The following is a 72089-nucleotide window of genomic DNA, read 5'->3' on the forward strand; positions in this document are numbered from 1 at the left end:
CAAGAACGCAGGGGCGACTATAACGTTATTTCACCTCCGATAAACACGTATCCTTACATCATGACGAAACAGCTTGAAACGTAACTCGTCACTGATCCAAATCCTCCTCCAGTGTACGAAGGTCCATGCTCGAACGTTTCGACTCCATCGCAGTCGTGCACGACGGTGGTGGTGTCGTAGAACAGGTCCTGTAAATGGCCTCATCGGTCTGGTACCATGGAGTCTTAGACGATTCCTGACGGTCAGTGCCGACACTCTACGAGTCTAGGAATAATGTGAGCTGTGTATGATGCAGTGACAATTCGATTCCGCAGATAGGATATCTTGATGAAGCGGTCCTGAGCAGGAGTTGTCACCCTTGGTCTGGCACTTCTCGATCGGTCTCTGTCGAATTAAAGCGTCTGTAACGATGCCAAAGTCTTGAAATTGTACTTTTATGGACATTCAGGAGTCGGGCTACTGATGACTGTGTTTATCCGGCCTAAACGTCCAATTGCTTTGTTCCGAGCATCTTCACTCAATCTTGGCATCTTGTTGTTGGCGTATTCCGAATAAATGTGTATATTTCAGCACGGGACTGTCACGTTGTTACAGCCACACACATCAACCACAAGCAACCATACTTTCACGTTCACCATGCTTTCAGATTTATCTCCACACATAATATATTATCATGACATTATTTTACTCTTCAATTTCCTTCTCGTGTGAGAACTAAATGCGTATGGAATTATCAAAACATAAGCTAGCTAACGATTTAATACTCTTGATCTTACTCTTTACTCTCCTTGCTGGCCTCCCCTAATCCCTTTGTAGGCAATAGTGCACACTAAGTGGAACAATCTACTTGTGTGCAGGTAAGCGTATCGCTGTCACTGCAAACGTTGTAGCTATTATTCCCTGTAGGCATTATTCACTGTAGGCATTAGTAGACCTAACCGCCCATCTTCATAAATATTTGGAGGAATTCAACGGCAAGTTTAGACAATATGATAATTCGGTATCGTGTCACTTTTTGATTTCTATAATACGTGTACTTAAATTTGAATATTCATTCGTATCAAGGTGAAGATTATATTTTCATGTACAGCAAACCATTATGTTTAATGTACTAGTTGTGAGCGCAAAATGTATATGAAAATAAATACTATCTCAATGGTTGGATTTCAATTGCTTTGTTTTACTTATCGAAAAACACTAAAATGTAATTCGATCTCTGAGATCTATCGACTCTTGTCTACTACTTGTCTTATGTGTATATTTCATACGTCTTTACGATTATGTATGTTTACAGTACACAAACTGCTATGATAGTTTGAGTTGATAAAGCCGAAATTCAGCATATCGACTAATCAACGACATAGCCAATAAACAATCTCTACCCAAGCTGTTGAGTGACCAAACGTGTTCTTCAGAAATTTCGCCCACGCCCCATCACGTGTCCCTTCCTCTGTGACAGGTATCTCATGATACGATTGGTCATAGACAATAAATGATCAGCCACTATATATAACAGTTGAGATACCGCACGTTCTATTCGGGAAATTAGATGACGCCCTATCACGTGACTCTTTGTTTTATGTCTATACAAGGAATATGTATTATAAAATTTGTATATGTATGTTCGTATGATAACGTATGGTTTTTTTTGCATTAAATCTAGATGAAACAAAGTGCCAAGCTATGTATGTGTTCCATGTTAGTCACAGACGAGCGTAATAGTACTTTCCTTAAAATATTCACTATACACTAGAAATGTATCGGCAAAAACGCTAATTTCGTAGACTATTATAAAGCATGTAAGTAAATTCTTCATTACAGTCTGTCATTGTCATAGATGATTTGTAAAATTAAACCTCACACAATGATATGACAGAGAGAATTTGTTTATGTATGTCTCATCTCTTACATACAAATAATACATACATACAGTTGATAAAATATAAATGTACAAGCCGCCAAAGGTCTACTAGCGAAACAATAAAATTACATAAAACGTTGCAATACATGATATGTATTCACACCTGCTTTCTTTTAACTTGTATCTTTGCGGCACAATTAAGCATTCAGAGCTTGTTTGTACGACTAGACAGTTTCCCATCATCCCCGAAGCCTGCCAGGGAAATCAGGTGTGAATAGCACTAATTAGTCTCGGCACAGCGAGTCGGGCAATCAGGGAGGGGTTCCAGGTGTTGAGCAGTGAATGGCTCTCGGGCTTCAATTGGATTTGGACGCATTTTATTGGATTTGTGTTATGTTTGTCGTCTGTATATATTGAATGCGAGAGTTGAAGGTGACAAAGGCGGCCAGTTTACCTATGTAGGAGAAGTTGTTTTAGTATTGTTGATTACTTTCTTGCATTGTTGCAGGGGTGTATTTGAGTTTGTCGAAATGCTAAATATAAGTGATCAGTTAGATTCTCATATTTTTTCCCCCTGGAGTTATCTTGTAGGTTTCCTTTAAGCAGTCATGCTAAGCGTAGTGTAGATTGTGATGACCGTGACACTAACTTTAGATTTGTCTGGCATGAATCGGAGATAAACTTTAACATATGGGGCATGATGAAATACAAATATATTATCCATTAACCAGCAGCTGCCTTAGCTCAAAGCTCACACACAAATATTTACAAAGATTATCTAATGATTTAAGTTGATGTAGAAGATAACAACTGATTAAGTAGGTAGATGGATTGTCATTGTACATTTGTGGTAAATAACAGTTGTTTAGGTTATTATAACATTCACACATAGGTATGAAATGAAATGCATTTTCTATTCTTTCATTACATATGGGGCAAACACATTGATTAAAATCAACTCAAAACCACCGTCCCTCATTAACTTTAAATTTTAAAATTCCCGCGCTGATCCTAGTAAGAATATTTCTATGTTTTTTCTTTGTTAACAAAGTTAAATTTCTTTCTAGTTCGAAAATGTTTTTATATTGTCTGCATAGCTTATACCTTGAATTATACGTTTCTTCAATTGTACTATTCCATGTCTGTATATACATGTCAACTGCAACGTTTTGAAACATCTGAAGAAACTGGAATTCATTACTGACACCTTGAAATAACCAAACATAACCAAATCCATGTGAAAACAATAAATTACGCACAGATGAAACATAGTTCTCAAAAGCACAGTTATCATAACACATAACCATATCATAATTCTTTTAGGAATTCTTTGTTGATGCATATTAACAAGTTTAAGACAGCATTATATACTTATTACATGCAGTTAAATGTACATTTTTAAATCTTAAAAACATAATAATTATTACCCCGAACTTCGGCACCATACAAAAGAATTCGTTCAACTTGAATGCTTAGAAAAACACAGAATAGTCAACATTGTTCAATTTATATAAGTGATGTGATACTCCTAGAAGTGCCCTTTTACCCCGAGATGATAAATCTAATATATACATTTATCAAATTTACATGAAGATGAAAAAGGAATACCTAGATATCAGCTAAAACACGTTCACCTTTATAAAAAACATTTCCCATTTCTCGCTGTGTCCACCCCTTCTATAAACAACAATCAGAGTTTTCTCTAGATTAACTGTCAATCCTACGTGTCTGCATATGATTCTGGAATTGCTAGTTGTCGTTGCAGACCCGATATAAAATCAAAAACTAAAATCACATCATCAGCAAATAATAATAATAAAATTTCTAGCATATCTGGAAATAATTGCACACCAAAGTTTCCGTGTTTTGTTATATCAAATGACAATTCATTTACACAGAACGAGAAGAGGAGTGGACTTAAAATGCATCCCTGACTTAATCCTATTGGACATTCAAAATAGTTTATTATTACTTTGTAAACAGGCTTTAACAGAGCCATAAATTCTTTTCAGTGCTCTAAGCATCTTTCCAAATAAACCAGATGCATAAAGACATTCCCATATTTTTTTACGCTCTATCGAATCAAATCCTTTCGGAAGTATAGACAAAGGCGACATGTAACTTCTTTTTCTTCTTCAAAAAACTGTTTTGAATGATAGCACATAGCATGAAAATGTGATTTACCCGTTTCTAAAACCAGCCTGGGTTTCTGTAAATTTGTCTCTTAGAGTAGTCCACTTCGTCTATCTTGCGTTAACTAAGCATGACTGTATAATTTTTACTCAAAGTACAAAGTATAGATAATCCTCTATAATTGGTAGGGCTACATTTATTACCCTTTTTGTGAAGAGGGATGATAATTGCCTTTGATCACTGGTTAGGGAATAAAGCATCATTAAACAACTTGTTAAATAATTTTCTCAAAAGTGGAAAAATGATTGCTTCAGAACATTTTAACATTTCAATTATGATCTGAGCATACCCTGGGGATTTACCATTATTTAAATACTGAATTGCAACATTAAATTTTGAATCAGTTATAGGTGATTCCAAATATATGCATCAAGATCATCAAGTGGTTTATCATCTTGGACCGATGCATCATTATCAGTAGCTGGTTAGTCTATGATTTTGAATACATTCTAAGAATGATCCGACTAACTAATTTTTAACTATCACGTTGAATGTTAGAACTTCTGTTGTCACGGCAAAACATATTCCTCAAGTCCTTCCAAAATCTAGAGGAATTATTAACGGTATCTCTAAGAATCTTTCGTTTTCTACTCTGGTAATCATACTTTGATATTCGACAAACAATTTTATATTTGTTTCTCGGATTTTGTACGTGGTGGTTATTTTATTCAACTTCAGGTATGAAAAGACAAATGAAACATTTTAATCTAGAGCCTAGTAAACCTAAATTGAATAAAGCGTGCAGACAAGTGAGAATGGAAAGCAGGAAAGCACACACACACACACACACACACACACACACACACACACACACACACACACACACACACACACACACACACACAAACACACAAACACACACACACACACACACACACACACACATAAAGTTTAGGTGATGCCGCAGTGAATATGATCGTAAATGTTACTGCTGATCTAGAAACATGTATATAGTTTACAGAGAGTTCAAATATGATATTCAATCGTCAAGACTGGATCGACTTAATAACTTCCTAAACATCCCGAAACAATACATTTTGGAAACAATATACGTTCTCTACAAATTCGCTCTACCCCCAAAGGAAACATATCACAAATGGAATGGTCATGTCATTTTAAAAACCTGTTCTCCAAGGAGGATATTGCGTACGATGTTGACAATTGGCCATTAGATTGTGACAATGATGAGCTCAGTGAAGAGTTTATTGATAGGTTTCTGCTGGAATCACCTAATACGGAATATGAAATATTGGATGCTGTATCTCCTCTTAAAGTTAGTAAATCTGCTGGAGTTGATTGTGTTCTTTTTCACGAAATGCTTAAATACTCATTACTCGACATCACGCCCTTAAAGGTTAAAATGTTCGATCGAGTATTTGATACAGGTCGTTTTCTTCCGCCTGTTATTATCCCAATATATAAAAATGGAAGTGCACAAAATCCTGACAATCATAGGAGTGTTTCGCTGACTAGTATTCTTGGTAAAACTTTTACATCTATTATCAACGGTAGGTTAACACAATGGTCAAACATGAGATATTTAATACCAGTATCTCAAGCAGGATTTAGAAAGGACTACTCAACCTTTGATCATATATTTACCTTGTCTGCTACCATGGATAGATATTTATCCTTTAGCAAGCGAAAGATGTATGTAGCTTTTGTAGATTTCACAAAAGGCGTTTGATTCTGTAGATGCTGGAATGTAGAAATGTTTAAGAAATAGAGGTTTGAAGGGTAAATTGTATGGTATCATAAGATCGATGTATTCAAATGTAAAACTATGTGTACGTTGTGGCGATGTTATAAGTGACTTTTTCAACTACCCTGGCGGTTTACGTCAAGGATATGTTTTACGGCCTCTACTTTTTTCCTTTTTCATTAACGAATTATATTTAGATATCACGAAGCCTGGTAAATGGAAACGACAAAACCCTTTCCACATTCATAAGAGTCGATTGTACAATTGTGACTACTAGTATATCATGAGCATATATTTGTTTCATCAGTATTACTATTTGTAAACCAATCGGGTCTGAACAAAACAATCCAATGATTGTCACCATGCGATACGATGACAGAGCATGTATTTATGAATCACTATGAAGTAGTGATGATACCAGGTGTTCGCGAAAAGGTGGGCGTATCCTGCCCCACCGGTGGCACCCGTCATAAACATATGCTAAATCTAGTCAAATGTTCACCTGAATTAATTCGGGAACGTGTGGTATAAGTCAAAATAGGGAATTGCATCGGCATGAATATCTGTGGAACAAAGAGCAAATTTGTCGCAAAAACAAGCCATCATTTTGTCTCTGGTACATCAAATTTGGAAATTTCCTCCTCACGTCTACCATAAAATACAACCCATTTTACAATATGGATCTGAAATATGGGTTTTTAAAGAGTATTCTACCATTATTTGTTGGCAATGTAAATATGTTTATTAGACAGTTTCGTGTGTTAGGCTATTGATATGTTGAAGCAGAAATTGCATTCACCTATTAATGAAAGTTCTAGATATGATTCATATCGTCATTTTAAGTCGTTGCTTGAGACAGAGTTTTATTTAGCTAACTTAAGCTACAAAAATGTTAGCAATGCTTTTATACGTTTTAGATTAGGCCTTAATAATTAGTAATTAACCGTGGAAAATATGTTTCTATTGAAAAGACCCAAAGATTATGTCCATTCTGTAACATTATAGAATATGAACTAAATTTTATGAAATAAGTATCTACCAAAATTGCCTTTACTCACATCAATGATAAATTATTTTCTATATACATTCCTGCAAAGAACCTTCAAAACAAGCAGAAAGTACCCCTATTTATTTACAATACATTTTTGTTAAAGGTCACATGCAACCAAAAAATCAAACATAATTAAAACACAATTATCACTTATTCATGACATATAATATACATTGCTGGTAATGAACAAACATATGAACAAAATTATAAGCGTACAATCGCAAATCAAAAGTGCAAAATTGTGTACTTCGGTTTACTTCCCAAGAAACGAAGCAGCCGGGATACCGAACCCAGTCAGAGCGGGTGGGTATGCACTCAAGTGTAACGGCTGGTTCATTTGCAGATGCCTTCACGGCTCATTATGTGTGTATATAGAGAGATGTTGGGTTTTGTAAATACATGCTCATTTTTTGTGTATAACATTTTGCAATCAACAGACATCATAACATGTCATGTGTTCAAGTATCACACCTGCCTGTCTGTGTAATTACATAATGTGACGGAGACCGACGTCGGGCCATAAATCAATGCATTTTGTTTATGGTGTATAGCCTGATTGGTGTTAAGTTCAAATTGCATGTGGTCAGTGATAGCAGTTGTGTAATGAATATTGTCAGACAGGCAGGCAGACACACAGGTGTCAATAAAACAAGACATTGAGTTTTTTCTGTGACAACGACATATCTATATCACAGTTAGAAATTCTGTACAACGCTAAATAATGACATTGCTTTTAAGTATCGAACTGAGAAAGTGACTCGGTAAGAAGAACGTGTGGTGAAATAGACAAATGAAATTATATAAACAATTCATTTACTGTCATAACATATAAAAAGCTCGCGCCTGTGAGATATCAACAAAACATTAGAAAAATAGCTCACACCAAAGCCTTCACCGAGTATTCACCCGACAACCCGCTTCCAAGCTGCGCGAACCTATTTCACTGCGCACGTGCTATGAGCGCAGCCCAGCCCAGCTGTTGAACTCCGATTTCGCGCGTTTTTTTTCATCGCGTTATTTTTTAACTTTATAAGTTGAATTTGCATTTTTGACGATTTGTTTCGGTAAGTCCATACCGAAAGTAATCAGAATCTGCAAAGTTGTGTTTTACGTTGCATGTGACCTTTAAGAAAAGCATTGGTTAGTTAGAAGTTGATTACATATGCCATTGTTAATATGTATCTGTTTTGTATATGGTCTTTCATGCAATAAAGAATTGATATGAATTGAATATTGATGGGTAACTGGGTTGATGTCTTGATAGCGGACTTGTTAGATAAGTCGGTGTTGACTTTCAACCCAGCGTGTGGAATAAAACTTGTTTAATATATTAGTGTTATTACAAATGTTTAGAGTGAGTGAGTTTAGTTTTACGCCACACTCAGCAGTATTCCAGCTGTATGACGGCGGTCTGTAAATAATCGAATCTGGACCAGACAATCCAGTGATCAACAGCATGAGCACCGATCTGCGCAATTGGGAACCGATGACATGTGTCAACCAAGCCAGCGAGCCTGATCACCCGATCCCGTTAGTCGCTCTTCGACAAGCATTGATCACTGAAGGCTCATTCTAACCCGGACCTTCACGGGTACAAATGTTTAGAACATATACATTAACAACATAGTACAACAATAACATCGTGATTATGTCAGAATTCAAATAAGGTAGGGTCCATCATTGACATACTTGCTTGGTGTATTGTGGCCTTCTTTGAGATGTGTATCTCTCTGTCTGGGGCATCTGTCTGTTTCTTCTTCTTTGGGGCGGGAGGCTCACCCAGACTGAGCTGCTAGCTGATGCAAAGTTCGGTGTTGACTTTCAACCCAACGTGTCGATTCGTTAACACTGTATCTGACCTTGCACGGTAATTGTATTAATGTGAGCTTAATCTGTTTTGTCTTTCACGATGAATGTGGTCCGTCTCTACCTTCCGTAGCCATCGGCCAAACTTCATTCTCGCGAGACTTTCTGTTTCCACACCGTGGCTAACTGTTATTACGCATGAGCAAAACTGCCAATCTAAATACCATATCTGATGTAATTCTCTAATGGTTTTGGGATGCATTTTCACCTTATAACAATATCAAGGAGAAATCCCCATGGTACCGGTGTGTTTCTGGTTGTTGTGCCAGTCTTTAACATGGTTAGTTGTTCTTTGGGTAGAGGTGTCGTGGTGGTTCCAACTACGGCCATCGTTGTCCTCTGCCCGGTAGTCGGGACACGTAACAAACACGCGTTGCTCTTCTTGTTTTAACTCTAAACTTGCATCCATTATAAATTCATTTTTCATCACCATGTACATTCTTAATGCAATCGGCTGGTGCACATGTGTTACCATGATGCCTATGAATCGAACACGTAACTGGGGTTGTTTGGTATCATAGAACCCAAATGAATACAGATATTATTGATAACTGACGACCATTCATACTTATCATTGAATCATTGACCTTTGAATAAAGGATGAACTAATGTGAGCACTGTCAGCCATGCCAAGTGTAACATTCTAGTCAATCCTTATATTATTATTCTAAGCATGTTGCTGACGGTAAAGTGGGGGTGTACTGTCTGAGGGGTACGGCCGTTCAAGGTCGAGCTTCTCGCATAAATTTCGTGAAGCATTCTAGGCCATGGGTTGTCGACACTTCAACAGCTGGATGACACATTGAGAAACGTCGCTCCTCGTTGCCCTCACCATAAAGGTGAATATTACATAAAGTACACAACGTCCAATTCACAGTTTGGACCTTTGTAGGACATTCACCCTTCTGTGATATCCTCTGCGAAGCAAAATCACGGAAAACGACTTCTGAATATTTATTCGTCGTGAATACTCCCATTTACGGCGCTGTTTAGTGAATGTTTAGACATATCTATGTTAATCTTGAAATACCCACACATACATATTTAAACCTACTTCGATTTTTATTACACAAGATACCACTCCAAAACGGAAAGAATGAGAGGGTAATTTCTTAGGCTTAATGACGATATTGTATCGTTTAATGGCAACTTTCTCTTGTTGATTGACAATCTATTCTTTTTTTTTTGTTTTTTACCTACTTTTAAACACATGCGCTTTATTATATACTAGTTCCTGAGGTTAAATTCATCAGAAATACCTTTCATCATTGGAATAAAGAAGTACAAAGTCGCAACGGTTCCATTACAGATCAAATGTCATTCTGGCACCGTTGCGTTCCAAAACGAAGTATACAGGTTTGGCATTTGTACATTGCATGTCTTGGGGTCAGTGGAAGCTGTAGTAAGCTGGTTGCCGATGTACCAGATGTGGCAGTTGCTGATGCTTATCTCTGCCTAACATGGTGAACAATCTGTAACATGCCTTCACTTGTACTCTTGTATATGTACAAGTATTTAGCAATGTTTTTTATTCAGAACATATTTCCCTTCATTTTCACTGATATTTTAACCAATTGAAAATTCTTTCAATACATTTGGATATACATACGATGACAGGATTTGCTTATGTTTCCCGATATTTACCAAAATTGACGTTTATTGGTTGGAGGCGCATTAATCAGGCTGAATTTGTCTCTCAGGTGAAATGTCCCTCCATCACATACTTGGAATATTCAAAATGGACTTTCAGCCAATGATTCTTAGTCTCTTTGTATTTTGGCAATTCCAAATGACTAATGAACACAGCTGTAGCAAATTGGGAGCCACGGGACCATGTGGCTAATCCGAAATGATTATTGTAAAGAGGAGATCAAGTTTTCGTAAATCCCTAAATTAAACACATTATCTGTTTTTACTGAGCAAAAACGTTAATAAACTGATACACTTTCAATTCAAAATAACTTTACACATAATAGAGCACATTTGTACTAGTTCAGTGCATAATTTCCTAGTGCTTTTCAGTGCTTTTCCTAGATACATAGCGCTCACATAATGAATTATATAGCGCTCACGTGTGCTACTATTTTAGGGAGGGAACCCTCAACTCGTCACAGGTCACGTGATTCAAAATGACGCCGCTCACACGAGAGAGATCGACTGAGATGTTTGATGGCTTGCAAATATTAACCTCTGGATATTTTGCGTAATAATCGTAACTGGTTCGCGATAGCGCGACAAACGATTTCCGCCATTGCGGCCTATAGAGAGGTGCTTCATAGCATTCGTGTATGTGAGTGAGCGCTATGTATCTTAGCTAAGGCGGTAGACATGACAAAGACCTTTGATACGAAATGTCATTTACTGGAGATGAGAGTACCGTCCAACTAAAGTTCTTAATTTACTCAGGTGCCCCAGCCTTGCCTTTTTAAAAGGCTTTTCTTGTTTCCTTTGACGCTGCACCTTTGAAACTTCTGCTGGCTTATCGTATATAGGAAGAAAAAACCCTTAACTCGTAGGCTCTGGCCGGATTCGCAGACATTTCCAAGTATAAATTCTAAAGTCGATACCTGAGTAAATGCTTGGTCATAGAGAATTCATAATAAATCCCTTTTAATTATAATAAGTGCTGGATTGTCCGAAAAAATTCTCATTTAGTAGTGTTTGAAATATGGACATTTCCTTAGGAGGGAAATGGTTTCACACCTTATCTAATGGATATCACACTCTGGATATCAAACCTATGTACGTGAACCGTTCCCGAGGAGTGATATTACTTGTACGAAAACCAAGATGGTCAGAGTTGCGTCAGTTAACTTTAACCAAACCGGTTATTCAAAAGAAATAATGAATCTGTTAAATAATGATTTTCATAAAATTGTCAACTTTATTCCCAGTTTATGAGCCTGATGACTTCAGTTAACTTGAGATATTTTACCTGTATTTATTGAAGAACTGCATACATATTTCTATATGCACATTATATACTTTGTATACTTGATTTGGGAACAATAAAAAGAAAAGCAGTGTAACACAAGTGGACACTTTTCCATTAGGGTATCAGTTTAATCCATTTCCTTCAACCTGTTTCCAATTCTTAAGACAAATGAGAGTGGAAAAGGTGCTCCTGGCAGATTCTGAATCCTGCTGAGTTTTCCCACGTGTTCTACACATTAGTACTTGATAGTTTTGATGTGCATCAAAACTTCGCACTCACGAAATAAGAAGTTGTTATCCATGTTTTTTCAGTATTATGATATTCAACATAAGTACAATAAAGTTTTTGAAAGGCATTTCGAAGCTGGACGGACATGAATGCATGGCATGTTTTATAGATAACAACTAAGTCTTCTATTCATCAGGTGAATCCTGAGTCAGTGCAAGGAGTGAATATATATAGATAAAACATGTTTACACAACGCAAGCTGGGAGAATGTACACAGATATCGATAACCATATAATTACGAAGCCAATTACCTCTGAAACGTCGCTTAAGAAATAACAGAAGTTTTTATCCATGTATTTAAAGTACAATAAGCAGGATGTCAAACACCCGTGCATTATTCAATGAGGCGACTTCTCGAAAATGTCAGTAATAAAGAATATGTGTAGATATTTGTGTTTGCCAGTTTCAAAAGCTGTATTAGGTAATAGTGGAATTTCCGCAAGTCATGTGATCTAGCTGCCGATCACGTGGTACAGGTCAAGCTTTGGGACAAAATGGCGTCTGTCAACCGTGCCCTTGAGTGAGCCTCGCCAAGTTCAAAGTGCAATATCATCAATATGGGGGTAAAACGATGCGCTTATGGCACTCGTAATAGTGACTCACGTTTCTACCATAAACCAGATATGGCAGATGTGTTTTTTATTAAATTTCCAAAGCCCACATCAAAGCCCGAGATGTGTGACCGCTGGATCAGAGCGTGTTCCCGCGGTGATAATTTTGGCCGTCACAAGATCACCCAAGATACATACATGTACATATGTTCCAAACACTTTGCTGGTGGACATGGTCCTACAGGCGAACATCCCGACCGTATACCAGCTACCGCTAGAGGTGTGGAACTGAGAATCTTCAACACGAAGAAGTCAAGACCACCATCTAATGGCCGTGTGAGCTTGTCGCCAGAGAAGAAAAGAAGTCGTTCACAACTCCAGGTATTGTTTAGGAATGAAATGAAAAAAAATACATAAACAAATAAATCAATGAACAAATAGATAACTACATTTTGAATAATTTAAAAAAATCTCTTTGTAATAATTCATGATGTTCATAAACTAGTATTTAAGGATTTTTTTGCAGGTACTCAATGCGGACATTGATAAGGAAAATGAAATAATTGAGGGTTCTGAAGAGCAAGCTACAAATGTTGATGATGGAGGTAAATCCATTGATTATAGTACAGACAAAGCTTTTAAATGGAATGTTTAGTTAATGAAACCCGGTTGGGTTTTTAGCACTCTTTATTGTCTGAACAAGTTTGCAATTATAAAATTATAAGTTGTTGTTTGGTGTTTATTTTTGAACCATTTATCACCCTCCCAGTTTTATTTTTTACAAAAATATTTTATTTTGCAGATGTAAGAAAACAGGTTTCCTATTCTGATGCAGCTTCTCAGGCTGATCTGGCTGATCATGGTGATCTGGCTGGCTACAGCGATGATCAGCTCAAACAACCTAAACTTCTACAGAGAAAACTATTCATGGATGATGTTCTCAGAAGTGACAGATCATGCAAATTCTACACAGGTAAATAATATCTGATTCAAATCTATAATAAATACATTCATTTAATCTTTTATTAAGTGATAATATATTTTGCATGATATAGACCCTAATGTGTGTTTTAAAATAGTTATTTGACCAATATATTTCAAGTATTACATCCATCGAGCTTCTGTTGTTCCTGCACAGATTCCTACAGTCCAAAGCTGAGAGGTTAACACTGTGGACAATATGTTATTTGTTAACCCTTTCACAGGCAGTGCTGTAAAGTGCAACCTTTTACTAAATGGTTACTTGCAACTGACTTCCTAGTACCAGCCATTGTGAAATATATTAATCAATGAACAGATCCACTTGACTATGTTAACCGATACATATTTACTTTTCAGGAGAATGCCAAAAACAAAGATGAGTGATCTGTTTGGCATATCATCATCGACAGTTAGCCGTTACTTCCCGACATACATTGAGTTTATATCAAGGGAGCTCAATTTTGTTGTTAAGTGGCCAATCAGACTGCAGGTTCAAGCTCACCTCCCAAAGACATTTAGATATTTTAAAAAGACTGTTGCCATTATACATTGTACAGAATTTTTTGTACAGAAACCCTCATTGCCATCTAGTCAGAGAGTGACCTGGTCATAGTACAAACATCACAATACCTTCAAATGTCTGGTTGCTATTTCCCCAACAGGCGCATTTACTTACATCTCTCCACTGTGGTCTGGTTTAGTGTCAGATAGGCGCATTGTTAAAGAATCAGGTTTCCTTGATAACTTAAACTATGGTGATGACATAATGGCTGACAGTTTTTTTTTATTAGGGATCTCTTAGCATTAAGAGGATGTACATTAAACATACCACCTTTTGCGCATGGTAAGCAGTTAAGCAAGGCAGCTGTTCAGAAAACCAGGAGAATAGCCCATGCTCGAATACATGTTGAACGGGCAATTGGTCGCCTCAAGAACTTTAAATTTTTACAAGGTATTTTTCCACTGAAATCCAAAAAGCTTATTAATCAAAGTGTACAAGTTTGTGCACAGTTATGCAATTTTGACAAACCACTTGTAAAGTAACTGTTGTTATTAGAATATTGCCATATTCATGATCAATTACTTTCATGATTCTGTTGTCATGAACATATTGAAATGTTTTGAGCTTTTTTCACAGAGTTGTCTCCCATGTAATTAACATACATTTGGGATTACACTCTCTTAGTAAAGTACAGATTCTAGTACTTCTGTTTGGGTTGAGTCCCATCTGGGATTCAAGAGTCAGGCACCTCAAGAGTCAGGCACCTAATCGCCAGCACACAAAGTCAGCCGCCTAACCCGCTCAGCAACCAATACTTCCATGTGTTGTTGAACATGACCTAGAGTTCTTAGTGTGAACTGATCTCAATGAAGTTTTATTAAAGTTTTAAAAAATAAAAAGATAACAAGCCTTAATAAATTTTGTAATTTTATTTCATTTGAAATAATTGCTACTCCTGAATGAAATATTATTTAACATGTCTCTAACTAACATGTCTAACACTAACACAGAATGTCATGATGCATTGATGATTAAGATGCAAGTGTGCTTGATCTAAGCAGAAAAGTGATCAATGAATTCACACATGCTTAAATAATTCTGGAATAACATAATTCATATAGCAATAATTCAAGTTTTGAATAATAATTCAAGCTGAAATAATTCTGGAATAACATAATTCATATAGAAATAATTCAAGTTTTGAAGCATCCTATGGAAAAAGTCCTCGTTGAACTGAACAGGTAACACCAATATTCCAGATTAAAAAAAAGCCCAAACAACTTAAGTAATCTATCCATCAAACTCAAATTGTCTGCTAAATTCGAGTTTAATATTGATTTCAGTTTATTCTGGGAAATGCATTTACCTGCTCTTTCAAATTTGAGTAAAAACTCTAACTTAAGTTAAACCTCAGACTTAAGTTTGTTTCGAGAAATCGGGGCCAGAACATGCTCTCTGTACCTCGCAATAAACTTGAAACATTTGGAAGGAAATTCTTTGCTTGTTCTGCCCTCTACTGTGTAACTCATAGTGGCCATAAATTCAGCAGTTGACTTTATCCCATACAAACATTTGCAGAAGACCCACCTGTTTTCTTCTCATTAAAACTAACTATATTTCCTTCCCTTATACATTTCAGTTTATAATTGTAATATATCAGCGCTTTGAGCATGATTCTTGTACATGGAAAAGGTGCATTACAAACACACACCCAACAGTTTCAATCCTAAGCTTCTTTGTAGCCACAGCTTCAGTCTGGCTCAAGGCTCTCCTCTTCCACAGACAGGGACCAGATGTAACGGATGGCTTTTCAAAATCCTCAAGCGCATACAGGCTTGCTGCTATATGTCGACAAGCCCCATCAGCACTGAAATATGAACACAAAAATGACAAAGAACTTGAATGAAATGTTATATTAACACTGAAGTGTTTAAATGCCAATATATTAACATTTTATAAACGTGATATAAAATCAATTACAAATTTCTTTTGAATAAAGGTTGCATTAATTAAATATTTCAAATACATGTATTGAAAATATATTCAGTGGTGGATAATTGTACTGAACATGGATTAAAACTTACCCGGCAGGAAATTCACAAAATGCCAGTTTGATCACTGCTGTTGAGTTTCCACGAGGAACCACATATCATATGTTGGCTTTCCAAGATAGGAAGAATCCTTCTGTGTTGGTTTCCCCTTTGACTTGAATGCACAAAGGTTACTGGCATCACTAATGTCACAATATTGGAGGTCTAACACATGACCATCATAAAACAAACGATAGTCCTCAAAAGACTTGAAAGCCTTCAATTTCCTCCTATCATAATCAGATCTATGAAATAACAGGTAGTTGAAGATATCATACAAGCCAAAGTCTGGGATGAGGCTGAAGTCAGATGTATAAGTAAGAGCAAATGGATCATCAAAATCACAGTGTAAGTCCATGAGACATTTCTTCATAAATGTTTCTGGTCGACAGTCATGTTGAAAATCGGGATCAGGCTCCAATTCAAGTTTGACGACTGCATTGGCTAAAGCTATGAGAACCTATTTTCTGTGACCTGTAGTTGTTATTCCGTACTTTTTCAAATAATCCTTAATTTCTGGGACTTTAAATTTCTCCATGTGTAATTAATCATAACTTATATAAACTGTTTATATCACATGCACCTGGCATCGGAGACGTGCCGGCTACCAGATCTACATTCTAATTGCTCAGCCGAATTATGCAGCCTCAGAGAAATATTATATACACTAAAGGGACAAATTATATACAAAAACTATTTAGAACGAGTATTTCATTCACTAAATTCCATAAACTGCGAATAAATGTTACAACAAACGTGATCAGTAACTACAACGATGCTTGACAGACGCCATTTTGTACGAAAGCTTGACCTGGTCACGTGATAGCGCCATTAGTCACGTTACCACCGGAAAATGGCCTATTACGCACAGTGTTATTATAGTCTTTTAATGGCATTTAGAAGTGACCTGTATGTGGATGAAATGTCCTCCAAAACGCCCTGCTCTTCATTTTACAGATGTTAACATGAATAAAGTTCCTACCTTCATGTTAAGGACATGTAGGGTCACACAGACATTGTAAATACTCGGATGATGTCTTGTTTTTACGACAAATTAGTCCTTTGTTGTAATTTAATGACGTTTCACGGTTATTCATGCTATCAGAGCGAAAACTGCGGTTTCGACTTTTCTCCATGCTAAATCCCTCGACTTTTCTTCATGCTGATGTCCGATGTAATTCCCTACTTTGACTTATACCACACGTTTCCGAATTAATTCAGGTGAACATTTGACTAGACTTAGCATATGTTTATGACGGGTGCCACCGATCGGGCAGAATACGCCCACCTTTTCGCGAACACCTGGTATCATCACTCTTTGATAGTGATTCATAAACACGTGCTCTGCCATCGTATGGTGACAGCCACTGGATTGTCTAGTCCAGAATCGATTTCGTACATCGTACAGCTATATAATACTGCTGAAACAAATATATACTCATAATATACTCACAATTGTACAATCGACCCTGATTTTAGCAGAGATTTCTTATGGATGTGGAAAGGGTTTTGTCGCTTCTATTTCTGAAGAAGTGGACTTTGAGCTTTCGTTTGATGGATAAGTACTGTCCAGCTCCACATGTAGGTACCTGCGTGCACCGAGAATACGGAATATCACTTCAGTTGCATGGAGTGAGTGAGTGAGTTAAAATTAAAGTTACATGAGCAGTATTTCAGCCTTATCGTGACTAGAAAAGTTAAACATATATAACAAATACGGGAGTTTATATAATGTTTTCAAAAAGGACAGTAACATAACTAGAATGCCACAGATGTTGTAGTATGTGACCATAAACAGCAAATGTCCAACCTTAACAATACAATATGAACACGGACTGGAGATCACCAGCAGCAAAACGTAAATCGCCAGACTTGGACTTTCCCTCTGGCCGCTAGTGATTGTATGAAATATTAGCCAGCAATTAAAATTCACAAATATACTACGTCTAATATTGTGATACTAATAAAATACTTATGTGGTCTTATGGTATATCCTCTCAGGGATATAGAGGATATTATATGAGTGCCCATGTCATGCTATGTTTACGACACGAGTGCCTAATTGTTGGTATTTCCCGAACGAGAGCGAGGGATATACCGATATTTAGGCACGAGTGTCGTAAACATAGTATGATATGGGCACGAATATAATATTCTGTTTATTACCGAAGTCGTCAAATTGAGGAAAATAACCCAAATCTACTTTCAAACATAGGCTGTCTACCCGCCGTCGCCGCATGTAGAACGCAACGTCACAGAAGAAACGTGACGTCATAGCATTGTTCATGACGTCACGTCACCATGACAAAGTGATGTTTTGCCCTAGGGCATTGTATGAAAAATATCAACCCCGATATGTTCGCCCTCGTAGGTAATAAACTTTACACTACCTCAACCCCCTTCAAGACAACATTCACTAACCATGCAAGTTGCAAATTAAACACTTCTAATATTGTAAATTATTATAACTATCCAAACAATGTCTGAATTTATTAATCAGTTGAATTTCATCTGAAACTCCAACAATTACAAGATGACTAACAAGATGAAAACGATCCTTTGTGGATGAAAAGTTTGAAATATTTATCCCTTGTGACCGAACATCCATATACAAGTACAACCAGAAATTATTTAGAATTTAAAGATTGTAATTTTTATTTTTTATTCACTCATTACTCACGTTTTAAATGTGAATATTAGCAGAACATAACTCCAGATTCAAAGACAGGTGAACAGTTAGTATTTTGTCAAGTCACCATGGGCAGCAATGCAGGCTGTAATGCGGCGGGGCATACTACTGATCAAAGAAGTTAGAAAGTCGTGGTCCATGCTGTCCCAATATCGGACCAACTCTTCTTTCATTTCAGCAATATTTGTCAGATTTTTCTTATTGACACTTTCTTTCATAAGTCCCCAAACATTTTCTATTGGATTTAGGTCAGGGCTATAGCTTGGCCAATCTAATAATGTCATATTTTGGGTCCGAAACCAGGCCTGTGAATACATTGAACGATGTTTTGGGTCGTTTTCCTGCTGGAAAGTCAAAAAAATTCCATAGAACACGTGAGCAGATGGAAGTAAATGTCCCTCGAGAATATCTGTGTACCGCTCACTGTTCATATTCCCTTCAAATATACAGAGGGGCGTTGCCCTTAAAACATATATGCCACCTCACACGTTAAATTTCGGACTGTACTTTGGGCGCTGATACAAAGGTTTTTCAGTTTGTTTGGTCCAGAATTTCAGTGCATTAGGAAACAGCCACACAGCACTTTCATCTGAGAAAATCACATTGTCCTAGTTAATATTTCTGTGCTGTAAGCACCAGTTCAACCTTCGCTCCTTTTGTTCAGGTTTCTTGATCGGTGATGGAATTCCTCGACTTTTCTGCAACCCATTGCATGCAGCTCAGTTCTAATTGTCTCCCTACAGACAACCACAGCTCCTCTACCAATCATATTCAGCCTTAAGTTTTCTAAACTCCTTCGTTTGTTTTTAGAAACAAGAATACCAAGCCGCCTCCTGTCACCGACAGTCAATTTTCTGGGCCTACCTGCACCTCCCTGGTGCTCAATGCCATATCCATTTGCAATATTTTTCAAAACACGATAAATAGTGGACAAAGGGATGCCTGTTCTACTTGAAATCACTTTAGCTGATCTGATGTCCTTGTTATAATACTCTAAAATCAACTTCCTCTTCTCTAAATCATCCATACTGAGGATCACTGAAAATGTCGTCTGCTAGCAAGTAAACAAAGGGGGATAACTCTTCACAAACTAATGAAAAAGGATTAACGGAGTTGTCTCTCTTGAATGACACCAAGCACTTGATAGCTGGTCAAGGTTGTATACTAGAAATCCAACTAAACATATTCCTAAAATTCTCAATAATTTCTGGTCATACAATAGTCACGTAGAACATGCATGACCGTGAGTCTTCACCACAATGTATACAAAATGGAGGATACTCACATTGCAGCAGGTACATTTAGAATGGCCAATACGACATTGTTGTTAATGAATGAATGAGTTAAGATATACAGTCACGTCGGCCATATTTCAGTCATATCATCATGACTAAAATAGGTCAAACTTAAATACTTTATAATGTTAAATTATACAATCTGTCACCAGGACAGTAAAATAATTAGATTACTATAGTTAAAGGTTTAAAACAAGCGTGCAACTTAAAATAATATACTACAATTGCAGATCCAGAAGGGGGGTGAGGGGGTGAGCACTCTCTCTCTCTCTCTCTCTCTCTCTCTCTCTCTCTCTCTCTCTCTCTCTCTCTCATTTATTCCACTGGAAATCACGTGACCTATCCGCACGTGACTTCATAAGTGACTAGAGTCCGCCATATCACAAAAGACCAAGCGCTACAGTAGTACAAATCGTGTTGTTTCTGTCGTTTTAGTAAATGGTACGATGGTGTATTGTGTTGCCTGGGGATGCACGGCATCATCGAACAATGGAAAGAGCCACCATTTCTTCCGTTTTCCAAGTAAAAAGAGACATGCACACATGTGGTATGAAAATCCAAAAGCTAAGCTGAAGAATGAAGCAGTACCTAGGAGATTCATTTATACGGTTATGGTCCGGGAAAGCGAAATCTGGACCTCATTTTAGGTGTCGCTTTCGCGGGAACGGACAAGCTACAGTGAACACTGAATTTAGCGTTCCCGGGACTCTCAATACACAAGAAAAACAAAGAAATGTGAGTCGTCGTCTGATACCGTAGTCATGGTAGAAATTTGATAAATATTTTGATGTACATTAGTAGCGAATTTAAACCAAACTGAAATTATTCACTTTTGATATATACAGAGATAGGAATTCGTCTAGTCTCTCCCTAGAGCACGTAGGATGGTGTACACTTGCGTAGTTTCAGGACCGATTTCATGAATAACCTGTGAACATTTTCGAAAATGTCTATATTTGAATTTATATTACAATTTATGATACAGCTCAACTTCCCTCAGTTTAGTTCACAATGAGATGCCGGAAAAACAGATATCGATTGTACACGAGTATAACAAAGGAGTACATACAAGATGTACAACAAGATGACAAAATGATGCATCAATTAAAGTGTTTACAAACAATCTTAATGAACTTGGATATATTTTAAGAGAAGATATTTTACATGAAAGAAAGTTGACGGAACTTTGACAAATTCGGCCAGGAACAATGTTCATAATTCATTACAAAACTATAAAACTATAGTTAATACCTAATGTTATGTTTTTGTATCTGGGCACATTCTGGATCTAAATTGTAAAAAAGTATTTCCCAATGATGTTTCCCTTGTTCAATCCATTTGGCTTTTGATCTTATAAAGGAGCCTTCAGTCTTTATTTTATTCAAAGTTTTCTTTTTTTAGCTTGCTTAAATTTTTCCATTGGTATATCTTACTGAGTTTCTCTAGAGAGAGATAGATTCTTCTTTGTAGAACATATCACTGATATCTCTAACAGCATTGTCGATTGAGGTGGTTGGGTCACTACCTGCACAAGGTTCACAATTTCTTTCACAAGTGGGGTCACGTACGTGCTGAAACTTGAAACAATTCATCTCAGTTAGGAGGCTCACAGATCGAGTATTGGGGTCGCGCGCTAATCTGATGTACGGTAATCCGATGTTTTCATAGCAATTCGCTTTCGCGGCACTTATAGCACAACTTTGGTTTTCGCTTTACCGGGAATAGGGAATATTGAAATTTCGCTTTCCCGGGCCGACACCATTTATACTACATCATTCCATGTTACAACTTACTGTCAGTGGTATTTTTAAACATAGATTAAATCAAGTCCGATTGTGATGATAAAGGGTCGAATTGCCACAGATACAAAATGTCCCAGCAAATTTGGTCAAATTGGTGTGTGTTGGTTGGACTGTATCACATTTTACTGACAAATAATATTCCTGATCAATTACATGATCTATTTTTAAAATTCTTTTGACACCAAGCGGTTTCTTCGTTTCGCTTGATTCTTCTTCATCTTCACTGGAAGATTGTTTTGCAAGATGTAAAATCGGATCGTATTGATACGGTCCAACATCCATTTCAGAAATGACATCAGAAACATCCTTTATGGCTTCAGACACTGTTAAGTTGTGAGGTAAAATCAAAGAGATAGCCATCAGCAACAGGCACATATGACGTCATGTTACGTGATATCCCATCTGCTCATTAACTGACGGCGGTTCCCGTAATAGGCGGAAATACAAGTACGTTTTGTGCGTGTTTATTGCGATTTTGCAAACTTTTTGTTCAATTTTAATCACGGAAGGTGACTTTTAGAATATCCTTTACATCTATGAATAGTGTTGTTTCCGTTAGTATTCCCCTTTAATTTAGATAAGGTAAGACCGACCTATTATTTGAATAAAGTTTAAAGATGATTTTATAGGGATGGCTGGGATATCATTCACTCCCCAACCACCATTGAGTGTCTTTAACACCTATGCCGCATGTCTGTGGATCTCCAACAGACAACACCAAGGATGCCAGGAGGGTTAATCTGTCATACAAACCCTGAAATAAATGTATCCAAGAAAGCTCGTGCAAGTCTAGAATATGTGGCAAGTCTAGATGTGTTGCAGAACGGGGAGCGGCTGCCAAACACACCAACATGACATGAAGGTGAAACATGAACTGTTGGGCTTTGAAAGCGATGGGTTTTCATCTATCTGTCATCACAATTGCACAGCAAGTTAAATGTGAAAACATTCTACAACTGGCAAAAATTCAATCGGGCGACTTCAGACAGGCGACTCGGCTTCGGTTTTTACACTTACCATTCAAAGACTATGGCACCATCATCAGACATGGTTCAACACGTGATCCAGATAGACTCACCACGCCCACCTCTACAGGTACAGCAATACCAGTATTTCGTAGGATATCAGCCAAGACAGTGAGGAACATCTACGAGCAACAAGTATTCGCCCGAAACGACAAGATCCCCGTTCCACAAAGCGATCGTAGCGTTAAAATGATTGTTACTCCCATACTTTAACATAGACTTCCGACTGTCGTAGCGCTAAGATGATCGTTACTCCCATACTTTAACATAGACTTACGACTGTCGTAGCGCTAAGATGATCGTTACTCCCATACTTTAACATAGACTTACGACCGTCGTAGCGCTAAGATGATCGTTACTCACATACTTTAACATAGACTTCCGACTGTCGTAGCGCTAAGATGATCGTTACTCCCATACTTTAACATAGACTTCCGACTGTCGTAGCGCTAAGATGATCGTTACTCCCATACTTTAATATAGACTTCCGACTGTCGTAGCGCTAAGATGATCGTTACTCCCATACTTTAACACAGACTTACGATTGTCGTAACGCTAAGATGATCGTTACTCCCATACTTTAACATAGACTTCCGACTGTCGTAGCGCTAGGGTGATCGTTACTCCCATACTTTAACATAGACTTCCGACTGTCGTAGCGCTAAGATGATTGTTACTCCCATACTTTAACATAGACTTCCGACTGTCGTAGCGCTAAGATGATCGTTACTCCCATACTTTAACATAGACTTCCGACTGTCGTAGCGCTAGGGTGATCGTTACTCCCATACTTTAACATAGACTTCCGACTGTCGTAGCGCTAAGATGATTGTTACTCCCATATTTTAACATAGACTTCCGACTGTCGTAGCGCTAAGATGATCGTAACTCCCATACTTTAACATAGACTTCCGACTGTCGTAGCGTTAAGATGACTGTTACTCCCATACTTTAACATAGACTTCCGACTGTCGTAGCGCTAAGATGATTGTTACTCCCATATTTTAACATAGACTTCCGACTGTCGTAGCGCTAAGGTGATCGTTACTCCCATACTTTAACATAGACTTCCGACTGTCGTAGCGCTAAGATGATTGTTACTCCCATACTTTAACATAGACTTCCGACTGTCGGAGGGCTACAATCGCATTGAGCTACGGGGCCTGTTCGAGGCGTCATTCTGGCTGATGAACATCTTTGGCTACGACGTCAATGTGTAATTGACACAGAGTATGGCGACAACAGCGATGGAGGTCGTGTTTACAGACGTCGTGGGGGAACGTTATGCTCGAAACTGCAAGGATGTGGACAGTTTTGGTGGCGTAAATGAAATGATGTGGACCGCTATCTTACTTAGACCTAATATACCTCAAGGGCAATTTAACGGCACAGCGTCACACAAATGAAATTCTTCGGCCACACGTCCTTCCCATTACATAGCAAATATAACGTCATTTTTCATCACAACAAAGCCCGACTTGACAGACTGACAACAGCCATTTTGGGGGAACCACAACACTGTACTGTCATGGCCCTCAAGACTTTCAGATCTACATGCCATCGAATATTTACATGCCCGTGATGATCGTCTGCGATCAAGTCAGCAACAGCCACAGAAGCTGTCATAAACATTGCAGGGAGGGTGGGTGAACATTCCCCAGGCTACACTCGTAATCTGATTCGTGCCATCAGTTCTGGACGTTCATGGGGGTCATGCAGGATGGTGAGAACATATGACCTTCACTTTCACATTCGATTGCATTTCGAAATTTCTTATGATTGTAGAAAGGACATTGTTGCTTCTACTTACGTGTGTCATGATGAACATGGGTCAGTGACAATGTCTTGTGTTAAATTTGGATCTGTTGATTATTTATATAATACTTAAACCATACACCTGAAAACCACTTTAGCGTTTCTTTTTAAAAAGAGTATACATCGTATATGTATCGCGGCTGAGCGTGAAAAATACGTGTCGTAGTGATGCGTCATGTGACCTGAATTCGCGACCGTTGGTTTTATGAAAACACATCCAGTGTGGCGGAAAACTCATTTTAGCGAAATGGATTGTTTTGAAAATGTCTTTTTCACTCAAAATACCTTCTCTGAAGCTACAACTTTAAATGTAGGGTCACATTAATTCTGACTGAAAAGTACTTTTGAAAGGAAGTATTTCAGGTAGCAATATTGACATTACGCTGCACTAATATAGAAATCGTTGGTTATTAGTTCCACTCACACAGAAAACACAGTGGGCGGTGAGGATTTGGTATTCATTAGCGTGAAGAGGTGGGTTTGAAGTAAGGCAGCAAAACATTGTCTTTCTGATGAAGATTTGAATAGACCGCTTACTATTATAACATTGTTAAATCTATTAGTCACATGATCATAACGGGTCCGGGTATTGAGACGGGTACCCGTGTCTAACTCATTACCCACCTGTCCCGGATATTCGGGTTACCCGCCCAAACCCTAACGTCGGGGAAAATGGATTCACTCTGAATCTTTCACCGGTGAAGATCCGGGTTAGAATTGGTCTTAAACAACCCGCGCTTGCCGTAAGAAGCAACTAACGGGTCTGGTGGTCAGGCTCGCTAACTTGGTTGACACGCGTTATCGTATCCCAATTGCGTAGATCGATGCTCATGCTGTTGATCACAAGATTTTCTGGCCCAGACTTGATTATTTACAGACCACAGCCATATATCTGAAGTATTGATAGTGCGGCGTTAAGCAACCAACCAACCAATCTTCATGCGTCGATCTAAGAAACAAAGTCACTTGTGTCCTCCACTTCATGTTCTGGGTGCCGTTGTACAAAGCGATCTTAGTGCTGGCGTCTTCCCGGAATACCGGCACCTTTTGTTTTAGTTAGGTAAAGCAGTGTTTTATTAATGAATGATATATATCCACTGCTTTACATGAATAAAATGTCTTTCACTAGTGACATCTATTTTTCTTTCATTTTCCTTAGTAATACAAGTACCACCCATTACTAACCCCTACATGTAAATTGTACATTTAATTTTGATACGACCCGCGTGCTTGTAACAACAGCGGATTAGTTCAGCAACCGTAACATGCCGGCATTCCGGGAACAAACCGGAGCTAAGGTGACCGTAACTCCCATACCTTAACATTGACTTAAGGTAGTCTTTGTGCTAAGGTTGTTTTGTACAACGGCACCCAGTAAGGTAAGACACTGTTACACGTGGAAACACATCCATGCTTTAACGCCACTGTACATATGATAATATGTTTTACAAGATGTAGATGTGTTCATGTAGACCGGAAGTACACTAATGTACCATGTCACTTAAGATGTCCTCACTGTAGGCTTAATGACAAAAAGTACTCGGAAGATGAAGTTCATGTTTTACTTGTAGGTGACGAATATTCTTCTAGTAGATATAAGTATGTTAGTAACTACACTACACTAGAAGTAAATATACTTTTGTAAGAATAAAAACACTCAAGAAATACAAATAATGGATGGCCTCTGCTTATATACATTCTGTTGTACAAAAGATAAGAAATACGTTTTAACAGCACTTAATAGCCCTAGTTTTCACGAGTACTGTGAATGATATATGCGTCTAAGCTCTATATGTGACTGTATATCTCCATGCATGTAGCTGTCCACCTCAAGCAGGGGCGTTGGTGTAACCTAGTGGTTGAAGCGTTCGCTTGTCACGCCAAATAACCGGGTTCGATTCGCCACATTGGTACGATGTGTGAAGAATATTTCTGGTGTCTATGTCGGGATATTGCTTCAATATTGCTAAAAGTAATGTAAAACAAAACTCACACACTGATAACAAATTACATTCTCGATTTCCTCCTAGTTTCTATTAATTGAAGCGCTCGTAAGTTTTGCCTGCATGTCTGTATATGGGGGCAATGGGTTCTACACTGAATAAATGGTCTTGTCTTGTCCTATCTAGATAACAGTTAAATCAGATATGATTTTTGGGGTGTGTAAATGTGTACTTTGTGCATTTTTTATACATGTTTCAAGAAGTTCTTATTCAATTTATCTCCTTTAAACACGATTGGATTTAGGTGTGTGACACTTCACCAATACAAAGAATAACTTGTATATTGCAGGCCACTCAGCTTCCTTGTACTCACTACAATATGACACCATTCAACAACTGTTGGTGCGGCGTTAACCAATACGGTCACGCCGTAAATATAAGGTTTGTTGAACTGAAGCAATATAAAATATGTTAAAATGATGCCATGTAATACTGTTTGGAGCGTATCTGTGCGATGAAATATATCATCCATGATCACTGACTGACTGAGTTTGGTTTTACGCCGCTTTTAGCAATATTCCCGCAACATCACGGCGGGGGACACCGGAAATGGGCTTCACACATTGTACCCATGTGGGGATTCGAACCCGGGTCTTCGGCGTGACGAGCCAACGCTTTAACCACTAGGCTACCCCACCGCCCCTCATCCATGATCAAAATGTATGTAATATCGGCTAATAGCAATAGTCTATTTCACGATTCTTATTACATATGAATCACTAAGATTGACTGAGTATGGTTTTACGCCGCCTTCAGCAATATTCCAGCAATATCCGTCACGCCGAAGACCCGGATTCGATTCCCCACATGGGCACAATGTGTTAAGCCCATTTCTGGTGTCCCCCGCCGTGATATTGCTGGAATATTGCTAAAAGCGGCGTAAAACTAAACTCAGTCAGTCAGTCAGTCAGTCCAGCAATATCACGGCAGGGGACACCAGAAAATGGCTTTACACATTGTACCCAAGTGGGGAATCGAACCAGGGCCTTCGGCGTGACTAGCGAACGCTTTAACCACTAGGCGACCCCACCGCCCCTGAATCACTATGAAATGATAATGGTAATAAAAGTGGAATATTTATTATTACTTATTACTTATATTATTATAAGTGCAATAAGGTGAGCGTGTTCTTCCCCACAAGGACGAGTCACCAGAAAAAAAACCAGGAACATATAATACAAGTAAAAATGCGTCATTTCATTCGCGAATTTTGTGGCATTCGCAAACATTCCATTTGTACAATTTAAAATTGCTTGTATCTTCCCCAGCCATACAAATGCATCAAGAAAGAAACAAAATAACATGCTTACGCCACAGTTTTAGTTTTAGCCCACAGATTCACGTACGCATGAGTGCACATGAGGTGTACTTTAATATTATAAATAATGGTTCAGCAAGAACGTTTTTCGTCGTCTTTGCATGGCCCGGGCCAATGATCTTAGCGTCTAAATGTTTCTCAACTCACCCCGCCCCACACCCTCCCCCGAAAAGAAGCAAAATCGGTGGTGAGATTAACGTCCCGCCCATTTTTGCGCACGACTCTCTGCGTATAGATGGGAATCTCATTATACTGACCACCTCTATGGTTCCTTGGTTCTGCGACAAGGGTACTAAGCATTGGCGGATCCAGTGAGAGAGAGAGAGAGAGAGAGGGGGTGGGGGTGGTTTAACCCCTGAACTCTTCCCCAAATGTAAATTCCTGGATCTGCCCATGAATATGTTATTCTCTCCGCTTACGCCCACACGGTACATGTCATGCTCACATGTTTGAATTATCTGTCCATTATGTAATTGTTTGGGTATTGAATTCGTGAGCTGTCGATTTTTCTAAAATTTATCGTATGGTCAAGATTGCTGAAAGCACAAATGACTGATTTGCTAAGAAGGCGATGGTATTGCTGGGACATTGCTAAAAGCGGAGTAAAACTAAACTAACTCACTCACTCCAGATGAAATCAAGATAGACAGATCAGGTGTGAAACGAACGCTGTACTTTCTCTTGTTTGAAATGTCAACAAAGCAAACATTCAGATTTAGTACTGCGTTGTGAATTTCCCTATTTTTATTGGCGGCCATGGGTTTAATTAACGCCATTTTGTACATTAGTTCAGTACTATTACACGTTAGCTTGGAGTTATGAAGACAGCAAATACTTGCGTTAGACGTAACGTTAGTGTGTTGGGTTCATTTGGTATCAGGGTTCTGGTGCGCCAAAGAGGTGCAACTCTGCACAGTAAATGGCGGTTCGCCTGGCACCATTCTCTCAACAGCTGGTAAAATGATAGTTTTGGCTTTACCCAACTATGAAGTATTCCTCCCCATACACCGCAGTGGGTATTGGTATAACTAATATATACATGTGTGTTTGTACATGTTAAAATGTTCCGTTAGATCGAGCATGTATGTACATGTTAAAATGTCCCGTTAGATCGAGCGTGTATGTACATGTTTAAATGTCCCGTTAGATCGAGCGTGTATGTACATGTTTAAATGTCCCGTTGGATCGAGCGTGTATGTATATGTTTAAATGGTCCTTTATTATCAAAATCGTGGGGATCCCGGGTCAGGATCTAGGTCTCAGTACTCTGTAACCTGTTTGTTACGTAACGCCGCACTGAGCGATATTCAAACTATATGGCGTCGGTCTGTATATATTCCGGTCTGGACCAGACAATCCCGTGATGAACATAATGAACATCGATGAACGCAGTTGGGATACAATGCCATGCATCAATCAAGTCAACGAGAATAACCATCCAATCCCGACTCACCTTTTGATATCAACCAGTGTTATTTTAGGCAAAGCGATATTACTGAAAGTGATCTCTAAAACACTAGGTACATCCTAAATAACGCCATTACTGGCGTTATTTGGGCATGTTTTCAAAGTAAATATCGGATATTTTCGAGAACTGAATTCTTAAAGTAGCATTTGAGTGATTACTGATCTCTGTATTTCATTAAATCATCAAAGATTATTCTGAAACCTGCCGTCGACTCTAGAATAGGTTGGAAACACACAAACGCAAACCCCTATCAAATTTTCCGCCATATTGGATAGTGTTCGTGTTTCACGTAAGCCGGTCATGAGACGCCTATAACATCACGTATATTTCAAACACATACATAACTTAGTTCCTCAGACTCTAAACAGTGTATGACAAACAGGAGAATATAATTGACTGTTTTAGAACCCATATCAAAATTTCGGAAAAAAACATTGCAGTGTCCTTTTTTCAATCAACTTTAGTATGGGCACTTGAATTCACACATCAAGTCGGAAAAATATATTCTAATTAATTCTGAATTTTATGTCATTAGGTTTGTTTGTTGTTTAACGCCGTATTCAGTCGTATTCAAGCTATATGACGACCGTCATACATTTATAAACGGAATAATTTTTACAATAATATTTCTTTAAATGAATAGATCTCAAATGAGAGTATAATGGAAATTAAAGTAAAAAAAGTAAAATTCACCTTCTAAATCCTGAGAATTACAATTTATACATAGTCGTTTATCCCTTGGGGTTTTACTGCTACTATATGTACCTGTTTCAGTTAGTAATGTATGGGATGATAATCTTAATTTGCTTAGTGCATATCTGTGTATGCAATTTAAAAACATTAACTAGATACATTTCAAAACGTATCCTTAAATTGTTTATATAACTGATAAGTAGTAGAATTTCTCATTTCCTGGTACCAATAAGTAATAAATTTATCCTGCAGTAGTTGTTTTAACAGTGACATGAAAACTGGAACATTTACATCAAAGCGAGACTACCACGTAGATATAACCCGTTTACTTTTAAAATATCTTTTACTTTACGATACCAACCAGAGCTTTATCTAACATAATATCATGTATATCAACGCCAGAGGTAACATTTTTCTGTAATTTTAATTCTAAAAGTAGCATTTTAGTGACAACTGATCTCTGTTTTTCATCAAATCACCAAAATGATTATTCTGTAACGTTGCTGAGAACACGAATGTCTCTCTGTGCTTTCCGCCAAATTTGATAGTGTTTAAAGATCGCGTTTCACGGACGCCGGTCATGAGACGCCTGTAATATATTAAATCAAGTATCGCTCACACACGTACATAACTCAGTAGTTCCTCATGCATTGGAGACTTTTATCAGTGTACGATAAAAAGGGGACAATCAACTGTTTTGTAACCCGTGTCAAACTTTAGTTCAATCAACCATTATTACGGTAGGTTTGTTTGTGTTGTGTTGTTCGTTGTTTAACATTCAGCAACATCCCAGCTATAGGGCACCTGTAAATAATTGAGTGTTGACCAGACAATCCCGTGACTGACACCATGTGCATGAAGCAGGTCAGCGAGTCAGACCTCCCGATCTCGTTATCGGCTCTTTCTACAAACTTGAGTTGCTGTTCAGACCAATTCTTACCTGGAATTCCACGGGTTACGGCCGTAGCTAGATATATACAGACACACAGTAAAGCTCCAAATGCTCGTCTAACTAAAGTCCGTTTGATTTCATTTGAGACCGATGAATTGCTCACTAACAATAAATCTAATAATTGCAACAAAACCAAATTTTGCACAGTCACATGAAATCGACACACCAACACTGAAATCTTTAAATCGCAAACAGTGACATTTCGCCCTTCACTACCATGTCTTAGATATGTGTAATGGATTCTTCATGTATCACCAGCTTTGATGCACCAGTAGGGATAACAGCGCCTAATCCGTTTCCACTAAGCAGATACTCCGAAACATGAGCCTGAAATAAATAATTGGCTCCCCGCTGGGCTCAAAAATAACTTTTATAACAGATCTTACGGATTATTTGTGTCTTTGTGTTATTGTATTTGTCGATTCTGATGGGATTCAAATTGCATGGGTTATCAAAATAATGTCAGGAAAGAACATTCTGCTGAAAGACTCATTCTAAGACAATTTTACTATTCCCCGTCGACAAGTGATTAATAATGTGTAAAGAGATGTCTTTCTATGTAGACGAGACAAAAATGTACAAAATGAAATCAGCAGAAATGTATTTAGGCAACAGTTTAAATTAGTGGTTTCATCATTCTCCTGATACAACTGTAGGCAATGATACATATGAAAATAAGGAAAATTAAAAGTATACTGGGTATTAACTTAGTTCCAAATATTAGAACAATGATAAGTGTTTCAAACGCTAGATACGTATATATCTGTGAAACTGAACACCAAAACACACACACACACACACACACACACACACACACACACACACACACACACACACACACAGAGAGTTGCGCCACACACGTGCATATGGTGTCATTCCTGAGTTTACACTGGCGTGTAGAAAACAAGATGTCAGTGAATCCAAAGAAGTCCAAAGTAGTACATGTCAGAAATATGGAGCCTGGACAACGTGTTCTTACAAGTGTGGAGATATTGAGCTAGATATCACAGATCCGTACACCTATCTCGGAATTCTGCTCACATAGCACCTGGACTACACTAGGATATGGAGAGAGCTGCCTCTTACTCTGTTAGTCGGGCCAGAATTAACAATCTCCAAGTTCAAAATTCAAAAGGATGGGATATGAAACATTCACAAAGTTGTACGACTGTAGGGTCTGGTTGATTAAATCTTTATGGTGCAGCAATCTGGGGTCCGTATGCACTACAAGCCGTTAACTCAGAATAGAGCTATTCGTTCTTATACTCTCCTAACGCAGTAGTATCCGGGGACGTGGGATGGACTCCGCCCTGCGGGACAGTGGGACACCCTCGCCAGATTTTACGAACGCCTGTGTACCATCAACCAAGCCAGACTTGTATTCAAGGTATTCAAGTGGCCAAACGTGAAAGCGGACAGTAATGTATGGTGGCAATAAGTTACAATTTTACCGCCGTACCTATTTTCGCTGCGGCACCGCCCCTCTATGTATTGAAACTGGTCGCTATACCACACCAGTAGAAGAAAATAATTATAAAGATTGTTTAACTGTAAAGATTGTGTTATTATGTTTTACTATATTGTATCCCGATTACCGTTTAGCTTTGTTATATCAATGTAATTAACAATTTTGATATTTTACTGATGTGAGAAAATGTTATGTCATTCCCGGACGTTGTTTATTTTACTGCCAAAACGTGCAAACTTGTTTTACAGAGGAGGAGAGGTTTATTGTTTGACAATTAATATATTATTATTCATCTTATTTGTATTGTGCATTATATTTATTTGATTTTATGTACAATTTTATGTAATCTATTATTTCATAGTCTCTCACAACCCATTGTGGGTGGCTCACATTTATATATAATACCCGCCGTGATGTTGCTGGAATATTGCTAAAAGCGGCGTAAAACCAAACTCAGTCAGTCAGTTATATATAATACGATTTTATGCTTGTATACCATATGTAACAGGAGATTGTGTTCATAGTTTTAGCAATAAAGTTTTATGTTTATCATTTCAAGTTGTTTTTGTGTTCATTAGTTTATAAGCTTGGGTTACTTATCCAAGCAGTTGGTCTGTTTAGGGCCTCAACAGTCTAGCTTTCAATACAATAGCCCTCAGCTTCCTATTAGATTAACATTATATAACTACAGCTTTCCTCCATAGCATTTGCACACTTTTCTAGTCACACTGCTAACAACTCTGTACTGGACAAGCCATTCAGCACAGCTCAGGTTAGACATTTACTTTATATTAACCTAAATAGAATCTCAACCTATCCATTAAATATGTTATAAATAATATAAAGTGTTGTAAATATTAACATTTTATATCAAGTAGCCAATGTACCTTTTAATTTATCAATATGAAATGTCTAAATGTATGTATGCGTGAGAGCATGATTTGATTGGTAGTTTGAATGCAATATTGAACAAGAAAGTCCTTTCCACATTATTAATGTAGCCTTAGTAATATATTGTACTTATTATTTGTTTTAGGAATGCAATAACCCAGAATTCTAGTGTGGGTATATAGACACACCCCGGTGTCACCCACAGGGTATGTACATATTATCTTTTATCATGTATGTAATTATAATATATGTGTGATTTAATTATCGCCTCTATGATCATTTAAGTTGATCATTTGCATATTAAATTACAACCATTATGTAGTGTTTTATACATCAGTGGTAATAAGAATAACTTATTTTGAACTAGTTATGTGCAACTGTACTTGTTGCATGTTTAGATTAATGTATAGCATTCTTTCTTATATTACAGGGTGATTGACTGATCAATTGAATAATTGACATATACATATGATGTTGGAATAAACGTCACCTCACAAACACACCCGCAGCTCGTCATTATTATTGACTCACCCCTGCAACAATGAAGCCCCCAGCGAGGAACTGACGTGCTATACAGGACACCCACATCTTGTGATAATTCGTGGATCATATCCACTGTGAGTTGTGCATTCCTTGATGCTATGATTTCCTCCCCAGCTATACAAGTGTGCAGTCAGCAGAGACTTTGAACCATGTTGTGAATTTTTGTGACGTCATATCTTGTGATTGTGATTGACATTCTAAGCTTTGATAAACCAAAACAAACTTTACGGAAGCTTCCGTCATAGACATGGATATTACCAGTTGCAACTGACTGTTCGTCCACCATTGTCTCTTTCAACCTTTAAATTGCTTGTTTTTTATTTCATCTGTAATTTACAACCTGTATTATGTTAGTTATTCACTATTTCGTTGTACTTGCTCTGCTCATAAGACATTCTATATTTGTGTTACGCTGTCAGTCATTAACATGCAGCCTTAGGTTACTTAGTATTACAATAAAGTTGTAGTTGTTAAGCCTTATATACTTACACACAGGCATTTGTTCATCATGCCTTAGTTTACTTTATGGTACCAGTTATTTATTTATTTTGACTTAGCAAACCACGATGTGTTTATCACCGTCATAGCTTCTTAGTCTTTGATTTACTTAGTCTTAGATATACTTCAGTTATTCTGTTTTCAGTTCTCTTGCATCATTGGGTGAATGAATCAAACATGTATTTAAAAACACACAAAATAAAACAACCTAAATAAAAATTAATAACTAATTGATTAACTAAAATCTAATAAAGCTAATTTAGTGTAAGCATTTACAGGTATAGTTATTCAACATGGTTATTGTTTGGACTGAGTGACGGACGGTACTGCTCACCTTAGTATATTACCTTTAACAACTCACTTGCACTTCCCTCACTTTTGTTATCTACGGGCCTGGTGATGTATGGTTTGTTTTCTTGAAATTGTGGTTGTATATTCAATTTGGCTGTTTGTCCTGCTCACGTATGTGACCAGTCTTAAGGGTATCATTCAGATTAGGCATACGTTGCTTTCAGTGTACATTTTGTTTTATACATTAGATGTAATAATAATAACTTATTTTGAACTAGTTATGTGTAACTGTACTTGTTGTATGTTTAGATTTATGTATAGCATTCTTTCTTATATTACAGGGTGATTGAGTGATCAATTGAATAATTGACATATACATATGATGTTGGAATAAACGTCACCTCACAAACACACCCGCAGCTCGTCATTATTATTGACTCACCCATGCCACATGTATTGTATGTATAAATTGAGGTGAGGCTTTGTCTGACTAAATCATTAATCATTGCATAAATGTCACTCTTATTTGCTTCCATTTATTTTTGGGGTAACCAAAGTTATCACTTGCAGATTTTAATGTGCAAAGGGATTAACTTCAGTTAATTTAAATGATAATGTAACTGTTGATTCATGTGTTAAAAGACTATAAGAGTTATTATTTGCCATTTCGGCAACTGTTTAATGCTTCATGTCAATGATATACAGTCACGAATATTTGTGTACTTCCAGAAACTCGTCATTTATGTCTGACTCGGGCATCGTTTGTCCTCAATAAAGGCTGTGTTTGTCAAAAGTGGCGTTTTCTTCATCAGGAAGGGAAACTATGGAAAAGAGTTTTTCCAAAGCAAGCGCTCCCCCCGCATCCTCGCTCATAGATACAAGCAAGAAGTAAATTATTTACTAAATACTTACTAAATATAGTTACTACAAACTTACTAAAGGATATACTGCTATGACTAGTCTTATTTAAAGCTCTGTATGTAATCAAGTTAACTTTAATGTTGGAAATTTGTTCCAAGATATAACTAAACCAAAGTATAACATAAAATAATTGGCTGTTCGGGTATTTAGAAGATTTATAAATTTGTAATTATTTAGCTTAACATAGTAAAGATTTGGTACTTATTTAGTTCGTACATTATGAACATTTAAGCAATACATGTTCACTTTCTGATATGTTTAAACAATAAAGGCGCACAGCAAAGGCCCCATCTTTAGAGCTTCTGTAGGACTGAATCTTGAAATTAGCTGTACAACATCAAAAAAAAATTGTTTTCGATCTTCAGAGATAAACGGACGTTACAACCTGAAGACGGTTCTCGAGATCAATGTTGAATTGTTGTCCTTACGTTTTTGCTAACTCTTTCAAACAATTATCCCCCAGTGTTGTTGTCTTACTACAGGCCAGGGGGGGGCCTTGTCCGTTATTTGTATATGGCAATAGCAATTAAAGGTATATGCCTTTTTGACATAAACTGTTAGAATTTAGTTATTATTGGGGCGGTGGCGTAGCCTAGTGATTGAAGCGTTCGCTCGTCACGTTGAAGTCCCGAGGGTGTGAAGCCCATTTCTGGTGTGACCAGCTGTGATATTGCTGGAATATTGCTAAAAACGGTGTAAAACTCACTCACTTTGTAGTCATTACTCTGTACATGGCGTCTGACTGTCACTCACTCTGTCACTGACTAGAAACAAGGACAAACAACAAGATCAGGTGGCCAAGCTCATTGACTTGGTTGAAACATGTGATCGTATTCTAATTGCGTAGATCGTTCCTCATGTCAGTCACTAGATTGTCTGATCGATTTTTTACTGACTTCGTAAGGCTGGAATACTGCTGAGTGCGGCTTTAAACAACACCAACATAAAAGAACGCTTAAGAAAACAAAGCAAGTCATGCACCAGCTGATCACTTTATTGATCCTTTTTACAATTTAGTTGACATTGCTGTTGATCCAGGGAATGTACTCTGACACACGCGTGTAGACGCTGGGATAGTCCCCTCCGCACGTGCTGATTCCCCATGACGTCACGCCAATCAGAACATCAGACTGGCCATTTCTGATGATCATTGGTCCACCGCTATCACCCTGACAACAGTAACCATTGACAACATCTTAGCTGGTACACACAACAGGTCTACAAGTGTAAAATTATCATCTAAATTTGCCGTTTTATTTAGCTGGCAGAATGTGGATTACGGTACTGAGTTTCAGTTCCTGTCTAACTGGTATCCTATTCCATACCTGTGATCTTGTTTTACTGTCCTTTCTAGACAGGTATTATTAGCGAGTTAGATGTTGTGGCTCAAATAATATGAGTGCAATGTGAAAAGGTACCTGACTTGTACTGTTTGGAGTTATAGAACACCCTACAACATTACAATTTGATGGTGATTAATAAACATGCTCTTTAGCTTGGCAGGGTGTAAGAATCTACATTGAGACGTCGCTCTCTGCTTTAAACAAGACATTGTTACCGGTACATGTGTGTGTTTCGTCACATGCTAACTGTGCAGTCGAAACCTACCACAGACTCGTTTTTGTAGAGATGTTTGAAGATTATTGAATTGGTTCCGTGGAGTTTAAAACCAAAACAGATGCAATACGTAAAATAATATGCACTTATCGTGCAGATTGTAACATTTGAAAGATTGTAGCATTTTAAAAAATTGGAACCAGACAGCCGGAAGTAGGTATTAGACCCGAACTGGAATTCTAATGTATAAAACTAGAATAGAAACAGATGATCAGAGCCATCATGAAAAGTGCAACTCACATTGCAAGCTGAAGCTTGTTGACTACTGTCGTAGATGCAGATGTGTTGGTCGTTGATGGTGGCACCGCTGACGGAAGCCCACATGCTGCTGCATTGAGCGTTTGAGATCTTCTGCATAGTCACCTCTTGCAGTCTGTCTGGGAGAGTCCCGCCTCCTGCAAACATAGTGATGAGGACCAAATATACAAAAGACAGCATTAAACTAATATGATAGTATACTTACTCACTACTTTACTAATGAGGGGTAGCCTAGTGGTTAAAGCGTTCGCTCGTCAAGCCGAAGACCCTGATTCGATTCCCCACATGGGTATAATTTGCGTAGCCCATTTCTGGTGTCCGCCGGCGTGATTTTGCTTGAATATTGCTAGAAAGCGGACTAAATCTTAACCCACTCTCTCACTTTACAAATGGTTAACAGGTGGACATTTCACTTGCCTCTGCATGTGTTTGTGACGGTTACCTTTGTGCGGACACCTGCTGTCATAACTACTTGATATTGATTCACAAACACATTCTGATAATATAGTCGGAATCGTAAAATCGACTCTGCCTTTAAGCAGAATTTTATACAACTCTTGCATCATGTACTGAACTTCTCTATGACAAAACCTGGAGATGTTTTTCCTAAGTTTAGTTGACAAGCCTTGTTGTGACTGAAAACCACTCACTCACTCACTCACTCGAAGAAACAATCCTTTTTCGTTTTCATATTTACCGACAGTTCTTCCCCAACCGGAAATGATGACGTCTTCACCATCATACGAAGCGCCCTCGGGAGAGACATCGATCAGTTGGACAGTGTTGGTGATTGAGGCAGCACTGTTCAGTTCCAACAAGGCGATGTCGTTAGGGTAGCCGGCTGCGTTACCGTTGTAGCCAGGATGCTGAATAGAATATACAAAAATGGAATACTCGTATTCCCACCAATCGTTTATGTTCTGTTGAGTGCAACAGTCAAGCTCGTGTTGACATAAGCCTGTAAGTCCAATTTGCTATCATGGAAACCGGGAAAAATAAAATCTTCAAGAGTTCCTAAATGGCAAAGGATACCAGTTCATATTTTACTTTGCTCATGAATTTCTTCATGAACGCCAAAGTTTACCAATCACTGTAGCCAGCAATGGAAGCACTGGACGTGGCGTGTCACAGGCGCCACCTACCGAAGCACCTAACGTGATGTCACAAGCGCCACCTAGCAACCTACCATGACAACTCTTGTGACCCCAATCCTCTGTTCTCCTGACTCCGTGCTGCTGAGACTGTGTTCGCCCAGTTGAACCCTCAGGGAGCTGGCGCTGGAACATAAGTCAGCATTAGTCAACAAGGGGCAGATAACCCAAGGTGATCGGCTCATAATTTATCATAGGTCGTAGATTATTGCACATATTACTCTCTGTTTCCAGATGTAACGAGTCCACGTCACGGAGATATCACCTCAGTCAGTCTACGGTTGCAATCCATCACTCGTCTCATTAAAATGTCATGGACATTGTATCATTAGCGCGATGGGAACAATTTCCCGAAATCGTCAAGAGCAAGCATCATTCTTAGCAAGAGAAAAATGTATTTTTCAGAAATTCCGAGATATATGGTACGGTATAAGTAGATCCTCAGTACCGATTCATATGGGAAAACCCACGAGAGATGCAGAAAACACCATGATATGGGCAACTATATCCGCGGTTCTGCATAATCAACAACAGGGCTGAAACACTGTTACTTCCAAGCATTTCTGTGTGGCAAACACAGTTGGGATTCAAACCTGGAAACAGATGATGATAGCTGCGATAACTGCATCTCAGTACTGCTCGCTAGAAGCGATTTTCAATTTGAATTTATGCACATTGTTTGCGCTCGGCATTTTCCCATCTAACTGACGGCGGTCTGTAACCAGTCAGGACCAGACAATCCAGTGATCAACAGCATGAGCATCGATCTACGCAACTGGGATGCGATGACATATGCCAACCAAGTCAGAGAGCCTGACCACCCAATCCCGTTCGTCGCCTCTTACGACAAGCATGGGTAGCTTGATACCCGGATCTTCACAGGTTAGTCCATTCTTCAATTGGAATGGATTCATCCACTGAGCAATGCATGCTGTCCCCCAGAACGCAGATCATGTATAGCATTGTTAGGTTTGTTAAGCGGCGGATGAACTGGGGACAGAAGGCGTTGTACAACTAGGAGCTCACAGTGTTCATGTATGGAAAGTGTCCCCAGTATCTCGTCGTAAGACTAGCGGAGGGGTTCCCCGCTGGGATTGCCCCGTAGGAACCCAGTTCTGTCCAAAGGGTCCGTTATCTGTCTTTAGGGGTGACTTAGAGGACCGGTTGTAAGACTCAGTGACTTGAGTAGATGCGCGTCACATCGATCACGAAATCGACTCACGATGTCACGTTACATATGTGATGTCATAAACAATGGATGACGTCATCTGTAACTTGCAAGACGCTTTACCACGTGCCGCTTCCCAAACACAGAAAACAAAGGAATGGTTGGCGTGAACACAAACATCAGTAAGAAGCAGGAACATTGATGAACAGTATATTCAAATGTACCTGGCACCGTCCACGCAGTGAGCGGCGGTGAGGCACCACCTCGGAGCAATGAGACTGCATCCACAGCTGTGAGACCAGAAAATGCCCAGAGTGGCCCGCTGGAGGGAGGCGATGTACGGGTGGCTGTGCTGTGCTGCCTCAGAACCACCCACGATACGGGTGGATGGGGCGGCTGAAACCAGAACATAATGTCAGGGAACAGTTCAAAAGTTCAGTGTCGAATAAAAATCGAATTTCTCTATTTTCAGCGTTTTTAAAAAATGTCAATATTGGGAAAATACTGTATTCCAATTAAGTGTGTGGAAAAACAAGGCGGATTTCTTTTCACTTGTGTCGAACAATATTGAATGAGATCCGGCATTTGGACTTCTTGGGTACAATAGACCATATTATTTGAAACTGTGCGTTAAAGGACTCTTGTTTAGAAGTTATATAATAACGGGCGGTTGGGTAGCCTAGTGGTTAAAGCGTTCGCTCATCACGCCGAACACCCGGGTTCGATTCCCCACATGGGAATAAAGTGTGAAGCCCATTTCTGGGTTCCCCCGCCGTGATATTGCTTGAATATTGCTAAAAGCGGCGTAAGACTAAACTCACTCACTTTAGGATAACAGTTGTAGGTGAACAATTGACTTGACTTTGCCCGCGCCACACCAGGGTAGGATAGACTCTACTTTTTGCGACCTCAAGGAATCATCCCTGATTGATAGTAATTCTTAAACACATGCTCGAAATCGTACCACGGACTTTTAGAAAATATTTATCATAAATATTTAAAGTGTTTTATCGGATTTATTTGTTTAAGGGTTTGGATGGTCAAGTTTCCCGAGCGACTTTTATTTTAGTTGGAGTCAATAAGTAATTGTTCTAATCGTCAGTTTTTTCTGAAAATGCTTACAAGGGGCTATCAAAAGGTTTTGGGCCTAAAATACTTCTGATATGTGCATGATAAAAATAACTGTGTGATACTAAGAATGGTTTATATTCATCACTTAAACGTAATATTGACATGCACACGTCGCTAGCTTCCTGTCACGTGACATCTAATCACATGTACTCCTCTTGAAACGGCAGAAATGGATAAGATTGAGTACAGAAGAGTCATATAGGTTTTTGTCCTCGGGGGCCAGGGGCGGATACAGCTTTTTTAGAAGTGTGTGTGTGTGTGTGTGTGTGTGTGTGTGTGTGTGTGTGTGTGTGTGTGTGTGTGTGTGCGTGCGTGTGTGTGTGTGTGTGTGCGTGCGCGCACTATTGAGAAAAGGAGGGGTACACACTTCATGCTCACCCGAGTTTCAATGGTCATTTCACAATCTTTCATGAATTCTTGTTTAGATCTGGGTTATAAGGCAATAATTTTAAAGGAGAAATGGACTAAAGAAATAACTAAAATAAATGTACGACAACTTACCGGCGGCCACGGACACTAAAGCTGCGATGATGAAGATCATTGTGGCGAGGTCGTCACTGTCTGTGTTGGAAGTGAACGTTCAACATCAATTTATACACAGAATTGGGAGACAAGGTGTTCTTTCCCATAGTTTCTTCAATAGCTTGAGAACAAACCATCTGTCACATAATGTTTATGATATTACCATGTATCGGTTGGAAACCTACTTGATATTATGTGAAGTCCCATACATTTTATACTGTAGTCTGAACTGGCACACGTCGTCACCCAAAGAACACGTGGACCTTTTCTCCGCAACAAATCCCTTCGATATGTTGAACTCGTCATGTTGTTGAGGATGAATTAAACATATTTACAAAACATACGAAATCGAAAACAAGTAGAACGTACTTTTGAGAGAGTAGTTTTACCCTTTTGACGTTGCGAAGTGAGGTGCAATGGGGTTTTGAACGTCGAAGTCAAAATTATATATCGCTGCACGTGCATGTGTGGGTGACAGCCCTGACGTTTGGTGCTAGCACAATAAGATACTACGATATATTAAGCGAGTGAGTGAGTGCATGAGTGAGTGAGTGAGTGTGTGACTTGTGTTTAACACAGCTTACACGTAACATGTTAAATTTGGATACAGTACAGTCTTCAAGCTTCACACTGATAGTGGGGCGGTGGGGTAGCCTAATGGTTAAAGTGTAGACCCGAGTTCGATTCCCCACATTGGTACAATGTGTGAAGCCCATTTCTGGTGTCCAAAGCCATGATATCGCTGGAACATTGCTAAAAGCGGCGTAAAACAAAACTCTCACTCACTCACTCTGGTAGTATGGTTCCGACTCTTATATGGACAAAACAACATAGAGTGCTAGAATCTGTACTTTACTTAGAACGTGTACTCCCAAGAGTTACATTTGTTATATTTGGCCACTAAGACGTTGTGTAGTTCAAACCTTTCGATCTATCAATGGTGTATCTGCCAAAAGTATCAGAAGATCCCGACATTAAGCAAGTGAACAATGGTGTGAGTGCCAAAATTGGGAGAAGATCCCGACATTAAGCAGGTGAACAATGGTGTGTGTGCCAAAAGTGGGAGAAGATCCCAACATTAGGCAGGTGAACAATAGTGTGTCAGTGCCAAACGTGGGAGAAGATCCCGACATTAAGCAGGTGAACAATGGTGTGTGTGTCAAAAGTGGGAGAAGATCCCGACATTAAGCAGGTGAACAATGGTGTGTGTGTCAAAAGTGGGAGAAGATCCCAACATTAAGCAGGTGAACAATGGTGTGTGTGCCAAAAGTGGGAGAAGATCGCGACATTAAGCAAGTGAACAATGGTGTGTGTGCCAAAAAGTGGGAGAAGATCCCGATATTAAGCAGGTGAATAATGGTGTGTCTGAACAATGGTGTCTCTGCCAAAAGTGGGAGAAGATCCCGACATTAAGCAAGTGAACAATGGTGTATGTGCTAAACGTGGCAGAACATCTCGACATCAAGAAGGTGAACAATGGTGTCTCTTCCAAAAGTGGGAGAAGATCCCTACATTAAGCAGGTGAACAATGGTGTGAGTGCCAAACGTGGGAGAAGATCCCGACATTAAGCAGGTGAACAATGGTGTGTGTGCCAAAAGTGGGAGAAGATCCCGACATTAAGCAGGTGAACAATAGTGTGTCAGTGCCAAACATGGGAGAAGATCCCGACATTAAGCAGGTGAACAATGGTGTGTGTGTCAAAAGTGGGAGAAGATCCCGACATTAAGCAGGTGAACAATAGTGTGTCAGTGCCAAACGTGGGAGAAGATCCCGACATTAAGCAGGTGAACAATGGTGTGTGTGTCAAAAGTGGGAGAAGATCCCGACATTAAGCAGGTGAACAATGGTGTGTGTGTCAAAAGTGGGAGAAGATCCCAACATTAAGCAGGTGAACAATGGTGTGTGTGCCAAAAGTGGGAGAAGATCGCGACATTAAGCAAGTGAACAATGGTGTGTGTGCCAAAAAGTGGGAGAAGATCCCGATATTAAGCAGGTGAATAATGGTGTGTCTGAACAATGGTGTCTCTGCCAAAAGTGGGAGAAGATCCCTACATTAAGCAGGTGAACAATGGTGTGAGTGCCAAACGTGGGAGAAGATCCCGACATTAAGCAGGTGAACAATGGTGTGTGTGCCAAAAGTGGGAGAAGATCCCGACATTAAGCAGGTGAACAATAGTGTGTCAGTGCCAAACATGGGAGAAGATCCCAACATTAAGCAAGTGAACAATGGTGTGAGTGCCAAAAGTGGGAGAAGGTCCCGACATTAAGCAGGTGAATAATGGTGTGCTAAAAGAGGGAGAAGATCCCGACATTAAGCAGGTGAACAATGGTGTGAGTTCCAAACGTGGGAGAAGATCCCAACATTAAGCAAGTGAACAATGGTGTGTCTGCCAAAAGTGTCAGAAGATCTCGACATTAAGCAGGTGAATAATGGTGTGAGTGCCAAAAGTGGGAGAAGATCCCAACATTAAGCAAGTGAACAATGGTGTCAGTGCCAAAAGTGGGAGAAGATCCCTACATTAAGCAGGTGAACAATGGTGTGAGTGCCAAACGTGGGAGAAGATCCCGACATTAAGCAGGTGAACAATGGTGTGTGTGCCAAAAGTGGGAGAAGATCCCGACATTAAGCAGGTGAACAATGGTGTGTGTGCCAAAAGTGGGAGAAGATCCCGACATTAAGCAGGTGAACAATGGTGTGTGTGCCAAAAGTATGAGCAGATCCCGACATTAAGCAGGTGAACAATGGTGTGTGTGCCAAAAGTGGGAGAAGATCCCAACATTAAGCAAGTGAACAATGGTGTGAGTGCCAAAAGTGGGAGAAGATCCGGACATTAAGCAGGTGAACAATGGTGTGAGTGTCAAAAGTGGGAGAAGATCCCAACATTAAGCAGGTGAACAATGGTGTGAGTGCCAAACGTGGAAGAGGATCCCGACATTAAGCAGGTGAATAATGGTGTGTCTACCAAAAGTGGGAGAAGATCCCGACATTAAGCAGGTGAATAATGGTGTGTCTACCAAAAGTGGGAGAAGATCCCGACATTAAGCAGGTGAACAATGGTGAGTGTGCCAAAAGTGGGAGAAGATCCCGACATTAAGCAGGTGAATAATGGTGTGTGAGCCAAAAATGGGAGAAGATCCCAACATTAAGCAAGTAAACAATGGTGTGAGTGTCAAAAGTGGGAGAAGGTCCCGACATTAAGCAGGTGAACAATGGTGTGTGTGCTAAACGTGGGAGAAGATCCCGACATTAAGCAGGTGAACAATGGCGTGAGTTCCAAACGTGGGAGAAGATCCCAACATTAGGCAAGTGAACAATGGTGTGTCTACCAAAAGTGTCAGAAGATCTCGACATTAAGCAGGTGAATAATGGTGTGAGTGCCAAAAGTGGGAGAAGATCCCAACATTAAGCAGGTGAACAATGGTGTCAGTGCCAAAAGTGGGAGAAGATCCCTACATTAAGCAGGTGAACAATGGTGTGAGTGCCAAACGTGGGAATAGATCCCGACATTAAGCAGGTGAACAATGGTGTTTGTGCCAAAAGTGGGAGAAGATCCCGACATTAAGCAGGTGATCAATGGTGTGTGTGCCAAAAGTATGAGCAGATCCCGACATTAAGCAGGTGAACAATGGTGTGTGTGCCAAAAGTATGAGCAGATCCCGACATTAAGCAGGTGAACAATGGTGTGTGTGCCAAAAGTGGGAGAAGATCCCGACATTAAGCAGGTGAACAATGGTGTGTGAGCCAAAAATGGGAGAAGATCCCAACATTAAGCAAGTGAACAATGGTGTGAGTGCCAAAAGTGGGAGAAGATCCGGACATTAAGCAGGTGAACAATGGTGTGAGTGCCAAAAGTGGGAGAAGATCCCAATATTAAGCAGGTGAACAATGGTGTGAGTGCCAAACGTGGAAGAGGATCCCGATATTAAGCAGGTGAATAATGGTGTGTTTACCAAAAGTGGGAGAAGATCCCGACATTAAGCAGGTGAATAATGGTGTGTCTACCAAAAGTGGGAGAAGATCGCGACATTAAGCAGGTGAACAATGGTGAGTGTGCCAAAAGTGGGAGAAGATCCCGACATTAAGCAGGTGAATAATGGTGTGTGAGCCAAAAATGGGAGAAGATCCCAACATTAAGCAAGTAAACAATGGTGTGAGTGTCAAAAGTGGGAGAAGGTCCCGACATTAAGCAGGTGAATAATGGTGTGTCTACCAAAAGTGGGAGAAGATCCCGACATTAAGCAGGTGAACAATGGTGTGCCAAAAGAGGGAGAAGATCCCGACATTAAGCAGTTGAACAATGGTGTGTGTGCTAAACGTGGAAGAAGATCCCGACATTAAGCAAGTAAACAATGGTGTGTGTGCCAAAAGTGGGAGGAGATCCCGACATTAAGCAGGTGAACACTGTCGTGTCTGCCAAAAGTATAAGAAGATCCCGACATTAAGCAGGTGAATCGATGTTCATGATATTGATCACTGGATGGTTCTTTCCAGACTCGATTATTTACAGACTACCGCCATATACCTGGAATATTGCTGAGTGCGGCGTAAACAACAAACAAGCAAGCCAGTTGAGGACTTTTACCGAGATACGTGATATGCGAATATATTATCAGGACTTTAGAATAATTTTCAACAAGGAAGGACCACCTGTGTTTCAGTGGAACAATTCGCTGTTATAAGTTATGTCCCTTAGTCATGGTTTGAACTCAGTATCGCCCTAATTGTTATCAGTTGTTCGTCTAAGGTATGCCGTGCTTGTTAGGAGGGGCGTTAGGGTAGCCTTGTAACTCGTCACGCCAAAGACCCGGATTCGATTACATGGGTGCAATGTAAGTCCGTTTCTTGTGTCCCCGCGCTGGGATAATGTTTGAATTTTGTTAAATGCGACTAAAAATCATACTCACTCATTAACTCGGTCTGTAAGCCCACTTCATTTACAGAATATTCATATCTACCACAGTTTCTAATCGCAGATAGTTTGTATATTTCATAGAAACTGCAAAAACTTGCGTACAGTCGCTAGCAGCTGGAGGGATTGAATATATCCTTCTTGGAAACCGTACAGGAAACAGAACTTGTATTCCACAGCCCCTAGTATGGTGGCCTAACTTTCGTTTCTAGCGATCTCTTGCCAGTTCACATCTTGTATAGTGAATTCTTACTTTATTATTTGATTTTCAGTTTTTACAAATATGTGATAATCTAGCTTACTGTTCTTTGACAACAGGATTTATTCAGTTTATAGATATAAGCTATTTATGTAAAATATGTCTAGCCATGGTTTGGCTTAAATATTGCCGATGTGACGTTAAACTGTAACTCACTCACTTACTCACTCACTCACTCACTCACTCACTCACTCACTCACTCACTCACTCAATCAATCAGTCAATCAGTCAATCAGTCAATCAGTCACTCAATCACTCAATCACTCAATCAATCAATCAATCAATCAATCAATCAATCAATCAATCAATCAATCAATCAATCAGTCAATCAGTCACTCACTCACTCACTCACTCAATCAATCAATCAATCAATCAATCAGTCAATCAGTCAGTACGTCAGTCAGTCAATCAATCAATCAATCAATCAATCAATCAATCACATACCCACCCTCCCACTCATCCACTCTCCCAGTCACTCACCCACTCACTCACTCACTCGGGGTCGATCGTTACCATACCTTAAAAGCATTTTGTTTTTCCATGCAGTAAGATTTCATTCGTGCAGTAAAAGTTTAATACTTATTCTGTTTGTGTTTCACAAATAACTTTTGCCTTTGAGTATAGATCCCTGAAAATAAATGACGACACCAGGTGCTCGTGAAAAGGGTAAGCCTGTGACGCACCGCGTCAGTAAATAGTCTATATTAATAAATATCACATGTAGACTCTCGGAGTTAACAGTTGTTGTAAAATCATAAATACGCCATACTTGCACTAATGACCCCTGCTTTATGGCAGGTTCACATATCAGTGTGTGATGGTTCACATGACCCAGCCACGTTGCATGTAATAGCGTGGAAGCGGATGACGTCGCCATACTGGATCTCAATGTGATCCATGCAGTAGCGTTCGAGTACTTGTCGATATTCTATGTTAAATGTCCCTACAGATTATGTTATCGGTACATTTAAAGGAGGGCTCAGATCAAGCCAATTGGCAGTCCTTCCAAATTTGAAACCAAATTGTATATGAACCATGTTTTCGTATTACAGCCCAGCAGTTGATGATTACACTGATCAGACACAACGTGGCATTGGTAGCACAATTTCTCAAAGATACAGAGTTGCGTCCCTTGACTGACAAAATATGATCGTGCTTTTGAATATCAGATTTAAGTTATTTATTTCTAGGCCATGCATGCACGTGGGCTTCATCCTGGTGGTAAGACCTGTGTCACTTCGGACTTTTCCTCCTTCATCAATTTGACAAGCCGTTAGTGAGTGTTATTTAGTTTACGCCGCTTTTAGCAATATTCCAGCAATATTATGGCGGGGGACACCAGAAATGGGCTGCACAAATTGTAGCCATATGGGGAATCGAACCCGAGTCTTCGGCGTGACGAGCGAGCGCTTTAACCACTAGGCTATCCAACAGCTCTCGCCCTTCTTAAATCGTACTTAACCAAACAAGTAACACTTACTCACTCACTCTGCAATAACATAGCCTCTTTTTGGTTGTTGGTGTTTTTAACCAAGTTATATAAACCTTTTATCTATGTATGTAACTAAGTGATTGTTCTACATACCGCACAACCGGGATGTATACTATTGTGTGAGAATCCGTAGGAAACGCAGACGTTAGAAAAAAGTTGTATGAAGAGATCTGACATGCACATATTATGTAATCAAAAACCTTCATCCTAAAAAGGAATGACACGTGGTTTCCAAAAATAGTTCAGTTGTGCCATTATCCCAGATCCCGATCCCTGGGTTGACAAGCTGTGATTGATAGTTCGATCCTACTCTCTGTCCTGTAGTTGGGTCAGCGTTTTTCCGGTGACTGGACGGATCGATCCCCCATCTGTGACAGACAGACAAACAGACAGAAAGACAATTTATTTTCAGTACTTCTGAAGGCCCCTGGAACAAATCCAGATATCAAATTATCATCTGTCCGGAGACCTCAGCAGTGTGCTGTAATGGAGAGAAGCGTCTGTCTGGAGACGGCTAGCGTTGGTGTTCCGGATCCCCAAACCAGCGGTGTAATGGATAGAGCGCCTGCCCGGAGACCGCTAAGGTTGGTGGTTCGATCTCCCAATCCATCAGTAAGTTGTAATGGATAGAGCGTCTGTCTTGAGACCGCAGAAGGCTGGTGGAGCGATCCCCAAATCAGCGGTGTAATAGAAAGAGCGCTCGCCCCGGAGACCGGAAGGTTATTGGTTCGACCCTTCGTCTTTGTGGTAACGGATAGAGCGCTGCCCAACCGGTGACGGGGAAAGTAAGGGTTCATCCGCCTTTGTGGTGTAATAGATAGAGCGTTCGCTCCGGAGACCGAAGTTTGGTGTTTCGACAAAGCTTCGTCTGTGTGGTGTAATGGATAGAGCCGTCTGTCCGAGACCGAAGGTTGGGTGGTGGTCTAAAGGACAGAGCAACGACGGGAAGGTCCCCTTCGCCTTTTGTGGTGTAATGGATAGAGCATCTGTCCGGAGACCGGAAGGTTGGTGGTTCGCGGAAGGTTGGTGGTTCGATCCCCGTCTATGTGGTGTAATGGATAGAAAATCTGTACGGAGACCTGAAGGTTGGTGGTTCGATCCCCCGTCTATGTGGTGTAATGGATAGAAAATCTGTACGGAGACCGGATGGTTGGTGGTTCGATCCCCCGTCTGTGTGGTGTAATGGATAGAGCCTCTGTCCGGAGACCGCAAGGTTGGTGGTTCTATCCCCCGTCTATGTGGTGTAATGGATAGAGCGTCTGTCCGGAGACCGGAAGGTAGGTGGTTCGATCCCCTAAATCAGTAGTGTAATTGATAGAGCGTCTGTCCGGAGACCGGAAGGTTGGTGGTTCGATCCCCCGTCTATGTGGTGTAATGGATAGAGCATCTGTCCGGAGACCGGAGGTTGGTGGTTCGATCCCCCGTCTATGTGGTGTAATGGATAGAGCGTCTGTCCGGAGACCGGAAGGTTGGTGGTTCTATCCCCCGTCTATGTGGTGTAATGGATAGAGCGTCTGTCCGGAGACCGGAAGGTTGGTGGTTCGATCCCCCGTCTATGTGGTGTAATGGATAGAGCGTCTGTCTGGAGACCGCAAGGTTGGTGGTTCTATCCCCCATCTATGTGGTGTAATGGATAGAGCGTCTGTCCGGAGACCGCAAGGTTGGTGGTTCGATCCCCTAAATCAGTAGTAATGGATAGAGCGTCTATCCGGAGACCGCAAGGTTGGTGGTTCGATCCCCCGTCTATGTGGTGTAATGGATAGAGCGTCTGTCCGGAGACTGTGAGGTTGGTGGTTCTATCCCCCGTCTGTGTGGTGTAATGGATAGAGCGTCTGTCCGGAGACCGGAAGGTTGGTGGTTCGATCCTCCGTCTATGTGGTGTTATGGATAGAGCGTCTGTCCGGAGACCGGAAGGTTGGTTGTTCGATCCCCCGTCTATGTGGTGTAATGGATAGAGCGTCTGTCCGGAGACTGCAAGGTTGGTGATTCGATCCCCCGTCTATGTGGTGAAATGGAAAGAGCGTCTGTCCGGAGACTGTGAGGTTTGTGGTTCTATCCCCCGTCTATGTGGTGTAATGGATAGAGCGTCTGTCCGGAGACTGTCAGGTTTGTGATTCGATCCCCCGTCTACGTGGTGTAATGGATAGAACGTCTGTCCGGAGACCGTGAGGTTGGTGGTTCTATCCCCCGTCTATGTGGTGTAATGGATAGAGCCTCTGTCAGGAGACTGTGAGGTTGGTGGTGTAATGGATAGAGCGTCTGTCCGGAGACTGTGAGGTTTGTGATTCGATCCCCCGTCTACGTGGTGTAATGGATAGAGCGTCTGTCCGGAGACCGTGAGGTTGGTGGTTCTATCCCCCGTCTATGTGGTGTAATGGATAGAGCCTCTGTCAGGAGACTGTGAGGTTGGTGGTTCTATCCCCCGTCCATGTGGTGTAATGGATAGAGCGTGTGTCCGGAGACCGGAAGGTTGGTGGTTCTATCCCCCGTCCATGTGGTGTAATGGATAGAGCGTCTGTCCGGAGACCGGAAGGTTGGTTGTTCGATCCCCCGTCTATGTGGTGTAATGGATAGAGCGTCTGTCCGGAGACCGGAAGGTTGGTGGTTCGATCCCCCGTCTACGTTGTCACTGGTAGGGAACTTGGTTACAGTGAGAGTGGAGTCTTTGTGATTTTTGCGACAGAAACTTTATGATTTGTCACAGAGTCTTTGCAATGATATGTGTTGTAATAAGATGAAATGATATTTATAGCTTTAGTTTGTGATATTACAGACTATCATTTTCCTAATCAACGCATAATATCATCTTGCAACTTTATAATATACATATATCCCGACCATTCCCTGTTATAGTTGTCATCATTTGAATACCGGTTACACGAATTCGTCTCATAAATACACACGATGACTCGAGAAGGAAATTTGGTCCCATGAGATTCAAACAACAGCAATCTTGTATACATAAGCCGAAGTCAGTCAATGAGAAGTTGATTGGTGTAGCAAACTGATCCAATTAACAAACCAGCGCGGCTCACACCTTTCCGCCACCTTTTGACGGGTGAGTTCAAAAGGCAGATTAGTGATTTTACGGAACTGATAAGGTGCCCCTATTACTGATAGGGAAATCATTAGATAAACAAATGCTTAGGTGGAGGAATTAGGACTGGATCATGTTTTTTTCTACCCTCATATACATACCTATGTCTCGAATACATCGATAAGTCGAATGTATTACTTGGTCCCCAGCGATTCGACTCATCGGGATTTGACTGTACTTGAATAAATCTAGCAATAGCATAGATATCATTTTTATCATAATTTGCAATAAAAGTCATTTTGATAATAAAAATGAGTAAAACATCAAGATTAACAACCCTCAAAGACCAAAATATTCACAACGAATTATGTCAAGTTTTCCGCATAAAATTGTGTCATTAATGTCAATATTTCAACATCATTTTCACTAAAATATTATTTTAGAAATGTCACCGAGTCTTTAACACTGGTAACGGAACCTTTGAGATTGAAACATGATAGTAACGGAAAATTCCTATCATTTTGTGTTCATTCAGGATAAGGCAGTAAATTGTTCTGTTGTATATAAACAATTACTTGGCCAATAAATGGTGTGCATCAGGTAATATCAAGTAGCCCACATGAACAAGTCACAAGATAAGATGATTTCTTCATTATCTCAAGGGAAATTTTGTGTGCATCATGCACAGTTCTCCAGTTTTCACATTCTTAAATCATGTCTATATAACATTGTTAATGAGTACCTGCAAGTGATTGCAAGTCACAATATCATTACCTCTCGAAATGGAACACATACCAATAGATAGCACAAATCCCCTTCACAATGCTTAACTCACATTATCAGTACAAAACAACAATTTCAGAAGAAGACAATTTAGTCAATGTTCATGATGGTTTTGATGATGATTGTGATCTACACATTGTTGTAGAAAATGATGACTATCTGTCAATAATAGATAGGTGATTCATGGCTATTATAAATCCCACAAGTGGATTCATTGGATTGGTTTTTACTGAACTATACTCAGCAACAAAAGTTCTTGTGACACGGACATTTTGTAATGAATACTAACTTTTGTATACAAATCAGAAAAAACGGGTTCATGGCAGTATGACACAGTATCCAAACGCATCTGTCATGGTAATGTTTGCAAATAATGAAAAAATGACTTTGCACGAGAAATTTTGTGAAGAATGTGTTAGACTGTGGATCTTTAAACCTGGGTAATGGAGAGAATGTTTCATTCCTGATAAAGACACGTTGAAAAATTAACGTTGGCGAGTTATTGGAATGTTCCAATCCGGTACTCCACAACGAGAAGGTGCTCGCAGTTTAAATGTCCATCGAAACACAGTATGGAACTTGTGGCAGCGACACCAACAGACAAATCACGCCAGAGACCGTCCTCGTAACCCGGTAACGACCCGACGTCAAGACAACTGGATTCGACAGACACGCCTCCGGAACCGCTTCCAGCAAGCAACAGTCACGGCGGCAACCATCCTTAGACTTACGCGGATATCACCACAATCCGTTCGTCGACGTTTACGGCGTTTTGGGATCATCGCACGACGCCCATCAAGACAGCCGTTTCTGACGTTACAACATCGCCAACGACGTCTGCAGTGGGCAAGACAGCATTTGAGATGGACTCAAGGTCAGTGGAATCCTGTCCTCTTCACGGATGAGTCCAGATTTTCGCTTCACAGAGCTGATGGCCGTGTGCAAGTTTACCGTCGACGTGGCGAACGTTATGCTGACAATTGTGTAATGGAAATTGATCGGTTTGGAGGCGGTAGCGTGATGATCTGGGGTGGATTTACAGCTACACACAAGACAGACCTTCTCATCATCGCTGGTAATCTGACAGGGCAGCGATATCGGGATGAGGTTCTCCAGTCAGCCGTTTTACCGTTCTACGGCAACATGGACCAGGGATGACGTTACAGCAGGACAACGCCACACCGCACACTGCCCGTATTGTTCAACGTTTTCTGGCTCAGAACAATGTTGATGTGCTTCCCTGGCCAGCTAAGTCACCGGACATGTCGCCTATTGAGCATGTGTGGGATGAAATGAAAAGACGCTTGCGACGCTCACCAAATCCGCCTGTAACGCTGCAGCAACTGCAACAACGTCTTCGTGAGATCTGGGACAACATCCGACAACGCTGTCATACACGACTGATTAATTCCATGCGACGGAGGTGTGTTGCCAGTATCAACTCTGCTGGTGGTCATACCCGGTATTAGAGTGGGACTTTTCATTTTACCCCCTAAGCATTCAGATTGGTGTTTTACCTTTTGAAATTGTCACTAATCCGAAATTAAGGTTGTCATTAGCAGGTCAAATGTCTGTTCTATGAAATAAAAGTGTTTGTATTAACTTCGTTTTCTTATGTGTTTTTCTACACCATTTTTAATAGCGTCACAAGAACTTTTGTTGCTGAGTATATATATTTCCGGAATATCGCAGTAAATCTGAGGATAGAGAAAACTATGCCAAAAAGGAAGCTATGACAGGTCCGCCTTACAACAATATTTATGCCAGGAGATTTTCAACCAAAGTGAACCGATTCTGCGCAATTTTATTATAAGTAATTCACGCAAAAGTCATACGATTCATGGTGGAATTAAAAGCATCAGACAAATATCACGACGTTATGTTTGACCACTTATGATGTTCCAGTCAGCAATGTCCTGACATGGAACAGATGAGTGACGAAATGTGAACATTTTATATTCAGTCTAAATCACCCCGAATTATAGCTTCAAACATTTATATGATCTTTAGACATCACAGATACATTAATAGAAACGTCCAATTCCGATTCATGAACAAGATATTACAAATTGTGTCCCGTCAATTCCATTTTTGTGATTGTGAATTATCTGTGACCATGAATGAATTTTCCGTTACACCTATTTCACAATCACAAATTTTCTGTCACATTAGACCAATTCAGTGTTTTAGATATGTGTCTTCTTTTTGCTGATAAAACAGCACATGCTTCTATATAGTGGAAGGTAAACCCAATCAGAATGCTGACTTTGCATGCTACAATAATTTATTCAATCAGTTTTTTTTAAATATATCAATTTATTATTAAAAAAAAGTATGAAATTCTTAACAATGTATGACTTTACAAGATTATCAAGGGTTTTCAGAGTAACATAACTATATTCCTTCCTGAAAGAACATAGCATTGAGGTAAACGTGAAATTAATTCCCTTATAAAGTTGAATTTGGACGTCTACAGGACATTTATTGCACCTTACCCTCGCCTTGCAGTTGCTAAAATCACAAAGACTCTGTCACAAATCATAAAGTTTCTGTCGCATAAATCACAAAGACTCCACTCTCACTGTAACCAAGTCCCTACCAGTGGTAGTGTAAATGGATAGAGCGTCTGTCCGGAGACAGGAAGGTTGGTGGTTCGATCCCCCATCTATGTGGTGTAATGGATAGCGCGTCTGTCCGGAGACTGGAGGGTTGGTGGTTCGATCTCTCGTCTATGTGGTGTAATGGATAGAGCGTCTGTCCGGAGACCTTGTGGTTTGTGGTTAGATCCCCCGTCTATGTGGTGTAATGGATAGAGCGTCTGTCCGGAGACCGTGAGGTTGGTTATTCTATCCCCCGTCTACGTGGTGTAATGGATAGAGCGTCTGTCCAGAGACCGAAAGGTTTGTGGTTCGATTCCCCGTCTATGGGGTGTAATGGATAGAACGTCTGTCCGGAGACCGGAAGGTTGGTGCTGCCCGCGTAATGAGAAAAAGATACCAAGCCAGGTTTAAAGATAGCAGGGAGTACTCAACTACCGAGAGATTCAAGTTAGAAGAATAATTCAGTTCGTGCAAAATGTCTACCGGAAGTGCGCGGAGACCGAAATGTACAATGCACGTGTCCAGTATTCATCTGACTTGAAACTTTAGGTCGAGGTGATGTTATCCACTGAAAAACAGATACACATAATATTCTATCTGAAGACATATGTACGTACAAATGAATACCTGCACGTACATATGAATATATCACACATACACACCGACGCCCACCCCACACAACCCCAAAAACCACACACTCAACATGTGAATATATTAGCGAAGTACTCTTCAGCCGGCAGTTCCCCACATTTCACAAGCACAACTCCGCGCACTTGTCACATGCACACATGATATAACACCACAAGGCCACGTGCAAACTAATTCATAAACCTCCTGTCACGTCACTCTATTGTTCTTGCGAGGTAGTATTTCTTGTCATATCCCGATGCCCCGTCAATTAGGGGGCATTACTTCAATATCGTCCCTCTGCCCGGGGATTTTCTGAGGAATAGCCCTTGACTTTGAATTATTACTTGTTTTGAAGATTGATACGACTTTGTCTTGTCATCACTGAATGCGATCGTAAAATATGGCATTATTGAAAACTTCCAACATGTAGTGCCGACACCCGAAGGATCGCTGTGAAGGATGAGATTGTTTGTCGGCATGAACCGCGTGTTCCTCCCAAGACGCACGTGCAGGGCACGGGTAGCGCGTGCAAGGCGAGGCGTCGGCTGCCAGAACAGTAAATACCAAACATTGAAATTATATCTAAAGTATATCTTCGGTCGGTTTATAAGTTGGATAAAGCATGATCTTCGGGCATTACGAAGAAGTAAGGATGTTTTCCCTCTACTGTACGGCCCTCGGGCATTCCCTCGGGAAAACATCCTTACTTCTTCGTAATGCCCGCGGGTCATGCTCTATCCTATACTTCCTCGCCGCTCCTCGGTTCTCCTGACACATTCAGCATGCGCACTGTCATGTAACAGCGAAAAACGATACAATATCCAGCCTCTCATTAATTTCTTTCGTTGATGGTGACAAATGTTATGCAAAAAACTTACGACAGAGGCTTGCTTATATAATGCTGGACCTCTGAACCTTGGGAATCCGGAAACAAACGCTTTTCCGGACGACAGCTGCCGGCAAGACTAACGTGACTTAGATAACTCCTATAGCATGACATTGTATAATCCGTCCATGTGTTACCTGCCCGTTTGTTAATCTCGCTAAGTATAATCCGACCAAGTGTTGATCCGTTTATGTATTAATCTAGCCATGTATTAATCTGGCTGTGTGTTTACTTTTTTCCATGTATTAATCTGGTCATGTATTAATCCGGTCAAGTGTTATCTGTCCATGTGTTAATCTAGTAATGTGTTTATCCGTTCATGTATTAATCTGGCCGTGTGTTTAACTGCCCATGTATTAATCTGAACATATATTAATCCGGTCATATATTAATCTGGCCATGTATAATCCGGCCATGTATCTACCCATATATGTATTAATCTGCCCATGTATAATCCAGGCATGTGTTTATCTGGCCATGTATTAACCTGGTCATGTGTTAACCCGGCAACGTTAATCCAGTCACTTGTTATAATGTTGTTATAGTCAATTCCGGTCACGTGATCATGTTGTCATGTGTTGATCCGGCATGTAGTCTGCTGGTCAAGTGTTAATTCCGTCGTGTGTTACTCCTTAATCCGGTCAGTTGTGAATCCCTTCATATGTTATTCAGATCACGTCTAAATCTGATTATGCGTTTAACCTGTTTTATTCCTGTCATTTGTTAATCCGACCATGTATTTTTATCTTCTCACAAGTTAATCCGACCATGTGTTAATTCTGCAACGTGTTAATCTGGTCATGAGCAATTTGTCTGTATCTACACCGCTTTATCTATTAATAACAATGTCAAGTGACGTGTTAAACGATTTTGACCCTCTAATTCGACGTTAGAGTTGGGATTAAACAGGACTGTCAAGTGGGTTGTGTTGATGGGGTGGTCTAGGGGTAAACGCACTAGCTCGTCTCGCCGAATACCTACGTTCGATTTACCTATCGGGTACGATGTATGAAGCCATTTCTTTATTGCCAAAGGCAATTAAAATTAAAATTATACTCACACTCTCTCCAAGTGTCATAAATCGTGAGCAGGACAAAAGCCACCCGGACAAATGCCACCCGCGCACAAGCCACCTAGGACAAATGCCACCTGAGACAAAAGCCACCCAGTGATTTTACCATTACAAAGAGGACGATTAACACCCTTATTGACTTTTGAACAAAAATGTTCACTTTGATAAAAATGTTAATTTTGACGTAAAATTTGGATTTCATAGTAAAGCCTTTTATAAATGTTAATGTAAATGGATGTAAAATTTGAATTAAGAAATAGTTTGACCTTGAATTTGGTGAGAAGCCTAATAACATTGTTTTAAAAGTACGGCTCACTAAGTAAATGCGTCTTGGGGAGAGTGACATCTTTGTACTCTAAAACTAGACCGTTAACCTCGTACATCTTGTTTGTGGAGTAAAAGGTATAAAGAAAGTCCTTCACGCCTGTCGCACCAAAAAAATCTATGGTTTTGTTAGACTGACGGGTTTGTAGATAAGATGGTCACCTATGCCCTTAGTTGAGTTGGCATGTGGCTCATATCCGTACCGAATTAGAACAGTATATTAACATGCCTTTGTAGGACAAGAAATGTGATAGTTACTGTTGTTTGAGATTAATAACGTAACACTTTAAAGTGCTTGGTGTCTAATGCATAGCTGTGTTGTCTTAACATGTGTCACGTGTTGGGATCACGTGTGAGGTATACGGGAAACAGTTTATATAACATTGTATCAGATGACATTTGATGCCATGGTGAATCATAAACATGTAATCATTTAACAAACAGGGGAAAATGTTTGTACAGCTGTCAGTTTGGGTTATAATATAATATGAGTGAAAATATGGGAATATTTTAGAATAGTCTCTCTTAACTCCATATTGAGTGGCATGTGTGAACTTCTATCATGTAATAATGTTTTAAAGTATTGGGATGAGATCCATTTTAAGAAATATCTCTGTGTGTGTGTGTGTGTGTGTGTGTGTGTGTGTGTGTGTGTGTGTGTGTGTCCGGACGATTTCCGATGGGTTTCTTTCAGCACTGATATAGGTTATAAATTATTCCATGTAGAGCTCAGATATCATAAGAACTCGAGTGCTCTAAGATACATTGCATCGTATAGAAATGTAGTTAAACTTTTAAAACTATTTCGTTTGAAGAAGCAATCGATGGCTTACATTTTCCCAGTGACGTATGGACATGATATTTATGAACTAATTATTCCGGGCAAAACATGTATTCAGCAGTTTTACTCCATCAAAATGTATATGTTTATTTAATTTCCTATAAAAGGTGTTTTTCTCAGTTTATTTCTGTGATATGTAAAAGACATGCTAAAAGAACTATAAAATGATGACAGCTTGATGAACGAGTTTTACTGGATTCATTTCTCATATTAAATACCTGCAGACTAAAGCAATATTGTCTCATTTATTACCCTACAAAGTGTAAGAGGTTTATAGCACTGAATTATTAATACTTGTCTTGTGTAATTAACATCACTGCGTCTCACGCCTAAACAATACGAGAACACTGTGGAAAAAGAATAGGTTGGATTTAATTTCTGAATAAACTTTATGGCAATACAATTCAGGCAATGTAACAAACTGAGCGTCTTTTCATAATCCCGTCAGCGATGTTGCAGCATGTAATCACGTCTCTTTCTGCCAGACACGTTCCAGTTGCATATGTTCCTTGATATGAGAGTAGCAGATCTGTTAATTTACAGACACGTTTATCACGAGCAGACCGGGCACTGCCCAACTTCCGTAAGTGCATACTAAACGATCATTGGGCTTGACAGAAGGGTTCCATAGACTAATACGCATAGTGATTAGTAAGTGCAGGCTTCACGGTTTCATCCAAAGCTTGTTATCGTACTTTAGTCAGAGGCATTACGGAGACCCTAGAGATGAAAGCTGAGGAATTCAATTGGTACATATCACGTGACTGTCCGTTCACTTTCGTCCAATCCGTGCAACGCTTAATTTGCCCTGTCGCTTTTCCTTTGCAAGGACTCTTGTCCAGACAGCCATTAGTTCGTTGTAACATTCATACTCGGAGATGTCGGGGGGACAGTTCATACCGTTCAGATGATTCCTGCCTTGCCGACTACTGATCGTCACACCTGCAATACAAAGTTCATATTATAACAAGTAAGCTTCAGTTAGAGCTAAAATTGTGAAAACCAGAGTACTTACACCGACAGAAAGCCCCTGTGAAAACCAGAATACATGCACCGATACATAGTCCCTGTGAAAACCACAGTACTTACTCTGATATTATGGTCCATGTGAAAACCTTACGCCAGACGTTTTTGTAAGGGTATTGAAAATCTGGAGGGGCTTGTTTGTAGTTTTGTGTTGCTATTTCTGTTTGAAATGTGTACATGTTCCATAGCGTGGTTGCTCGCTTTCGCTTTCATTGGCAGACCAAATATGAACCACAGTTATTCAATAAACTACAGAAATGCGAACTAAGTTGTTTCATTAAGTTTGAAAACCGAAACGTATTTTCAACTTTCACGATGATTAGAAAAGGAAACTTAATAATCAAGCACGGCAATTCAGCAATGCTTAGACTGTAATTGGTTTCATATTACAAACGTAACCATCCACTTCAGTCGGAACTGAAACGTAAGTTATTACAAATTATGTCCTAAGAATAGAACCGATTACAAAGCATTCATCGCCTACTTATGCTGGCAATTTAAGCACAAGTTATTACAAATTGAATCCTATAAAACAGAACTTACAAAAGCTTAAAGTCATTATCTGTAATTGGAAATGTACAAAGCCTAGATAGCATTTACAATGGCAGTCGCATACAATGGCAGTCGCATACGTGTATAAAGCACCTGCAGTGACGATGGTGTGAGTGTACATGTATTATGCTTTGGTCAATGCTGCTGATATGTACATGACCTTAAATGACCAACCCAGGACGGAGCAACTGTCATATTTTCATTTAACAACAGGTGTATTTATTTCCAGTAAACTCAAAAGTGTGAAAAACAACGTATTAAATCAAAGGAAGGGAGTCATAGCTAACGCAAACGTTTCTTCTGTCCTACAAGATCAGAAGTCTCACATTTTGTACATATATGAAACTTTATGTTTGTGTGACTGTCATTCTGTATGTTCAAATGGCTCAAAACAGACTTTTGTTTACATTTTCTCTCCTAGACTTTCAGTGTTGTGTCAAGGCTTTGTTTCATTGGAGTTTTACAGTACTCAGCAATATCCCAGCTGACTGGCAGCGGCAAGTGATTGATAGTGTGAACAGAGTTCGATAACACACCATCAAAGAAATCACCGAGTCTTCCGCCGGTTAAAACGTTCGTTTGTCAAGTCGGGTTCGAATCCTCATGTGTCCACAATGCGTGAGGCCCATTTTAGGTGTTCCACGCCAGATATGGCTGGAATATTGTTAAAGCCATGCTCACTCGAAATCTCTCCTTTGTAGGAATACATCTGATAAGGTTGATACGATTTTAAAATGTTCCTTGAATTATTCAGAACCTTTGGGCAAAACTTGCCCTTATCGTTCCTCGTCGTTTCATTGCTTATTATTAAAAGATAACACAAAAATATACTCAATGGATGTATCATCACGTATATCAAAGTAAAGGACGAGTCTGGTAATTACCATGTTAGACAATTACTGAAGTCTTTTTAACCAACATTAATCAGCAGTATTTTGAAATAGATTATTGGATCTAGAATTATTCTCTTTTCACTTTTAACATTTATGTGAGGTAATAACACATCTGTGACATATCAGCGGAAGGAAATTCGCAGACAACAAGGGCGGACCCAGTGGCATCACGTTACTATGGAGACAAGCCTAGCGGACGAGTAGTGTTCGTGCGGTCCTAGATAAACAGACGTTAATACATTTTAGTTTGTTTTTTCACGTTGTTACAGTTAATCAACCCGGACACTTGCCCGTGCGTGACGTTTGTTTCTGGTTTGCAGGAAGTAAACTATACCGACACTATTCGCTTGGTGAAAGAGGCGACGAGTAGCGATCGTTGATTTGACTGAAAGCGTGGGACGATGGTCATAATATCAACCACTGGTACTAGCAGTGATAAGATTGAATATTGTTGACTGTGACGTACCGACAACGATACCTTCCAGCCAGTCAGCTGTTGAGGTTTGATGAGAAACACACAGTAAACTACGTGTATACCGAACTGATGCATATACCGAACTGATGGACATACCGAACTGATTGTTTGTTCCAGCCACTTGCTGTGTATTATAGTCGAAATACGGTTATAGCACGACATTGTGTGATACTCGATTCTGATTGGCTGAGAGCACATCAAAATCGTACTTAAATGGCAGTTTAAGACCGCTAATTAAGGTGACCGATTCACCGCGTATGAATATACAACGAACTCGTTGACCCTATTGTTTGTAAACAAACATGTCGGACATCGGCAATTTCTACCTCGGCAGCATCTTTGGTGTTTTTAAAGTAAAAAGCGAATGGTTTGAAGACGAATTTCTTGACCCTATTCCCAGTGAAGAAACTACGAAGCTGGAAAATCCGCAAGTAGCGCAAAAGCGGCAGTATATTCAAACCGGGTCCAGATCTACGTGTGTTGACGTCGACAACACACATCGGCCCACACGTCCTACCCTGACCGCTTCCGACCCTGCTGTAATGCCCAGTCCTTCCGCTTCCACTGTCCAAGTATCCCTCATAAAACGTGGCATGTCAGGTCTTTTGCAAAATGGGAATAGTAGCGTGGTTATCAACAATTATTTCCGTGAATAAAGTTAGCGGCGACTAAGCTTAGCGAGTTCACGGCTTGAATTGGGGCGAGTCGATTGTCATACAGTAGGGGCGGTCAATAATTCGCTTGAGAAAAATCAAATAATTGTACTTGCTCACAGTATAAAATGTATTTTTTTCATTTATGTTTGCTACTTGTTATAAATACAAGCATACTGGTTCCTGAAATAACGCATTTATGTTGTTGAAAATGCCTTATTTTGTTCATTACACAACCTGTCCCTCAATGGGACGATTCCAAGCGATTTCCAGGAAAAAGGCCTCTTCATGCCTTGTGTTCTTGCGCGCCAAACAGTTCGGTTTCAAAACGCTTATCAGTCGTGCTAGAATGAAGATAAGCTAACGCATTAGGTTTTTAAATTACATTTAGTGGTCTTAAATCAACGATAAAGGACCGCAAAATTGAAAACAGCGTAGCTTTATCTTCTAATTATAATCGAAATATGGTTATAACTAGAATTAGTCCTCCCTTTGAGTTTGTTGTAACCGTAGTTTACTGCTTGATTGAACCTTTACTTCACTTCACTTCATACAAATACTTGTATAGCGCCAACATCCGTAAACCGCTCAAAGGTGCTTTAGCTCTAAGATGGTACTGATATCACATAGAGTTCAAATACCTCAGTAAAGAGACAAGTCTTTAGATTTGATTTAAAAACAGCTAAATCTGGTTGTGTTCTGAGGTGAGATGGGAGACTGTTCCAGAGATGAGGGCCAGCCATCTCTAGTGACCTGTCACCATATGGTTTTGTCCTGGTCACTGGAATTGTTAAAAGACACTGATCACACAGTGGTTATGAAAAAAAATACAAGTGATTCCAAAGCATTCATTAACATGAACAATGTATTTTTTTAAAGAAACAGACCTGCGCCCTAGCGGACTGTTGTTTCCTATTTAACCGATAACTGAATTAATTTAATAGTTCAGCAGTTTTAGTTCACCCATGATACTGATTCCGGAACTCGCGGTTCTTCCGGTGAAGACTAACTTCCCAGCAGCCTGTGCTGGTCGCGATAGAAAGGACATGGACAGGGGTCAGGGGTCAAGGCTTGAAGACTTGGTTGATTGTAAGTAATCACATCCAGACTGGGTGAGACTGTTCTCATGTCGTCAGTCACTGGATTCACAAGCCAAGAACCCATGGAGATCCGTGTTAGAATCGGTCTTCAGCAACCCATACTTGCCTCCCCGTGGAGATCCGTGTTAGAATCGGTCTTAAGCAACCCATACTTGTCTCCCCGTGGAGATCAGTGTTAGAATCGGTCTTAAGCAACCCATACTTGTCTCCCCGTGGAGATCAGTATTAGAATCGGTCTTCAGCAACCCATAGGTCTTCAGCAACCCATACTTGTCTCCCCGTGGAGATCAGTGTTAGAATCGGTCTTAAGCAACCCATACTTGTCTCCCCGTGGAGATCAGTGTTAGAATCGGTCTTCAGCAACCCATACTTGTCTCCCCGTGGAGATCAGTGTTAGAATCGGTCTTAAGCAACCCATACTTGTCTCCCCGTGGAGATCAGTGTTAGAATCGGTCTTCAGCAACCCATACTTGTCTCCCCGTGGAGATCAGTGTTAGAATCGGTCTTCAGCAACCCATACTTGTCTCCCCGTGGAGATCAGTGTTAGAATCGGCCTTCAGCAACCCATACTTGTCTCCCCGTGGAGATCAGTATTAGAATCGGCCTTCAGCAACCCATACTTGTCTCCCCGTGGAGATCAGTGTTAGAATCGGTCTTCAGCAACCCATACTTGTCTCCCCGTGGAGATCCGTGTTAGAATCGGTCTTCAGCAACCCATACTTGTCTCCCCGTGGAGATCAGTGTTAGAATCGGTCTTCAGCAACCCATACTTGTCTCCCCGTGGAGATCAGTGTTAGAATCGGTCTTCAGCAACCCATACTTGTCTCCCCGTGGAGATCAGTGTTAGAATCGGCCTTAAGCAACCCATACTTGTCTCCCCGTGGAGATCAGTGTTAGAATCGGTCTTCAGCAACCCATACTTGTCTCCCCGTGGAGATCAGTATTAGAATCGGTCTTCAGCAACCCATACTTGTCTCCCCGTGGAGATCAGTATTAGAATCGGTCTTCAGCAACCCATACTTGTCTCCCCGTGGAGATGAGTATTAGAATCGGTCTTCAGCAACCCATACTTGTCGTAAAAGGCGACTGAGAGGATCGGGTGGTCAGGCTCGCTGACTTAGTTCACATGTCATCATATCCCAATTGCGTATATCGATGCTCATGCTGTTGATCACTAGATTGTCTGGTTCAGACTCGAATATTTACAGACCGCCACCATATAGCTGGAATATTTATGAGTGCGGCGTTAAACAAAGAAGATTGATTTGAACTCAGTGTGGCCCTAATCATGATCACTTGCAACTGTTCGTCTAAGGTATGCCGTGTTCGTGCTTGAGTGCGGCGTTAAACACCCAACCAACCAACCGACCAGCCAACCACTAGCCAAGACAGCTGGCATATTGATGAGTGCGACGTTATACAACAAATAAACAACACTGATGTTGCATCGTTTTCCATTTTTTTCGCGTTAATGAAACAATGAAGTTTGACATATGTTTCTATTGGAATTCACTTCGTTATGTTTTATGCTTAAGAAAGTGTTTACATGTTATCTTTATGCGAACAGATGCATGACCCTAATGACAGTGAGGCAGGGTACGCTCAATGGATATCATCACTATTTGACAGTGATTCATTAACACATACTCATTGTATATCGTGCATGATATGAATTGCAGGAACTATAAGTGTTGCACCCCCATATTAAAACTCTGGTTACGTTGGCATATCCAAAACACCCGAATAGGTTGTTGATGATAACCATTCTGCTAGGATTTGGTGTTGAAGTCATTATGTTTTCGTAGTGAAAACGATCTCTAAAACGTAGCAACCTGCACGTGAATATCATTCTTCATGATTTTTGCAAATTGCAGTATGCTCATGTGATGGATCTCGCCTATAAAAATAGTTTTTCTGGCCGTTGAATCCATTGTAACGCAGCATGCCGGGTGCGAGAATAGCAGATGCAGTCAAGTGGCAGATTTATTGGACTCCATAGGGCAGGTCTTTCCTTCAAGGAGATTGGCAGAAGAACCGGGCGTCATTACTCCACAATAAGCCGCCTGGTGAGAAAACATGCGCAGACGAATGATGTAAAGAATCGCAGACCTTCAGGCAGACCACGTATAACCACAGTCAGGGATGACAGAGCATTGCTAAGGCTGGTAAGGCGACAACCCTTTGCTTCAAGTGCAACCCTGAAACGCCAATGGCTTCCTCGTCGTCAGATCAGCCACCAAACAGTGAGAAATCGACTCAAGCCCGCTGGATTGAGGTCCAGAAGAGTCATCAAGCGCCCCCAACTCACAGAGAACCACAACTGGTTACGTCTAGCCTGGTGTAGACAAAGACAAGGGTGGAACTTGAGGTCTTGGAGCAGAGTCCACTGGTCAGAGGAGAGCAGATTTCTTGTGCATGTTTTGGATGGCAGAGTCAGAGTTTGGAGGCGTCCGGGTACAGCTTATGCACCTAGGAACATCATGCCAACGGTACCATATGGAGGTGGATCGGTTATGGTATGGGGTTGATTCTCATTTGACTGTAAGCTGGATCTAGTGACCATACAAGGCACTTTAACGGGCGATCGCTACATTCAGGAAGTGCTTGATCCAGTTGTTGTGCCCCATGTTGACAATCATCCACTTGAAACCAGGCCAATATTCATGGATGATAATGCTCGGCCACATCGTTCACGAGCTGTGACCCAGGTCATCCAGAACAATGCACTGACTCACCTCCCATGGCCAGCAATGAGTCCAGATCTCAATCCCCTGGAACACATATGGGACATTTTGGGCCGTCTGATACAACGCAGGGATCCTCCTCCACAGAACGTGCGGGAACTGGAAGCAGCATTGCACGAAGAGCGGCAGCAGCTGCCCATAGAGCGATTTCGACGTCTGGTGAGGGGTATGAGACGAAGACTGGAAGCTGTTATCCAAGTACTGGGCGGAAGTTCACGATATTGACTGTTTGTGTTTGTCCACTCTCTGTATGTCAGTTTCAGCCTCAGAGAAGTTTTGTTTCGACATTAAATTTCCATTTTTTACCATACTTAAAACCGTCTCGTTTTCCTTGAACTTTGAACGCAATACTTAAGGGCAAGATCCTTACATACCATGAGGTCAGGGGATACCCCATTTCAGTTCATTTTATAGGCACAAGACTGGTTTGTTGGTGTATGCACCATCCAGGTTCTAATTCTCATTCTGTTATCGTTCAGTTACGCCCAAAACATCATACCCCGGAAAAAAGATAGGGGTTGCAACACTTTTTTTACTGTGTATATTTCTGATGACTTACTGAGTTTGGTTTTACGCCGCTTTTAGCAATATTCCAGCAATATCACGGCGGGGGACACCAGAAATGGGCTTCACTCATTGTACCCATGTGGGGATTCGAACCCTGGTCTTCGGCGTGACGAGCCAACGCTTTAACCACTAGACTACCCCACCGTCCTTATTTCTGATGATCATTGAAAGGGCTTTGTTGCTCTTATTCTAAGATTTCCTCCTGCCTCAGGAGTTTTAAACCACACTGAGGTAGAGGAAATGTCTGAAGTCTACCTCCCTCCTCCGACCAAGATACATCTTCAGGTATATAAATGAAAACAGAAGAAAATGTATTTTTCAGTATTATCTAAGCTATTGAATACAATTAAACAAACCTTGATGACAGAATTTACGGGGTTTTTTTCAGTGATGTACTCATCGTGTAAGACTAACAACTAGTCTCTGAAATGAACATGTTTAACAGAAAAACAGTTCATAGAAAAAAAATATATGATGAAAATGAGCCCTGAGACTTTCTTCATTCCTGAAGCTGTAGAAATCTAGACTTGCCACATTTTCTAGACTTGCGTGGGTTTTCTTGGATATGTTTGCTTCAGGGTCTGTATGACAGACTATCATTGTGTATTTAATCTTAGCGTGTGCACAATAGGGGTAAAACGGTACGCTCTTACCACCGTACGGTACGTATTGCGGTACAAAGCCTTCGGTTCGGTATATGAGATATGATCATAATGCAGAAAATTAACAACAAGAACTATTACAGAAATGCATTGATTTTGACAAAATGATTCGATTTCTAGACATTTTTGAAAAGGTTTACAAAGGTTAATAAAATGACGGTATGAAAACCGAAATTCCAAAATACCGCGGTTTACCGTTTCACTCCTAGCACTGAACAATGATATAGGGTACCCAATATAGAATGGAACGTGTCTCAGTCTAGCCCCGGAAGCCCTGTTGGTGTAAGTGTTCCTGTTTATATAAGGTATAAAAATTAAGTCGAGAACATACCAAAGTCAAGGAAGTGTCGTACACATGAAATACAAAACGTCAACGATAGAATGCACTGAGCGTGAAAGACAAACTAGAGGTAAACAAGACGTAAATGGATTACTGGTCGCGGGGTGGCATGGAATAAATCATAAATAAATCTCCATTATGTAAACAGAAGAAGCTACTGTCACACGTAATAGAGTGTTATAGAGCCACACAGGGTGACATTCCACAGCCGTGAGGTACGAGGAACTAGTATGACAGATGAGTCTGTGACAAGTAGAAGGTTTAAAATTAAAATGAGAATGAAACTCTCATCTTAGAGCATGATATATAGGGATAAGAATAACAAGGTGGCATAAATGAAAGCAAGAATTAATTCTGCATCGTGGGTGGAGCAAACAAGGGCGGGACATATATGATTTATAGAATGAGCACAGGAATGATTCATTGACAGCGTTATGACAGAGGTATGACAGAGGTATGACAAATGGCTGTATTATAAATCACACGTTTAAATTATTTAAGGACTGAGTCATCCGTAGCAAAAAAGCAAGACAAGGTGCAATAGTACATTGTATTCCTTTCCTGTTTACATAGGGGTGCGCACCACCTCTTCTAGAATATCTAAAATAATATTGAAATGCACGAGTGTATGATTACGAGTTGAAAAATATACATCCATGTGCTATGCTTACCTCTCCCTGTTTCTGGTTCGTCTCTGAAGTAAGGGAACCAGTCAGGTCTTAGAATTGCAGCAGATGTCACGTGATACGTCAAAAACACAAGTAAAAGGATGCGGATGTGGTTGGTAGCCATTACAAGGTTGGTGTTAAAAGCACACGCTGAAGTCTGAAACGAACACGGAAGTTGTGAGAGTAAACTTATTAGCCGGTTAGTTGGGGCGATGTCCCCACAGAGATCCAGAATCACATAAAAGGGGATAAATTCTGGCAGAATGGCAGGTCTAGTAAATTTGATTTAACCATATTTGTATTCAATAAATGATAGGGATTGATGAACAAGCTGTTATAGCTTATATGATATCAACATCGCTCCCATATAACATATAACACAATCTTCATGTCAGAACATGATATGCATAAACATACAATTAAACAACTGCGTGTTACACAGAAAAAAACATATGGTGAAAACAAATCGGTGTGATATGAATTTGTAAGTTTATCTAAATCTATCAGATAAGCACATGTATGAGGAATTGGTCACCTACAATTGGGGAGTACCTGAAGAGTTAAAAGTAATTAAGGAGCATGTGGGGATGAATTGGTAACACGTTTTCCTATACAGATTCAAGTTTCAAACTTTTGAAACGTTTTGGTTTTGTGAGAAAACTGATGTGGATTGATTTCAGAATTTCTGTATTTCCAGAAGTATTCGTTTCCATGGTTTCCAGGTAACAACCAGGCGAATAGAAATACATGTTACTTTTTACCTGTATACAATTTACACACGTGAAGATGAAGTGTAAAGCGTTTTTGGTGTGATATCCACAAGAACAGTGTGACCGGTCCGGTATATCTCTAATATACATGTCAGAGTTGAGGTCACTGCACCCGAGCCCAAGGCGGCAGTGTATAATTACACATCTAGTCAATTTGATTCAAGTTCTAGACCTCCTAAGAGGGTACGTCCCATTTCATTTGAAGCATTTTTGTATCTATCATTGTTTTAATAGTAGGATATTTGTTCTTTTAAGATTCGGCTAAATTTACCCATAATCGTCAACACCTGAAGTGATGGTGTAAATCTAGCTTGGGTCCATGCAGGAAGCATATGTACTGTTAGTCCCCATGGACTCTAGTATGGAGATCTGCCTTCAATTGTTGGCGATCTATAGCCCGTTCTTATACATGTGTTGTATTATCCCAAATAGCCATGGGATTTTTAAGTTACATGCTAGTTTTAATATCTTAAATTGTGATATTCTAGTTATTTTACTGCCCTTTGTCGATAGAGTTTATATTCAAATATTATCTATTGTTAATGTGTTACCTGTTTTAGTCACGATGTGGCTGAAATATTGCCGGTGTGACTATAAATATTAACTCACTCACGCACTTCAAGTTCTAGAAGCTAAACTTTGTACACGGTCACAAATTATTAATCATCGCAAGTAATGATAATATATGAATACACAATGCCATTTTAGAAAGTGTTCAAATGTAAAATGTTATATTTGGGATTACACTTTCTTACCAGCTGTCCGACTTCCGTTTTTTTGTTGAAGCCGCGGTGGCTGAGCGGTCGAGGCGTCTGACTTTGTGTGCTGGCGATTAGGTGTGGGTTCGAATCCCGGATGGGATTCAACCCCAAAAAGTACTGGAATCTGTACTTTACTAAGAAAGTGTAATCCCAAATGTAACATATGTTACAATGATAATATAGAGTAACTACACATAGACATTAATTCAGTTTCATTCGAAGCAATAATTATCAATGTATTCAAACAAAGAATCGTAAACAGGACATCGCTGTTTCATCAGACACAAACGACACATGAATGACAAAATGCAGCCACAGCGACTGTGAGAATCTCTGCACCCATTTCGGAATGAATGCTCCTGCTTCATAATATGGTGCCATTATTTATTTTCCATTCCAATTAATTTTAACGCAGCTAAATTCTTCAAGGATCTTTCAGTAAAATGATATTATTTATAAAATAACAAGCGAGAAATAAAATATTTAAATAAATATCGACTTAATTTCCATCATGCGATAAACATGTTCTTTGAAAAGAAAATACCAGTATCCTCTATGTATCAATATTTATCATCTTCCGCCGTCCTGTCAGAGCAACACAAGCCACAGGAACAAGACACACCTCACTCGCAATATATCTCAGATTCTTATGGTTGCATTTTCAATAAATATAATAAAGTATTTTATAAGTTTATATTTAGTTTAACACGTCAACGCTCTGGGCGTAAAAGCGGGCAACATAATTAATAATGGATCACTGAAACTACAGCAGGTATTGGCGGAAAGAGTGAGCCTGGTCTACCGAAACATCCATCCAAACACTCACGACCCTCCCTAGCAACGATGTAGCCCTCACAGGTACGATGTAGCTAGTTGTATATCCATAGAACTCTCCCCGTTGTTCATCAACTTCTAAATGCCACTCAAAGAAGCAATCACATTTCGACGGGCACACCCGTTGACATATAAATATCAGGCAAACAAAGCAGATCGTTCAGATTCACAGTGTGAATTCTACTCAAGTTTAATGAAGGAAATACACACTGGGACATCGGTTTAAAGTCCCAGCAAATATAAAACTACAAAATACCAAACATGCGTTCGGTTGTCAATACAACAGCGCTAGTTGCCGATTAAAAATATTAACTTACCACAGAATGGACTCACGGACACAGTGATAATCCTAACAACTTCTCATTCTATTGCTGCTATTGTCAGCCGACTGATGGCGACAACACACACCACCCAATCTTATATACACCGACAAGCCTACACACTTCACACTCTTTATCCATTCACTGTAATACATCCTATCAAGAGAAACTTGTCAACCTGTCAAATGGAACATTATAATCAGATAATCACTTTAGATCGTGTCTGAGGTAGGAAAATGCCTCTTACAGAGAGACATGCTATAATTGCAAACTTTTAGGATTTGGATTTGGGAAAATGAGTCATGGGAATGAAACGAAATATGATTTTAACAATACAAGATATTAATGACGCCCCCGTTTCGTCGCCCACTCTGATAACGATAAATATTCAATCATGTATTGAGCAAGAGCATTACAAATATACATCCACATTAAACCCAACCTTAGAAGCGAATTGATTCCTAACGAGGTTCAAATGTAACTTAAATATTTCGATCGATTTCGTCATGTCCTCAGGGTTAAAATGTTGCCTCAGTAGAACTCTCAAAAATCTTATTGTAGACATGTAGAAGATCTTTTCAGTTTGACGCACCATGGACCAAAATTATGCAATTCACTTTTTTGCCTTGTACCATACATGTATGTGCTTGTTTGGGTTGGAATCGTACTTTTAGCATTTTTTTTTCCATTTTCATAATCGCGGCCTTTTATAAATTACGTTGCTTTTAATTTTGTAACCTATAAAAAACTGTCTGATTGTCTGTCTGACTGACACCATATTAACTGCGATCGGTACCAGGCAAGCTGGAAAAGTGACCCAACACCAACATAACGTCAGTGTTAAAAACAACTGTTTCATCACATCATTATGGAGCTATTTTTGAATTGCAGTAAGCCTTATTATGATCAACTGCGCTCTACTTGTGTAAACCATGTAGTCCACCAGCACCCCTTGCCCTAAGTGTAATGAATGGAGCATGACCCTCTCTTGATGACATTCGGCGTAGGAGGACTGTATCGTGATTGTCTAAATCTGTAAATGTCATTGATCAGTAAGAACCTATCTCTGTTCACCCTCAGTTAACCAGACTCTAACGACCCTGAGTGGTTCGTGGCTATCTAAACCCTTTACTGCCTAGAGAGTATTTTTTAGAAACCTTTTAAAAGAATGAACATTAAAGGACTTAAAGATTTCAATATACTTTATCATTATTGGTTTTTGGATATTTTTGTGTGTGAGAAATCCCTATGGAAAACATCTGAAAATGTTGCAACTTGTACAGTGACAAAACACGTCTCGTACTTATTGCTGTTTAACACCAGTAAAGTTTCAGATTTGTTTTTAGCAAC

At 39.9% G+C, this 72089-nt stretch overlaps 1 protein-coding gene and 1 long non-coding RNA gene across 2 annotated transcripts; one reads left to right on the plus strand and one right to left on the minus strand.

Annotated features, from left to right (window-relative positions):
* The first annotated feature begins 33107 nt into the window (after positions 1–33107).
* On the plus strand, positions 33108–33933 carry LOC124271214. The gene is made up of 3 exons (XR_006896976.1): positions 33108–33320; positions 33585–33645; positions 33870–33933. It is a non-coding gene; the product is annotated as an uncharacterized LOC124271214 (long non-coding RNA).
* Positions 33934–36670: 2737 nt separating this feature from the next.
* On the minus strand, positions 36671–41594 carry LOC124271215 (fibrinolytic enzyme, isozyme C-like). The gene is made up of 6 exons (XM_046706293.1): positions 41519–41594; positions 40111–40282; positions 38754–38844; positions 38265–38433; positions 37550–37704; positions 36671–36861 (listed from the first exon to the last, which is right to left on the minus strand). Exons 1-6 carry the CDS (start codon positions 41556–41558, stop codon positions 36706–36708), a joined length of 783 nt encoding a protein of 260 aa, XP_046562249.1. The 5' UTR covers positions 41559–41594; the 3' UTR covers positions 36671–36705.
* Positions 41595–72089: the final 30495 nt, after the last annotated feature.

The sequence above is a fragment of the Haliotis rubra genome, unplaced genomic scaffold, assembly GCF_003918875.1.
Source record: "Haliotis rubra isolate DU_JTF1 unplaced genomic scaffold, ASM391887v1 Scf159, whole genome shotgun sequence".
Lineage (NCBI taxonomy): Eukaryota > Metazoa > Mollusca > Gastropoda > Lepetellida > Haliotidae > Haliotis > Haliotis rubra.

Excerpts from the sequence above, each read along its gene's own strand:
- LOC124271215 (XM_046706293.1), bottom strand. The coding sequence starts at position 41,558 with ATGATCTTCATCATCGCAGCTTTAGTGTCCGTGGCCGCCG. Across the intron at positions 40,283-41,518 it reads TTTAGTGTCCGTGGCCGCCG|CCGCCCCATCCACCCGTATC; the intron begins GTAAGTTGTCGT and ends TTCTGGTTTCAG. Across the intron at positions 37,705-38,264 it reads CGGTTGGGGAAGAACTGTCG|GAGGCGGGACTCTCCCAGAC; the intron begins GTAAATATGAAA and ends CTATGTTTGCAG.